Source organism: Ochlerotatus camptorhynchus, unplaced genomic scaffold, assembly GCF_037179485.1.
Source record: "Ochlerotatus camptorhynchus isolate MF236.1 unplaced genomic scaffold, CSIRO-AGI_Acam_v1.1 ptg000391l, whole genome shotgun sequence".
Taxonomy (NCBI): domain Eukaryota; kingdom Metazoa; phylum Arthropoda; class Insecta; order Diptera; family Culicidae; genus Ochlerotatus; species Ochlerotatus camptorhynchus.
In genome coordinates, this window is record NW_027040878.1 from 2,575 (window position 1) to 68,109 (window position 65,535).

Genomic DNA, 65,535 nt, shown 5'->3' on the forward strand with positions numbered 1-65,535 from the left:
CAATACTCCCTTAAGTGAATCCTGTTGAAAAACTTTTGAAAAATGCATGGAAGTGAGGAGAATTTCTCGGTTTCCAACAAAGCGAGAATCACGTCAACACATTCCTATCCATTCCCTAATTGTTCTACATTTGGACGCGGCCGGCGCTGTTAGTATGAGAATACCAATTGTTACACATTGCAGATGCATGCTAGTCCCACGCATCGTTTGAAGCTTCTCTGTGTAGTACAGGTAATCTGGTAATAACGGAGTAGCAACCGCGAGAGGTTAAACATAATCATGCTAAATTATGCCTGTGCTATCCGAAGTGATTCAGTACTTTCTAAATCTATTCTGCAGTAATTTTGTACTTTTCAAATTGATTCCTAGATTTTCTAAAGTGTTTCAGTACTTTCAGAAGAAATTTAGAACTTTTTTGAAATGATTCTGTACACCCCAAAATGATTCAGATTTTTATGAAGTGATTCCAAATTTTTCTGAAATGATTCAATTAGTTCAGAGTGATTCAGTTCTGAGGAAATGATTGCAAACTTAAGATATTTAATACAGTACTTTCCGAAGTTTTGTGAAGTGATTCAGTTATTTCCGAAATTATTCAGTTCTTGCGCCAGCGAATTCAAACTTTCTGGAAAGATTAAGTATTTTCCAAAGAGGTTCAGAAATTGTCTTAAGTCATTCAATAGTACCCGAAGAAATTCCGAGCTTTTCAGAATTGATTTCAAACTTTTCAGAAGTTATTCTTTCCGAAGTCATTACAAACAATCCGGCATGATTCAGTGCTTTCTGGAGTGATTCCGAATTTGTCTGAAGTGATTCAGTACTTTATGAAATGATTCAGTACTTTCCGAAGTGATTATGCACATTCTGAAGTGATTCAATTATTTTCGAAGTGATTCCGTTCTTTAAGAAATGATTACAAACTTTCTGGGATGATTCAGTACGTTCCAATGAAATTTTCTGAAATGATATTGTCCGAAGAGATTACGCGCTTTTCTCAAGTGATTCAGTACAGTCTGAAGTGATTTCACACTTTTCTAGAGTCATTCAGCTCTTTCCAACGTGCTTCAAAGTGATAACAAACATTCTGGAATGATCCAGTACTTTCTGGAGTGACTCCAAGCTTTTCTGAGGTGATTTAATACTTTTTGAAGTGATTCCGTATTTCTTGAAGTAATTCAGTACCTTCGATCATGCACATTTTCAAACTGATTTTGAATATTCTTGAAGATATTCAGTATTTTCCGAGATGATTCCGAATATTTCTGAAGTGATTCAGTGCATTTCTAAGTGATTCAATTATTTTCGTAGTGAATTTTCCGCAATGATTCAGTACTATCCAAAGTGATATGGAAATTTTCTGAAGTGTTTCCGATCTTTTCTGAAGTTACATTGTGAAGTGATTCACACATTTCTAAAGTGATTCAGTACTTTCTGAAGTGATTCAAAACTGTACTAAAGTGATAACATACATTCCGAAGTGATTCAGTATTTTCCGAAGTGACTTTAAACTTTTCTTAAAGGATTCAAAACTTTCTGAAGTGATTTAGAATTTTCATAAGTTTTTCAGTGCTCTCTGAAATGATTCAGTACTTTCCGAAGTGATTTCGATCTTTTATAAAGTGACTTAGTCCTTTAAGAAGTTGTTGTTGTTGTTGTTGTTGTTTATTATTGACATTTTACATCCTGCGGATGCATTCATGTCAGTTCAATGGATTTTTGTGTAAACAGTGTGTGGGTGTGTTCAGAGTGATGTGAGGGTGAGTGTTAGTGTTTACGATACAATTCAAAATTCACTTAGCTTTCTTATCGTTTGCTCGTTTCCTGGTTCATCGTCTGCATGCTCATCTCATGGTTTACACTTCTTCTCCATAAATTCCTTCTTTACTTCTTCTATATATATATTCACCATCTTCATTCTTCATGATCTTCCATATATCTTTTCCACATTATTTTTCGATTTCTCCGTTCCTTCCTTGCGCTTCATATTTATCTTCATTCTTCTGCATCTTCATAATCATTCATGTCTTCTGTAGTACTTTCGTTTTCTGCTTCATCTTCATCCTTTTTCACTTTATCTTCTTCGATTTCCATTCAGCATCTTCTTCATGAACTCATTTGCTTCCAACATTCATCGGTAACATTCTTCCACTACATCTTCTTCCATTTCCTGTCCGACATCTTCTTCCATTCAGACTTCATTTTTCTTCTGCATCGCTTGCTTGTTCTTCATCCTCCGCTTCGTTTTCTTCCTATATCCTGCATTTTCCTTTCCATTCTATCTTCGCCCTTCAAAGCTTCCGATAAAGTTTGGTTTCATGCAGAAACTTCAGCAACCGCTTCTCATAATCATCGTCGTTGCGTAACGCCGTAAAAAGGCTTGTGGAATCGATTCCGTATTTCGTCCTGGCCGCTTCAAATTTTCTGCAGTGCAGAATAATGTGACGAACGTCAACAACGGTCCCACAGCATTCACATGCTGGCGGAGCTGTTTTCTTCAGCAAAAATTCATGCGTAACCCTAGTATGACCAATGCGCAGACGAGTGAGTATGCGTTGATCGGCAGAGCTGTACTGATCGATCCACTTCTTCGTTTCCCTTTTGACCTCCTTCAGCTTCACATCTGTCAATTGTGCCCAACGTGCTTCCCATAGCTGACGAAAGACTTGGTTCATGTTCTTGATGGAATCAATTCTTGGTACGGCAACGTTGATTGGTGGACTGTTTCGTGCTTCACTGGCTAGACGGTCTGCTTCTTCGTTACCGCGAATTCCGGCATGACCAGGGATCCAACAAAGGTGGATCGGCCGTCCACGTAGTAAGCGCTCGATTTCCTGGATCCACGGATGCTGCGATCTACCACTCTCTATGGCCGAAAGACAGCTGGCCGAATCAGACAGAATTATAACACATTCGGTTGATGTTCTTGCAGCGATGACGGCCGACTTGATTGCAAAGGCCTCCGCCGAAAAAACGCTACATTGTGACGGAAGACCTATTGCTTGCTGAATGCTGCTACTAAATACACCTGCTCCAACTATGTTCTCGCATTTAGAACCATCCGTATAAATAGCCGTAGCACGGCTAAACCGGTTAGCCAGCAACTCCTGCACGATGGGACGCACTGTATTCGGGGGGTCCCCAGCTTTCACCTTCCGTTTCACATCACAAACAATATGCGGCTTGGGTTCATACCACTCTCGGTTGGCTAGACGTGTTCGTACAGCGATGTTTGGAAGCTCTACATCAATTGTCGCCAGGCGATCGGACGCTCGTTCCACAACTGGAAGATCGATATTCCTGGAATCCTTCTCCATCAAACGAATTGCAGCACGAATTATGGCTTGCATAATCATTAAATCGAATGGCAAAGTGCCTGCTTCAGCCATAATCGCTGGAATCGGACTGGTGACGTACGCCCCTGAGGCGAACCGGACCATCCGGTTGTAGATGGGTGCAAGAGTCTGCACCACCGAATCCTTCGCTCTACTGACGAGCCCGATACCGTAGATAAGTCGCGACGTGACGATTGCTGATCCGATACCCAACAGAGAATCGCGTTGCCCTCGCGGAAGTTTAGCCCCGATCATCTTCAAGATCCGCAGTCTAGAGTCGCACGTGTTTTTGATTACCTTGCAATGGTGTTTGAAGGACAGCGACCGGTCAAGGTTGACGCCAACAACTTTCAGTTGATTCGTCCTCGGTACAGCTGTACGGTCGATGAATATATCGTTGCTGGGTTCTCGACGGGCGTTGGGACTGCCGTAGAAAATTTTTGATTTTGTCGCGGAAATTGTGAAGCCGACGCTTTTCGCCCATTTGTCGACAGCTTTCACTGCAGCCTGTAGATTTCTATACAGAGGACGCTTCTTACTCCTCCGTACCACCAGCAAAATATCGTCCGCATAGAGAAGCACGGCAACAGTATGCGGCACCACTCTGAAAATCGGCTGCATCGCTATAAGGAATAACGTGACAGACAACACTGATCCTTGGGGGACTCCGTTCTCCAATGGCATTTCATCCGATAAATGTTCTTCCACGTTCACCCGGAAAGATCTGTCGGTGAGGAAACTGTTCAGTACGTTGAACATGCGCCCACCCATCTGCCACTTACGCAGAGTACGCAAGATACCGTACCGCCAAGTGGTGTCGTACGCTTTCGACAAATCAAGCGATGCAATCAAACAGTGTTCGTCCCGATTTGGCAATGACCTATCCAACTCCGCCAAGTATGTGTCGACGCCTCTTCCAGCTCTAAAGGCGTGCTGCCTCTTATCCAGTCGTCCATTCGACTCCAACTCAGTCGTCAATCTGCGGTTCACGATACGTTCGAACACCTTCCGCTTTTTTATATGATTCCAAACTTCTGTCGTATACCTAACCGTGAAAGAATGTCTATCTTTTTTCACCGATCAGGGGCCCAAAGCCACTTCAAATTTATAAGTTTTGATTCATTGTTTCCGTATTATGTTTATTAGGGGCGCAAGCCATTTCATTTTTTTTTAATTTCTTCCTGAACGTTTATACGGAGCGCTAGCCGATTTTGAAAAAAAAAAATCCCTACACATGTTCATTCAAATTAAATTTTAATGTTCCCCCCAACTAGTGTACCATTTGGTAGCCATTTAAAAAAAAGTAGAAGGGTCTGTGCCTAGGGGCACGAATGGAAGCTTGACGTAGGACCGCTAGTGAACGGAAAAAATGTGAACATTTAGAGACCAGGTTGAGTCTTGATAGCTAGCTGCTTGCGAGAACTGATGACCTTGACAAATGTCCAAATAATACTCTTCACAAATTTATGGTGGTCCTGTTGTTGTTGTTGTTGTTGTTGTTGTTGTTGTTGTTGTTGTTGTTGTTGTTGTTGTTGTTGTTGTTGTTGTTGTTGTTGTTGTTGTTGTTGTTGTTGTTGTTGTTGTTGTTGTTGTTGTTGTTGTTGTTGTTGTTGTTGTTGTTGTTGTTGTTGTTGTTGTTGTTGTTGTTGTTGTTGTTGTTGTTGTTGTTGTTGTTGTTGTTGTTGTTGTTGTTGTTGTTGTTGTTGTTGTTGTTGTTGTTGTTGTTGTTGTTGTTGTTGTTGTTGTTGTTGTTGTTGTTGTTGTTGTTGTTGTTGTTGTTGTTGTTGTTGTTGTTGTTGTTGTTGTTGTTGTTGTTGTTGTTGTTGTTGTTGTTGTTGTTGTTGTTGTTGTTGTTGTTGTTGTTGTTGTTGTTGTTGTTGTTGTTGTTGTTGTTGTTGTTGTTGTTGTTGTTGTTGTTGTTGTTGTTGTTGTTGTTGTTGTTGTTGTTGTTGTTGTTGTTGTTGTTGTTGTTGTTGTTGTTGTTGTTGTTGTTGTTGTTGTTGTTGTTGTTGTTGTTGTTGTTGTTGTTGTTGTTGTTGTTGTTGTTGTTGTTGTTGTTGTTGTTGTTGTTGTTGTTGTTGTTGTTGTTGTTGTTGTTGTTGTTGTTGTTGTTGTTGTTGTTGTTGTTGTTGTTGTTGTTGTTGTTGTTGTTGTTGTTGTTGTTGTTGTTGTTGTTGTTGTTGTTGTTGTTGTTGTTGTTGTTGTTGTTGTTGTTGTTGTTGTTGTTGTTGTTGTTGTTGTTGTTGTTGTTGTTGTTGTTGTTGTTGTTGTTGTTGTTGTTGTTGTTGTTGTTGTTGTTGTTGTTGTTGTTGTTGTTGTTGTTGTTGTTGTTGTTGTTGTTGTTGTTGTTGTTGTTGTTGTTGTTGTTGTTGTTGTTGTTGTTGTTGTTGTTGTTGTTGTTGTTGTTGTTGTTGTTGTTGTTGTTGTTGTTGTTGTTGTTGTTGTTGTTGTTGTTGTTGTTGTTGTTGTTGTTGTTGTTGTTGTTGTTGTTGTTGTTGTTGTTGTTGTTGTTGTTGTTGTTGTTGTTGTTGTTGTTGTTGTTGTTGTTGTTGTTGTTGTTGTTGTTGTTGTTGTTGTTGTTGTTGTTGTTGTTGTTGTTGTTGTTGTTGTTGTTGTTGTTGTTGTTGTTGTTGTTGTTGTTGTTGTTGTTGTTGTTGTTGTTGTTGTTGTTGTTGTTGTTGTATTTAAGAGATGCCAGTTGTTGGATTGAATTGCTGTATTTTACTTATTTTGTAAACTTTTTTCGGTTTGGAACTAAGTAGTCATCGACTAACTGCGACTACTCACAACCACCCACAGAACTGACTGTATCCCATTACACAACATGCAAAATATGCTAAAAGTTTTCAAAAATACATGAAAATCGATAAAAATTAATAAGCCTTTTTGTGAATCTTTCAATAGTTAAGCCATTGTGCTGGTCATCAAAAATGGTAAGCCCTTTGCTAAACCTTTTCTTAATGTCAAATACATGCAAAACAAGTCATCGGCTCTGCCTTAAGCAGTAGGGCCTAGCTTTGATTCGAACATTTTCAATCATCGACCCTTCTACGTCACTAGACTTATCAATGGAACCTAATGGATCGAAAAAAATAATATATGTTAGGCCGTTTTAGCATGTGGGCCTATGAATGATTCGAAAATTTAGTAGATCTGCCATTTTGAAAATCAAGCTATTTTCAATGATTTTTATGGAAAATGCGGAACATTCTAATACGCCTGGTAGCTATTTGGCGTTGGTATACTGCCACTATTCGCATAACTGTCCCATGTAGATAGGAAAACCTCACGACATGATACTGTTATACGAATAGTGACAGTATACCATAACACACAATGATGCAAATCGGAGAATGTCGAGTCATTTTTTTTATTTTTTATCCTATTTGGCCTGGATCTGGTCAGCTTGCTCCTGTTTTGTTTGTTTGTAAATAATTCTCGAAAATTTTCGTTCAAAATAACCTCCCCATGTCAGCTTCCAATCAACATTGAGAAATGCATCGAATCAAACTTCAGTTTTTCATCAATCAAACGTTAAATTTTATTAAACCAGCGGCAAAATTTAGTTCCACTGGAAGAAGGCTTGGAGTCGGGCAATGGTACCATCGACATCGACACCGAAGGCACGCAGCTGGGCGGACCATCGCAGCATAGCTGGATCCTCAATGATGCGGGTGAAGGCCGGGCGGGCATCCTGAGTCATGCTGTACAGCTCGGCGAATTCGCTTCCGGGGGTGGCGATGAGCTGGTTGGCCAGGGCGAGGGCACCATCGTGGTCGGTGACGGCGCGAATTTCCTCCATCATGGAAGCCCAGGAGCGAGCAGCCTTGCTGGTGCGGACGGCACGTGGGATCGGGGTCCAGCCGAACAGTTCGGCAATGAAGTTCAGGTACTCGGCCATCATGACGTCGCGCTCTTCAGCCCAACGGGAGATTTCCTGCAGCTCCGGTTGTCCGATCAGAACGTTCCAGGCTTCGTTGGCTTCGGCGGACTGCATGAAGGCGTTGATCTCTCCAACTTCGGCATCGTGGGTGATCCACCAGTTGTAGATCTCGCGGACCTCCTCCATCGGGTAGAATGCTAGCAGCTGGTCGACTTCCGACCGCAGGTTGGCGCTGGCAAAGCCAACTCCCAGGATGACCAAGAGTGCGAGCAGTTTCTGTAGGACAGATTAAATTCAATGGATTACAAATCGATCGTACCTTTCGAAACAATCAAGTTGAGGTACCATTTTGGATGATGCTTGGCTGCTTACTACCTCCAGGTGAGAACGTGAGCTGAAAGATACTGTTGGAACGCAAGGACCAGCGTTTATATAGGCGGGAGTCTGAACATTCTTCAAATTTTGGCTGCAGACCAGAGAACACCGAGGGGCCAGATAAGCTATGTACACTATCAGTTACAACGAACAATCATCGCTGATAAGAATAACGCAGACCCCTCGCTCCGAAGTGCATTTTTATTGTCGAACAACCACCTACGTGTATGATTAGATTTGGGATTTGATTGGGTGTCCAACTCTCAAAATTACATTCATGGTAACAGTCTAGGATAATCTTTACATGCATGATGCTGTCGGAGATTTCAACAAGGTCGACAGCTGCTTGACGGGTGATACGATGAGATTGCAACAATAGAAGACTTACGTCAGGCCGCTGCAGTTTTGGAATGTACTTATCTATGAGTTTCGTCAAGGCCGGAGATGGGGTACTTTGCTGGGCAGCAGTTGTACCAGGTAGTGGATCCTTAAAACGTGTGCATGTTTGCCGTGTGGACATTCAGGACAATACCGCCCAAGAGTTTGACAGTCGTGGATATCTGATAGCCTTCGATGGGTAGTGACATATCCGGGGACCTATTCACAATTCACACGGAGTCTAGACCAATACCAGAAGCACTCAATTGGGCCATATGTTCGGAGGTTCACGGCCAATTTCTTAACACGGACTTACAGTCACCAGAACTGGCTTACAAAGGGGTGACTCGGATGAACACAATTGGTACTTTTCCCAAACTCGCGATACGCTTCTCCGCACTGAGCCATTGACTTCCGATTAGTAACGGGCGATGTCGGTACGATTTTTGTGAATCAATCTTTTATGTTCGATCTTTGACTGATTCGATCTTTCAAAAGGTGTTATCGATTTTCCTACATGTATGATGTATGTCAATTGTCTACCACTCATTGTAGCATGGAAACTAAGTCCGACAGCAGTGGGCGCTCCTCACTGTTTGATTTGATCAAGCTTAAAAACCTCTGATTGTCCTCAACATGTCATTGTATCAGGATGGTACAGAACCTGCTTCCAGCTACATGATCATACAATTAGTCAAAAAACGAGCCGTCCGACAGAAGGATACCCCAGTGAGTGTGGAGAAGAGCCTGCCCTTTTTCCACGGGATGTTAACAACAGGGAGTTGATAATTTCATTCTCCCCATCCAAATCGCTTCAATTGGGTGCCCTGATGGTGTCTCCCAATCCCAGTATTGTTTTGTATATATGATCAATAATAAAAATAAAAAAAATAAAACGATCTCACCAACTTTCGTTGTTTCTTCACCCTTCTGTTCAATTTTCGTGCCTATTTGTGAACTCGTGGTCCTTCTCAGCATCACTGCTAGTCGCTACTAGTCTCTCGAAAGTCTCCTATGCTATTTCTGATGTGTTTTACGATATTTCGACGTCCATTATCTTTGTATGATGATCTTGAGCTCCTAGTTGCGTCTTATAAAACCATAACACCAATGCGGACAGTGTCTCCGAGTATTTTATTAACGAGCATCACTACATTGTCGTATTGCATGTGCTCCATTTTGCAGCTCTTCTTCCTCTTTTTCTTTGTTGACTCGCCGGATGCCGGAGTTATCGCTTTTCGTACATATGCATCAATTGCACATAAGCTCAATCAAACCAAATATGTTCTTAAAGCACTAACATGGCTGCTAGTTGACAAAATAGCATTGAAAATACTAAAAAACAATGCACAGTGGTCCAGGCTGGGAATTCAGCAAGACAAAAGTCCAAGGGCTTTTGACCTAACTGTTAAAGGTTTAGTATCTTGCGTGAACATATTTAGCTTATATAGCTGTTTTTAAAATTAGCGTGATCCTCTAGCAAATCCTGAAATGATTCCAAGTGTATTTGATGAAACCTCTTTGAAATTTCTGAGGATTATTCCACGATAATCCTGTGAAGAACTTCTGGGAGTCCCAAACGAAAAATCAAAGGGCAATCTGTGGTCAAGAAATTTGTGGGCAAAACTAATCCGGAGAATAAATATTTGGACATTTTAGGGGAACACTTAGGGGGAGGGAGTATGCTAAATGGAAGATTACAATTAAATCTGAGAACAACACCATGAGATCTTCACAGAAATTCGTAGAATTCAAAAGGAGAATTTGAAAAACTTATTTTGAGGAGAAATCTAAGGACCCAACAAACAATGTTAGCTGCAGATTAGCTTATGCAGCTAATTTTTGCCTGTATACGCTAAGCTGTAGCTTCTTCAGCTCTGGTCACGGCTTCCTTCGGAAGGGAAGGAAAGCCGTTGGTCCCGGCCCATGTGTGTTGAATGGGTGCAATATCCTATGCAGGTGTGGAAGCTGCCTTCCTGCACATTCGATTGCCGTCAATGGATGGCAATCGATGTCCGTCGGTGATTGGCACTAGATTGCGGAACAGAGACCGACGTTAAATAAAGGAAAGAAGAAGTATAAGAAGCATGTCCACTCTAAAATCTTGTTTAAATATTAGAAGTTTATTCGCCGGTCAAATTTTGGTTTTCCTGTTTATAAGAGGATACAAGCATTTCATATATTTGTTACATTTGACTTGAATGCCCTCAATGTGATCTTTAAAAGTTAATTTTTGGTCAAGTATTAATCCAAGATATTTCACTTGGTTTGACCAGGAAATTGGAACTCCGTTCATAGTGACTATGTGACTTCTACTTGGTTTAAAAAAGGAAGCTCTAGGCTAACGTGGAAATATTATAAGTTGAGATTTGGAAGCCTTGGGAAAAATCTTCCATGTAAATAAGATGAGCAAATATCTATACTTTTCTGCAGTCTGCTGCAAATAACATGAAGACTTCTTCCTTCAGCGGAAATGCCTGTGTCATCAGCCAACTAAGATTTGTGGTAACCCTGATGCATATCAGGTAAGTCGGAAGTGAAAATGTTATACAATACAGGCCCAGGAATGCTACCCTTAGGAACTCCTGCTCTAACAGGTAGTCGATCAGATTTGGAATTTTGATAATTTACCTGCAGAGTTCCGTCAGGTAAATTATTTTAAACTAATTTCATAATGCAAAGTGGAAAATTAAAAAAAAAACAATTTGGCAATCAAACCATCATGCCAAACACTGTCGAATGCTTTTTCTATGTCTAGAAAAGCAACTCCAGTTGAGTGGCCTTCAGATTTGTTTGAACGAATTAAATTGGTAACTCTTAAGAGTTGATGAGTAGTTGAATGCCCATGGCGAAATCCAAACTGCTCATCTGCAAAAATTGAGTTCGTATTGATGTGAAGCATCATTCTATTCAAAATTATTTTTTCAAAAAGTTTACTAATTGAAGAAAGCAAACTTATTGGACGGTAGCTAGAAGCTTCAGCTGGATTTTTATCCGGCTTCAAAATTGGAACAACTTTTGCATTTTTCCATTTATCAGGAAAGTATTCCAAATGGAAAGATCTGTTAAATAATTTTACCAAGAAAGACAAGGTACTCTCTGCGAGTTTTTTGGTGAGGATATAGAAAATTCCATCATTACCTGGAGCTTTCATATTTTGAAACTTTTTAACTTTCGTCCAAATCAGTCCCCCAGGAATCATCAAACATATTTTCCCGAGAGAAAATATTCAGAAAATCCCGAGCAACCTGATTCTTAATAGGACTAGTAAGACCCAAACTGAAATTATGGGAACTCTCGAATTCCTTAGCAAGTTTCTGAGCTTTTTCCAAATTTGTGATCAAAATTTTACCACCTTCTTTAAGCGCTGGAATAGGCTTTTGAGGTTTTTTCAAAATTTTTGTGAGTTTCCAAAAGGGTTTGGAACTCGGGTCTAATTTAGAAATATTATTTTCAAAAGTTTTGTTCCTCAGGGCAGAGAATTGCTTTTTAATTTGTTTTTGCAAATCCCGCCAGATAACCTTCATGGCAGGATCGCGTGTTCTTTGATATTGTCTCCTACGGACATTTTTAAGACAGATCAAGAGCTGAAGATCGTCGTCTATTATAATTGAATCGAATTTATCCTCGCATTTTGGTACTGAGGCAGCTCTTGCTTCAACTATAGAAGTAGTCAGAGATTCAAGAGCATAATTAATTTCATCTTTGGTTTGCAAAGGAATGTTTGGATCGACGTTATATTCCATAAAGGGTGATACGGTGAAAATTTGGTCAATATCAACTTGACGTATTTCTTTCAATTTTGCATTTAAAAAACCTGAACACCCCTCATTTTGAAGGTGTGTGTGTAGAATGTTGCTCCTATTTTGATTTTGGAATTCACTCTTCAGTTGTCAAAATGCCGTCCAAGCAAGAAGAGCAGCGTATCAAAATTTTGCTCGCGCATCGCGAAAATCCGAGCTACTCGCACGCAAAGTTGGCAAAATCGCTAAAAGTTGCCAAATCAACCGTTACAAATGTAATTAAAGTGTTTGGGGAACGTTTGTCGACAGCCAGAAAGTCTGGATCGGGGGGAAATCGAAAACCGGAAGCCGCTGAGACGACAAAGAGAGTTGCCGGTAGTTTCAAGCGAAACCCTAACCTCTCTCTCCGAGATGCCGCAAATAAGCTGGGTGTATCGTCTACAACCGTGCATCGAGCTAAAAAACGAGCCGGACTATCGACTTACAAGAAGGTAGTGACTCCAAATCGCGATGATAAACAAAATACGACGGCCAAAGCGCGATCCCGGAGGCTGTACACGACGATGCTGACGAAGTTTGACTGCGTGGTAATGGACGACGAAACCTATCTCAAAGCCGACTACAAGCAGCTTCCGGGACAGGAGTTTTATACGGCAAAAGGAAGGGGAAAGGTAGCAGATGTTTTCAAGCACATGAAGCTGTCAAAGTTCGCAAAGAAATATCTGGTTTGGCAAGCCATCTGTACCTGTGGCTTGAAAAGCAGCATTTTCATAGCTTCCGGGACTGTCAACCAAGAAATTTACGTGAAAGAGTGTTTGAATAAACGTCTGCTGCCTTTCCTGAAGAAACACGGTTGTTCCGTACTGTTTTGGCCGGATTTGGCATCTTGCCATTACGGTAAAAAGGCCATGGAGTGGTACGCCGCCAACAACGTGCAGGTGGTTCCCAAGGACAAGAACCCTCCCAACACGCCAAAGCTCCGCCCAATTGAGAAATACTGGGCTATTGTCAAGCGGAACCTAAAGAAGACCAAAAAAACTGCTAAGGGCGAGCAGCAGTTCAAGGCAAACTGGCTTTCTGCGGCGAAGAAGGTGGACAAGGTGGCTGTACAAATCTGATGGCAGGGGTCAAGCGTAAGGCCCGGCAATTCGGATTTGGAAAAGCGGAAGCCTAACTGAATATTTTTCCTGAATTTTATACTAATTGAACTTGAAAAAGAAATTTAATTTGATTTTTAAATAAACGATTTCACCGATTTACACGCGTTTTCCCATGACCAAATTTTGACCGTATCACCCTTTAAATGTTCGATACTGCTCCCAATCAGCTCTATGGTAATTGAAAGTAGAGCTGTTGGGATTAGAAATTATTTCTTGTGATATTTCAAAAGTTACTGGAAGGTGATCAGAACCGAAGTCAGCATGGGTAACCAATTGGCTACAAAGTTGACATGAATCAGTTTAGACTAAATCAACAGTTGAGGGATTTTTTGCTGAAGAAAAGCATGTTGGGCTGTTTGGATATTGAATAGTGTAATAACCTGCAGAACAATCATCAAACCGAATATTACCATTGAAATTGCTTTGAGAATTATTCCATGAGCGGTCCATTACTGAATTTTAAAGTCATGACAATATTATTTGCAAATTTTACCCCAGTTTGAATAGCATCAAACATGGAGTTAGATTTAAGCATATCACAAATCATGTCAATTAATGATTTCTGTAAAAATTCCATTTTAGGGGCAGTAATGCTTCCTAAGTCAAAATTGTCAAAATTTCCGTTAGAATTACGTTGGTTAGTATTTTGATTTCTACCCGGTGCAATAGCAACATAGGTAGCTCCATTAACTCGTTGAACATTGTTATCAGCGAGGGGAGTAGGTACAGATGAAACATTTGAAGCAGGGGTGATATTTGTACCTACGGGTACGATTGTAGAATTTGTTCCTCGCTGACCGTTGTTAACAGCAGAGGAATTTGTACCTGTTCGGAAACGTGGAGCGTTTTCTACCTGTCGCTTAGAACGAGATTGTAGGATCGCTTTGCGACTCTTACATTCCTAAACATTGGATTTGTGGCTTTCACCACAATTTGAACATTTAAATTTCTTAGGATCTTCCTTCACAAGACAGTCGTCCTTTGCGTGAGATGAATCAACACAATTCATGCATTTAGTTTTTTTTTATCCATTTCGTTTATTTGGAAGACTCAATCGCGTTAGCTTTACGGAGCCAATAATTCATTGTTCACTGTTTGTAACAAAATTCACTTAATTCCATGTCTAGTAGGAGTTGGGCCGATTACTCGCGGCTTACTCGAGGTTAGGGGGGTACATTATTGAAGGATAGGATCAGGGGAGGAGCTTGGGGTAGGGTTTCGTTGTCTCATCAGAGCGTTGTCGCCAGTATGAATGGTAGTGCTGTTCTAGCTTCGTCCGGAGTTCGACCGGCTATGGTGACCAGTGGGCGACGATGAGAATCATCGAGACGGGGGGACAAGACAAACAAAAACTAATAAAGAGAGACAAAAGACAAAGGAATTAAATTCTTATACTAGACATTTGAAGAAACACATAACTGGACTGCATATAGCAGAGATCACGGGTTGCCAACACGTCTCCGATAGGAACATAGGGTTGTCTTCCTTGGGCCTCGAGGGTATTCAAAAGTCGCTCTCTGGCGGCGTCATTATCCGTACATTGCCAAACTGCGTGTTCGATGTCATCGTAACCGTTTCCACACTGACAGATGTTGCTGTCCACGAGGTTTACTCTATTGAGATGAGCATCTAGCGAGTAGTGGTTGGACATAAGTCTACTCATCACCCGAATGAAGTCACGACTTAAGCCCAAGCCTTTAAACCACGCTCTCGAAGAAACATTAGGAATAATTGAATGTAACCACCGTCCAAGATTTCCAGTGTCCCAATCGGTTTGCCAACTCGAAAAGGTACTCTGACGCACTAAATGGTAAAATTCATCGTGTGAAATTTGCCTGTCATACAATTCGACTTCCTGCGCGCCCACCTTTGCGAGAGAATCCGCCTTCTCATTGTCTGGGATTGAGCAATGTGAGGGGACCCATACAAAGGTAATCATATATGATCTTTCGACCAGCACACACATCTGCTCCCTTACCTTTGAAAGGAAATAAGATGAGTGCCTACCTTGTTTCATCGACCGAATAGCCTCAATCGAACTGTGACTATCCGAGAAGATGAAGTAATGGTCTGTGGGCATATTGGAAATCATCCCCAATGCGAAGTTGATTGCTGCCAGCTCAGCAACATAAACGGAACAAGGTTCCTGAAGTTTGCGGAAGGCGCTAGAGTTTTCATTGAAGACACCGAAGCCAGTGGATCCACTGAGACGAGACCCGTCTGTAAAATATCTGTTCACGCAATTGACTTGTTGGTACTTTTCAGTAAAAATACGTGGGATAATAATAGGTCGAAGTTGATCGGGAATCCCATGAGTTGCTTGTTTCATGGTCAGATCATATTCAATTGAGGAACTGTGATTGGTGAAGTGAACACGGTCTGGAGTATAACAAGGAAGACACATATCCGACGATATGTAGTGGTGGTAGATTCTCATAAATCGAGATTGTGTGATCAGCCCAAGAATTTCTTCAAAATTTGCAATTATAAGTGTGTTCGTCACTCCGTGCATTTAGTTGGCATGTAGCAATTTTTAGTTCCATGACCCCTGGCACTTTTTGCACTGGGTGATGTTTTGGAAATTTCCTCCAGTCTTCCTGAAGTGTTCCCACTGCACTCGGACATGGAGCATAAGGCTAGCTTTTTCCAAGGCCTTAAGGTTGTTTATTTCACTAGACTTGAAGTGAACTAAATAAAAATCATTAGAAGTCCTGTTGCGCGAATCGCCAGGACGGGATTTCATTTTCATTTTGATTACTTGGAGTAATTGGATTACTAAGTAATTTTGCCAGTTCATTTTTGATCTGATCTAGGGATTCACCACTGGGCAGTCCTTTCATGACGCCCTTGAACACACGTTCAGTTTTGGTGTCGTAAGTAAAAAAATTGTGCTGCTTCTCAGTAAGATACTTGAGAAGACATTTAAATCCGTCCAAGGTTTCAGCCAATACACGGCATTCACCCCGACGTCCAATTTGTAGTGAAAACTTAACTTTCACGAAATTCAAAAGTTCCATCCCAAGTAACAATCTAAATGCTTTGAAGATTTATTCTTATTTTATCATTGTTTTATCATAGCATCCCTTCCAGCCTGTGGTTGTATTATGGTTTTGTGTGCTTGTCATAAAATCAGGCCGTCAAGTCGTCTATAAAACTGTTTTATGACTACTAAATTAAAACTCAGACTTCATAGTTTTAACGGTAGCTGTAAGGTGGTTCTGCATCACTACTTATAACTGAAGAATAAAACCAAAACAAAACATACAATTATGTTTTATGGTACACTTTTTATGACCGATATAAAACTTGAAGCAGTCTTAGACCTTCATTAAAGCTTCATTACAACTATCATCTTTATCAGAGGCCTAAGATTCACAGATAAGAAATATACTGCTACAACAAAAAATACTCTGAAATTTTTTGTCATTATAAAAAACAAATCTATTCAGATATATGAAATGAAAACCCCTTCAGTGCTTCTGAACACGATGAAGATGAGACGATCGACAATATGAAACTCCTCGAGGAACTACAGTTATACGATCCCTAAATACATAAGGCACAGTGCGGTGAAGGAGCTCTTAAAAATATTGAACAAGCGGCTTTCCGATACACTTCCGAAATCAACGAACCACGAACCCTTCTTAAAGCAACGCCGACAGTTTCACTAAATCCGTTTGGAGATGGCCAGTATTGACATCACGGCTTTAAAACTTGTATTGAAAAAGCTTTTAGTGGATCCAATAAGCATTTCTTACATCTTGATTACAAGCGAAAATAGGAGGATCGCTTGGAATGTTGACTTTTTGACAGGTGGTCATGGTTTTTGTTTTGTTTTGATTCGCTGTACCGAATAAAACCAGCAAGCTAGTTAAATAGCTTAAATATAACTTAACGCTCTCAATTTGGACTACGAAATGCTAAGATACAACCATTAGGTTTATGTTATGCTATAGAATTCCAATCTAGGAGAATATGTTATATTGAGGTATTTTTAAGGAGTAGCAAGTTATAACGAAAAAAAATGTCGCCGTATGAATAAATTTCACACAGTATGAATAATTACGCTTTAATTGATAGGCAATAAAACACTTTCATACATCTATGTATAATTAAATAATATGTGACTGGTTATTGCTCAACAGTAGTAACAGTTTTGTACTAAATAGATAATCTTTGAATGACTCTTTAATGCATGGTGCTAATGCAGACAAATTAAAAATATCCCTTTATTTTAGTATTCATATGGCGCACCAAATTTATGCTCCTATTTGGTATAATAATCACCATAAATATTGCACGGCATGCTGTGAAGCATATACAGATTGGATTAAAATTATAATAAAGTCGGCTTATTTTCAATGTACAATAATATCAGCCATTATTACCAACTGACAAGGATCATGATTTCACATCAAACATCGAAAGTATAAAACCACAATAAAATATTTCTCAATATTAACTATCATCCAAAAACCCCAACTTAAAACCTTCAAAGTTGTCAAAATGTTTTGCGTATCATGTTTTATCAACTTCTTCAGGAGCGATTTATGCGGTTGTAATATAGTTTTATGGTAGTCATTAGAAGGCTGTTAAAACTTTCTGACCTGGAGAAGGTTTTATGTTTTCAATCACGTCTAGAGTGTGATAAAACTGACATAAATCCTATGCTCCTAAAGTAGTTCGCATATCAAGTTTTAATGACTGCATTAAAACTGGGCCAATTGGCCATGACATGGCTGTATTGCGGTTCTCAGGAGATTGTTAAAGCAATGTGGTCGTCAGTGAAGGTTTTATAATTTGGTTATATCAACTGCCATAAAACTTAAATAAAACAAAAATTGTTGCTTGGGATGCTAAGAGCATGGAAATCGGAAGTGGTTATCACATAGGAGGAATCTTTTCCTTTTTGGCAATAAGCCGGGAAAGTTTACTAAATTTTTTCCTGGATGATGGATTATTCTCATCATCCGTGAGCAAATCAAATTGATAGCTCAAATTAATTTCATCAGAAAGGGGATCAAGAGATTGCCATTTTTTTTACGCTTAGGCGCTATGGCGACAGTATTTTTTTTTTATCCAAATCGACTTCCAAGCAAATTACTATAAAAATCTGATGGATCGAAGAGGAAGTTTCCTAATCGATATCCAAGAAGGATTACCTCGGGTAGGGTCCAAACAAGGATCCAAGGGAATAAGAGTTGAACAAGGTAGGTATATTGAGCACTGAAAAGTGCTGTTTAAATTTGTTGTAGCTTTAGGTAGTAGTAACACTTCCTTCAGCAAAAAGCAAATAGATCCGCACGGCAAGAGAGCACGATGCCGGCTCTGAGCTGTGTATTATTGATTATCCCTTCCTGAAGCCGACCTGGCTTCCGTAGTAGGTTTCTAGTTTCAAAGACATAAATCAAAAGACTGTTAGGTTGGTAAGCATTTAATATTGGACGTTATCAACACCAGGTGCCGAGTCTTTCAATCGGTCCAGTTCGAGCATTGTGAAGTCCTTGTGGTATGCCTCGTCTGGCGGCTTCGGTATAATCAATAGATGTATTTCAATTTCTTATTTGAATTGGAGAAACTGATCACTGTACGTTGTGCTACTGAAAACGGAGCAAAATGCTTTGGGTATCATTTCTGCTAGAGTAAGTCCACCAGTATTGGCCATAGTTTTCTATATTGGCAATACCTTAAAAAGACGATTGAAACACAATCTTCGTGCGGCTTGTGGGCGATATGTATCCCAAGTAACATTTAAATAATCAGTAATAATCATTGTATGTAGTCTACACTGGCTTGACGAAAACGGTTGTATGACGAACGTATTGAAAACTATTTGAAACCCGTTTTTAAGCTACAATAAAAGCTATTTCGCAACAATAAAAAACCTTTTTCAAGCCATTTTCTTAGCCGCTTGCTGAATCCACAAAAAAAAATCATCAATCAAGATAGAAAAGGATTCATAAATACCATCCGAACTTAACAAAATAATTGAAATATAAACTGATCATATAAAAATCCTATTCCATTTCCAAAATTATAAAAAAAATATCATAAAGTGGCAAAGTTGTTGGTGCCATTTTAAATTTTATGTGAAACGTACTTGATAACATATAACAAAATAAATTCACCCTCGGAAAACGTCGATCTTACTTAATATTTTTAATTGGAAAAAAAATATTTTTCAGATTGATCATTAAGCTCAGCCGAGATATTTTTTTATGATTATCGTATTTCAAATATCTGATCATTGCTAAATTGACCAAAATAAAGTTATATCCAAAGAAATACACATTGAAAACGAAGATTGTTAAAATCAAACAAAATAATTGTAATATGGCGGTGGCTTAAAAGTTGGTTTTCATGGGCCATTTGTAAAAAAATTGTTTTACTGTAATGAAATCCCTAAAAAATTCATAATGTTTTAAAATGGCTTTTATGAAGAAAATATATTTATCTTAAGCCATTTTGCTTGATCCTAACCCGTTCAGATTTATGGCAGCATTTTATGGAGGCAAAGTTGCCTGCAAAAAGTTAAACGTCAAAGTTTGTTTATCTTTCGATAGTTGCGTTGTGCGATCATGGCAACGACGTTTTACTCCAGCGTTCTTCCTGGCGATTTTCTCCCGCTGGATTGAAAGCAGTTACTCCGGAAGTGTGTGGTACTGTTTTGCAACATTTCGCATATATAATGGAACAGCTGGAAGCTCAATCGTTCCTGTTAAAGATCACCCTGTTGTTAAGTTACAATGTTCCCGAATTTCTCAGTATTTTTAAAAATACCCTCAATTTGATTGGTAAATGAATTGCTTTTAATTTTCCCTATTTTGCCTTAAATCAATAATACTTCCAGAGTTTCTCTTGAAATCCCAGAAGTTTTCTTTGCTTCTCTGATGTTTCCTAAATATTCATTATTTCCTCACGCTTATAAAGTTTTCGGAGCATTTATAGAATTTTATTAATATCCTATAATCCCAGAAAAATTTCACGAAATGTTTACCGCTTGCTAGTTTGTTTTTGTGTGTCTTTACTATTGCAAAAAGTATCAAATGTTAATTAAAAAAAAAACCAGTTCTCGCGCTACCACAGGTCTCGGTGTCTTCAATGCACTTATTCCTTAGGATACAAGGATACCCCTTTCCCCACCAGATGCAAGGACGTGGCCAGGACAGCTCCTCTGGTCTGTTGGAGGGAGAAACATCCTTTATCTAAGAGGTAGTAATTATTCACAAATTACTATCTCACAGCAACGGATGAAGGAGGGTCTCCTTCTTAACAACAGTTTGGAGCTCGTACCACCTACGACATTGTGCATCCTTGTTTATGCTACACAGTTCGAAGAAGTAGTGTAAATTTCTGTTCAATATGATGCACATAAATGGAGCGTCGCATATCATATAAGTTTACATTATATATCATGTAAAGTTCTGACACATTTCATGCTACATTGCAAATATTGTATACATAAGCCCATCTTTGTAAACAACATTGTTTACAATTTTACATGAATGAATGTTTACATCACAATTAAAATTCAGAATTTTTATCTGTGTATGCTATGCTTCTAGTCAATGATTGGAGGCGAACCAGCCTAAGGCTGAAAGCCTCCTAAATAAAGCTAAATTAATTAATTAATTCTAGTCAATGACTACCCGCGACCATACACAACCGCAGCACTGATTAAAAGCTCATCCCTATTACTAAATAACTCTTTTTTGTGTTTTCAAACATCCTAAATAATTATGTTTTGAAGTACATATCATTTTTTATCATAGTTTCATAAATCTCGTTAGCATTAAAATAATCCAATCGCAGTAAAATATTTATTGGCAGCGGTGGGATTCGAACCCACGCCACCGAAGTGACTGGTGCCTTAAACCAGCGCCTTAGACCGCTCGGCCACGCTACCGTTGTGTTTCCCATTCATCACACATCCCATGAAAATTCCCATCAATCGACACAAATAAAAGAAACGCTGCCAATACCCCGATAAGAATGGCCCTCTATCTATCTACCGCCTGCGTGCTTGTCTGCTCTGTAAGCGATAGCCAGGAAGTCGGCAGTAGAAACGATCACCCACCAATAATCATACAGCCAAAGTGGTTGTTGTAGGGCGCATGCGTGTTTCAGTCAGCAAAAACCGATTCCGTGTTTTCTTATGCAGGGGACTTTTCGTAAACCACGTAAGGGACTAACTACGTAGTTTATGAACAACCCCCAATTTAGGATTTAAATTCATCGAACAGGCGGGAAATTATAATCTCTCACATGGAAATGATCATTCGACTGACTCTGGACCGAGATTCGAACTGTGATCGTTGCTTGCGGTTGGGGATGCATCTTCTTTGGTACGTGCCGCGCAAAATCCGGCACTCATTCTCGGGGATCGATTCGACGCACCTGCGCAGCAGCCTGTTGAGTCCTCCCCGTCGACCAAAAAAAAAACCCCCCGATAGAGCCGGAGCGAGCAAGCTCATCAGTTCTCGACCGGTCGCGACTCTGCTCGGACATCGGAAAAAAGTAAAACCTCGAAAAATAACCCACTTGTGAACCCGCGAAAACGCGCGTCTCGCGATCCGAAACACGTTCCATCTCGCTTGCTCCTACGTGTGTGCGCGAACGGCGGAAAAATTCCTCAGCAATTGCAGAAAGCGAAAAAATGGCGCCCCTAGTGCTGTGCTAAGGCTACTCTCACAGGGCAGGATCGATTCGGATTGATTGTTCTTCAGGGTCTAGGCTAGAGTGCGATTAGTGCGTGCGTTTGTGTGTGTGGGGGAGGGGACCGCCGGGATGGGAAATCAACCGACCAAACACTCCGGGAAGCCGAAGAAAGCCGTCCACTGGAAGTCGGCAGGTGAGGATTTTTCTTTGAGGAATGAAAATTTTCGCCTCTCGATCCCGTCGAAATATGGTTCATGCATGGGGACCGAAACCGACGACGACGACGACGACGACGGCGAAAGGCGAGAGAACCGAGCAGCCAGGCTTATTTTTAGACACGAGTCAAATATTTACAGTTGAAACACAATTTCACTGGTGACTGGTTTTCTCTGGCAGAATATAATCACACGAATTGGGTCGGGGAATTTATGGGAAATTGCAGGGGGTGGGCTATTGAACACGCCTCAAGTGATTGATTTTGTTGTGTTCTTTCCAGAACCACCTTCGCCTCCGGGCAAGCCGATGCTGGTTCCGGGATCACCCAACACGACCACCGCACCGGATGTGGTGACGCTTCGGTGGAAACGGCCGACCAGTGATGGCGGTTCGCCAATTCTCGGCTACATCATCGAACACCGGCGGACGGGTTCACCGCACTGGGTTCGCGCCACCGCCCAGCTGATGCAAGCCACTGAACTATCCCTGAGCGGACTGGAGCCAGGATGGCGCTACCAGTTCCGGGTAACGGCCCAAAACATCGTCGGTCAGTCCGAATGTAGCGAATTGTCCGATGCGTTGGCAGTGACACTGCAGCGAGCTGCCGTCGCTCCACCACGGTTCATTCAGGAGCTTTACGACACCACTGCCATCGAGAATGAGAAGATGGAATTCAGGGTTTCCGTCGCCGCAACTCCCACTCCGCAGATCAGCTGGTACAAGGATGGGTTCGAGATATTCAGCAGTCGCCGTACGAAGATCATCACAGAGGCAGACATGAGCATATTGATCATCCACCAGACTGCACTGACCGACGAAGGAGAGTTCAAATGTACGGCCACCAACCGAGTAGGTCATGCAGCAACCACCTGCAGTCTATCGATCGAAGCGTACCCCAAGATACGTCTGCCACGACAGTATGAAGAAGGTCTGATCGTGGAAGCCGATGAAGTCATCCGGCTAAAGGTTGGCATCGCCGGCAACCCTATTCCGATAGTTGAATGGAGTCACAACGGAGAGCTGCTACCGAGCAAAGGACGCTACGAAATCGAAACCAATGACAAAAACTCGTCCCTCCGAATTGCCAACGCCCAAAGATACGATCGTGGTGAATACAACCTTCGTGCCTACAACAAACTCGGTGATGACTACGCATCTTTCCTCGTAACGGTAACGGCCAAACCGGAACCCCCTGGAAAAGTCCACATTAGTGTAGGTCTCGGCAAGGCCGTCACCCTCAGCTGGTCTGCTCCGGATGACGACGGTGGTTGCAAGATCGGTAACTACATCGTGGAATACTACCGCGTCGGTTGGGATGTCTGGCTTAAGGCGACTACCTGTCGACAACTCACGACCACTCTCAGTGGCCTCTTTGAAGGCTCCCAGTACCGCTTCCGGGTGAAAGCTGAAAATCCCTACGGTCTCAGCGATCCCTCCGATGAATCCGACACTCTATTCATCCCGGATCCGAAGCGTGGCATTAACAGCGCCACCCAAATACCCGAAGTGGAAAACAAAGAAAACGAACCTCTTCCACAGGCGGTCCCCCGAAAACGCCGGGATGCTTCCAGCTCCCCGTCCAGGGAAACCGAACAGATCAAAAAGGTCAAGGCCTTCTCTCCGGAAACCTACAGCCGGGACGAAATTGTTCGCGAAATGTCCTACGGAACCCGGGACGAAGACTTCTTCCAGTCCAAGCCAACCACCGAAGCACCCAGCCCGAAACCTCCAGCCGTTGTAATAACCGAACCTGTCCCCATGGAACAGGAACCTCCGGAACCACCGAAGCCACAGCGACCGCAATCGTTCGCATCCCCGCTGCAAGCGATGCAGAAATTCTCCAAAGAAGCCAGTCCGTTTTTCGGCAGCGACCAATCCCAATCGGATAATCAGCTGTCCCCGGTCGGAACGCCACAGCAAGCCACCTCCCCTACCGGTGGTGACGGCAAGTCGTCGAACATTCACAACAGTAGCGAATTCATGCTGGTGCTGTACAACGAACAGGAAGCGAAGAACAACACACGTAAGTGCATCCTTTCTATACTTATTTCTAACCCAAAATTGTTGGAATGTGTCGGGAGTTTCTTCGCTTTTGATTTATTTCGGTTGTTCGGTAAGACGTTGAGAGTTTTTCAGAATTTTTGAGTCAGAGCATCGATGACGTCGCGAAACCGTCTGCGTCCGATGAAGGAAAGCGCGCAAAAATAGAACCCACGCTAATCACTTATCTCCCGGTCCCGTTCTCTCTGTTTATGTTGCTGTCTCGCTTTCCCCCTTCGGTTGGGAGTTGCTGGAGTGCACGGGTGCGATTTTTTTTTTTTCGTGGGGTTTGAAATGTATACGACCTGCTGATGGATCTACAAACTGTGGTTGCGATCAGAGCTGCCAGGTGGTTTTATAAAAAATCTGTATCCACTCTATTAAAAAATCTGTATTTTCTGTATTGACGACTTTTTTTCTTAATTAATCATGTTTTGTTGTTTTACAAATACAGTGCATACAAAATAACCATAAAAAGTGCTTAACCACCTATTCGGGCTATCGTACTAACCATACGGGATATAATTGCGCCATTTGTGATATCGTCCGTACTTATTTATAAGAGTGATATGAAGCCGTTTGAAAATGTATGGAGATTTTAGTTTCTATTCATTATCTTCCTGATAAGAAGTTTTAAATGCAAAAAAGTGCACGAGTTCATTACTATTTGATATTTTTAATATTGATGAATACAATTAATTACATCATTTGTGTGGTAGTTACACCGAAAAGTCGAGAGATGTCGCCCCGCCAGTGTTGGTAAAATCATTTTTGCAGTATGGAGAATATCAGAAAATCCGCAATTTCTTACGAAATACATTTTCAATGCAAGTAAAATGTTTACGAGTACTTGTATTTGTACCATTTTAATGTGCTCGGGCACTTTTCTTGTATTTAACATACATGCTTATTTTGGAAATATTCAATTAATACTGTAAATCCCCATACAATCTCAAATCGTTTACTACCAGCTCCATATGCATCATTTTATAAAAATCTGTATAAATCTGTATTGTAATTAAAAAATCTGTGATAAATCTGTATTCTGTATCGGGTCTGTATTAAGATTAAAAAATCTGTATAATACAGATAAATCTGTATAAATGGCAGCGCTGGTTGCGATATGTGAACTGGGGAAAAGCCATGTGTTTGATTTGACCTGCTGTGGAATTGTGGAAATTCAAGGGGTGCGTCGTCACTGCACTGTGGCAATGTGAGCAGTTCCATACCAAATGACGAATCGGAAAAACTTGATCACCTTCGATTTGCATGAAACTTTGCATAATTGTTTGTTATGGACAATGATTTACATTTTTTACTAATTTACATCGAAGCGATACAATCAGCGCACCGATGTTTTGGTATTTTTAAAATGGATTGCTTTGATAATTAGATACAATATGGTTTAAACAAAATAATCTGAATGTTAGAGCCAGAGACAATGTTTTATAACCCAAGTAACATTGCAAGTTTTATCGCGGTTTAAAAGCATGCTACAAGTCTAAATCATGGTCTCCAGAACCATCATAAAACCAAAATTGTTACTTGGGAAGAGACACGCAGAGAGAATACAATTAAATCTGGCTGCACGGTCAAGTAAGTTGTTTTGTCTGCAAGGTTTCTGCAACCCACAATTGTGTGTTTACTTCCGACATAATATAGAATCTTTTCTGGAGGAAGATTGAAGAAAGTTAGCATTAGCATTAGCATTAGCATCGAACAAGTTGCACAATATCGTAGGTGGTACGAATTCAAAACTATTAAGAGCAAGACGGATATCTGTAACTGGACAGATAGTAAGTAGGAAATAATTACTATCTCCCAGATAAAGACATATCTCGCTCCAACAGTTAGGGATTGTCTTGGCTACGTCCTTACAACTGGTAGGGATAGGAAAGGTATGTTAGTCCAACATTTACTTAAGAGAGATGCAGAGAACTCTACGACCCCTCATAAATGTCTCGGGAATTTAGGAATGTTAGTAGGGTAGGTAAGCCATAGGATACACCCAGTAAGTGTTGCTGGCATATGTAATTTTTTTTTATATAAATGTTGAAATTGCTGTCTGCTGGAATAAAATGAAGATATAACATGGTGAACTCACCATCGTTGTAACATCCGTAGCTGAATAATAGGAAGGAATTATGATGTGTTATATATTTTTTTAATCGATAGAGGGGGAAACCCGCGGGACTGAAAATAATTTAACTACCTCTTCTCCCGTTGGCACAAAACCTCTATGTCTTTTCAACTTAAATCTTGATCAATTACAAATTTCAACAATAAATCATTTTTCAAGTGGAAGCAATAAAGTTAACAGATTCAAGATGATAGCTGACATGTACGATAGATGGCATGGCAGAACTTCCGCTGAGGTGTCTTCAAGGTTCCATCGCGATTGGCAGTAATCTGAAAGATACAAATTATATTGCAACAAATTTGCTAATATTTGCATACTTCTACAATAGTGTAACTTTCAAACCAACAAAACCAAGTAGATAAATAGACTTGAAGGGTTGAGACCTCGATCGCTGTCCTTAAATAAGGGTTTTAATCAAACTGTAATGTTCTGTAAAAATTAAATAAAATGGAGAAATGAGGAGAAATTATTTAGTTATACTGCATAACAAAATAATAAAAATAAATCCAAAAGATAACATTAGTATTAGCATTAATCAATATCATAATAAACATAATTAAAAAGTATGCAAAAACTAAAATACAGTGTAACCATGATTGATGTTTTGTTCATGTGGAGTCAATGTGAGAGTGAATGATGGTGATGATTTCAAAATGCTATTTATCAACTTATTTTAACGATGCCGTTGGATTTGATATTAAATAAGGTTTTATGTGATGTGAGATGGATTGTAATCATGTACAGAGAAAAAATTCACCTAGAAAAGAACACAGCAAAAAAATAATTTTGATATCACATCAAAGTGGATGCACTACAATCATGTCGAAAATTTCATGTAATTTTTATGACCACATAAATAAACAAATGCAGTAAAAGCAGCGTAATGTCAGTTCATGCATTGTATTAATGATAATTTTGTCCATTTTAGCAAGTAATATTACACCATATTTTCGACATGATTGTAGTGCATCCACTTTGACGTGATATCAAAATTATTTTTTTGCTGTGAAGGTGATACTTAAACATAAATTTTGCTAATATTAATATGTAAGATACTATAGAAAATGATCTAATACGAGATGTAACTTTGGTGCATTAAATTTGAGGCTTGTTATTGAAAAGATTGAAGATCCAACATATAAACATATTATTAAAGGCCCTCATATCAAAAGTTTATCATTTGTAATTTCTGGTATTTATTATTAACTATTCTTGATTATGCTTATAAAAACCTACTTAAAACACATTACAAACTAGTATAATATTTTAAAGATGAGTTTTGGGTAAGATTAGATAAAGTTTAGAATCGATTTACACTCATTTCTATTAATAAGCTTATAAGTAAGTTCCTATAGAAAATGATCTAATGCAAAATGTAAATTTGAGGCTTGTTATTGAAAAAATTGAAAATCCAACATATGAACATATGATTAAAGGCCGTCCTATCAAAAGTCTATCGAAACTAATGTTTATCATTTGGAATTTCTGGTAATTATTATTAACTATTCTTATTTATTTATTTATTTACTTATTATCTAAAATCATCTGACAAACATGGTCTACATGATTTAAATGTACAAAAACTTAAACAACTATACTAAATTGCGATTACGTAAACGACATTTAAATGTTTCACAGCTAACGTTAAAGTCAAACAAGTGGAAAACAGAGTTAAAAATGTTACACATAGCACATATTGGTTCGTTTTGACCGTAAACTGTCCGGTGAAAAGGAAGACGGAGGAAGTTCGTGGAACGAAGAACTCTCGAGGTCACGTTCAAATTCAACTTAGCCAAAATGTTAGGGAAATCAATTATTCCGCAAAGTAATTTTCCAACAAATACAGCACGCATGTCATCTCTCCTTTTAGCCAGTGTGTCCAATCCTAAAAGCTTGCATCGGTTTTCGTATGGGGGAAGTACCACCGGATCTATCCAGGGAAGAGTTCGAAGCGCAAACCTAATGAACTTCGTCTGTATAGATTCAATCCGTGCTGACCAGATGTCGGTGTAGGGGCTCCAAACTACCGCCGCCGTCTCCAGGGTGGAGCGTACAAGCGCATAATAAAGAGATCTCAAACAATACGGGTCACGAAACTCCTTTCCAACTCTTATGATGAAACCAAGGTTTTTGTTCGCTTTAGCAATAATACTATTGTAGTGGTTATGGAATGAGAGTCCTGTGTCCAACAGAACTCCAAGATCCTTCACAACTGTCACACGCTGAACTTGCTGGCAATTTATGGAATAAAGATATTCTATAGTGCTCTTCTTTCGGCTGAAACTGATTACAGAGCACTTCGGTACGCTGATATTGAGCAAGTTGCAAGCACACCATTCAATTCTGCATCTTAATGCAGTCATCAACTGTTCGAACCTCAAGGTATATTTTAAGGTCATCAGCGTACACGATTTTGCATCCTGGAGGAAGTAATAAGCACACATCGTTGAAATAAAGCGAAAAGAGTAACGGCCCGACGTTGCTGCCCTGAGGGACACCTGATGTACAGTGGAAGACTCGCGACTCAGCGTTTCCCAATTTCACAGAAAGTGAGCGATTTGCTAGGAACGATTCTAACCAGCACACAAAAGCATCGGAAGCACCTAAGTGCCTTAGTTTAGCCAACAATATAGCATGATCTTATGATACCTACTTAAAACACATTACAAACTAACTAGTAGGGTAAATGTTGGCTTCGGCACCCATTGACTGTTTTCGGCAACCAAAATTTAAACATTAATTTCACTATGTTTTCCCATCAACGCACTTCCCTGAATGTGTCCAAACGATTGTTTAGCCTTTCAGCTTCAATCTGATTATATTTGAACGATCGAGCAATCCAGTAATGCTACATTTTTCTTCAAATAAAGCATATGCACTACAAAATGGGGTTGATTTCGAGTTGCCGATAATAGAACAGCTGGTTAACACGCAGTTCTAATGGGAAGGTTACCGAAGAAAAAGAGACTGCCGACAATAGTCACACTCACCTGAGAAGTTTGGAGCGTTGTAAAAACGCTTTCAAAACGTTTTGAAAAATTCTGTCGATTGGAATGGATAGAGAAGCAAGCAGCAGATGAATGTAAACAAACAGACACATCATATATGTGCGTGACGCTGAGAAAATGCTAGTAGAAGTGCAGACGCTGCTTAGATTGACGAGAATACGTAAATTCCCCTATAGTATTTAAAAGGTAAGTTTTGGGTAACCCAAGTAGCACACATCTGTAACACAAAATTGCAGCAACTTGATTGTGACTAAAATAAGTCATATAGCAGTTACCTCATCCGTTTTGTGACAAGAGTGCTATTAGGGAAGGTTAGATAAAGTTTAGAATCGATTTACACTCATTTCTATTAATAAGCTTATTATATAACTAATTGACATTGACATTGACAGGGTCGTTGTTTGTCAGAATAGCATGACTATTGACATTGACATGAATAGAAGTAAGTTCGGTAATCTTCCCAGCAGCCCCCTAACGACTGGAAACAACGTTTGACTTATGTCCACAAAATATTAAACGTCTGTTCGAATCATCAAAGGCCGCTCAGCCGATTAACGCAACATCAATACACAAGACGAAGTCCAATCTATAGCTGACGTATGCCAGACGAACCTGAATAATGGGATATACCTACTCTCTTAGTGCCCATTAGACTGATGCAAAATCCAACACTTCCGCTCCACAGCGCTCAAACAGCCCCAAACCGGCCCGACTAGCCACCAAAACCCGAACCCATCCGGTAAGAGAAAGACACGGCACCAACCGTCCAAAGTCTACATGGAAATTACTATGGGAAAACCAAACATTCTGCTCCTATCCATCCATCAATTCACCGTATCGCTCCGCTTCAAAAACGATAACTGAGCCTGAAGCAAACTCTCTCAGCCACAACTCTGTGTAAGACCACTTTTCGATAGAGTGTAAGCATCAAAAGCTATTAATGATCCAAGCAACTACCGCCCCATGATTCAACTGTCCAGCAGGCAACACTGGTGTTTCAGAATAAAATAGAATAGAGCACAACATCATGGCTACTATGTCACACTGCATAACACAGTGTCGCCCACAAAACAGCAGCCCTATACTACAAGACTATCAATCCCTATATTCGGGGGTTCGTAGATCGAATTAAAGGGCGAACACAAAATTATTGCGACACATTCAACAGGGCATAACTTTTTTACCATTGAGTAAAAATCAACCAAATTTTGCACACTTTCTCATTGATGTGTATTGCGTACATGCTGTCAAACTCGAAGTCGTGTTTTTCGATTCAACGAAAATGGAGGTGAACCAACGCGAGTTGAGAGAACAAATTCTTTCCAAACACCTGGAATTTCCTGACCTGTCGTACCGGCAGTTGGGAAAAATGTTGAACATTCACCATTCAACCGTCTCCAGAGTGTTGAAGCGGTTCCAGGAGCGGTTGACGTTGGACCACGGCAAAGGAGCTGGAAGAAAACCGGGACCGGAGAACAAAAAGACGGAGGGAAAGGTGAAGCGGATGATTAAGGCAAATCCCAACGTCTCAAGCCGTGATTTGGCTAAAAAGATCGGCATGTCGCAGAGCTACGTCCAGAATGCAAAGAAGAGAGCTGGACTACATACATACAAGGTACAGAACTTCCCAAACCGCGATGAGCGGCAACAATCAACGGCTAAAACTCGGGCACGGAAGCTCTACGAGAAGATGCTGACAAAATATGGCTGCTGTGTGATGGACGACGAAACGTATATAAAAGCCGATTTTAAGCAAATTCCGGGGTTGGAGTTTTTCACCGGCAAGAGCAAATTCGATGTGGACGACAAATTTAAGAAGAAGAAAATGTCGAAGTTCGCCTCCAAATATCTCATTTGGCAGGCCATCTGCTCTTGCGGACTGAGGAGTGAGCCTTTCGTGACAAAGGGCACAGTAAATGGCGAGATGTACAAATCTGAGTGCCTCGAGAAGCGTCTTTTGCCGTTCTTGCAGCAGCACGACGAAGCTCCGCTATTTTGGCCAGATTTGGCATCATGCTACTATTCTAAAAGTGTCCTGGAGTGGTATGAGGCCAATTCTGTCCATTTTGTTCCAAAGGACATGAATCCGCCAAACTGTCCGGAACTGCGCCCGGTGGAGCAGTACTGGGTAATAATGAAGCGGGAACTTCGGAAGAGCAAGAAGACAGTCAAAGACGAGAAGGACATGTTAAGAAAATGAAAAAAAAAACTGAGAAACTGGTACCGGATGACACTGTAAAGACTTTGATGGAGGGCATCAAGCGAAAATGCGTTCAATTTTACACTCAAGGCTCCATCGATTTCTTTTCTTTTGATTTTTTAAGTAAATATATGTATAAAACTACCCTAAAATTTTGGTTTGATTCTAAACATTATAAGAAAATTGGTATGACATTTTCGGTGTCGCAATAATTTCGTGTTCGCCCTTTAGCTGAGAAAATTCTCCACAAGAACAGTTACAGAACTTTTGAACAGTGCAACACCGAAAAGGCCAGAAGGCAATGAACAAGAAGTCCGGATACCCCACAGCAACCCCCATACAATCCTCCAACGGCCTGCGCCAAGCCAGTCCCCCACTAAACGAGTCCAAAACCCTGGAGGCCAATCAGAACCCTACCCGGGACCGTCCGAACACTGCGGAGCGAAAATGTCAAACCCATCATGCAGAAAGAGCTGTGATCCAAAATCTTAGCGATGCTCTCTCCGAAAGATAGTGAATATGCTGTTGAGTTTTATATGCTGGTGGTTAGATAGAGAGTATCCTCATCAGTGCTGCAAAATCTCGACAGTACACGGTGATATTGATAATTCTCCTTTGGTCACTCATTTGAGCTAACAGTCATAGTCAAGGCAAACCATGTCAATTGTCAATAACAATGCTGTCAGTGACGAACATGTGTAGATTTTTATATTAACTAAATTTGTAACGAAACTAAATGACTTGAGCAAAACAATTACATGGAACCATTTTAGTGAACAAGCATCTACGCCCTGAACTACTTGGATAACAATAATGTGACACATAATGTGTTGGATTACACGATTTGTTACCAGGTGAATCTTTGTCATTGACGAAAAAATGAATAAGATTTTGACGAAGGTTTTTTTGAGGATCAAGTCGGTCAGTGACTATGTGACGAACAATTTTGTCAATATCACGCGAAAGTCTGTCAATGACAATGACAAATCTCAGCACTGATCCTCATTCGTCATCTGTTTCACATTCGGGCAAATTGTATATTTCTTTGAGTTTCGTATCCAGTTTTTCTTTGTCGTCTGCCAATTCGTACCATTCCTCAACTGGTATGTCCTCAAATCTCCACATACTCTGAGCAATCGTATCCCACCAAGTAAAAGCAGGTCTACCTCTCTTTTTGTGTGGTAATCTATACTCCGCAGCCAGCTTGATGATCCCGGATCCACTTTGTTATCGATCTGGGACCATCATTTGAAGACGAGTTATCCTCCACCTGACACAGTGATTTAATTTGACCGTAGATTTGCTTTTGGTACCGTCTTAAAGATTTCCCAGACCGCTTCGTAAGAACCGTAGCTTGCGACCCATACACCATCGTCGGAGCTATTACGGTTTCATATAGTAATGAACCCAACTTCCCTGTTGGCTTTCTTTCCTTAAGGGGTTACGCCACCCTAGAATACAGAAAAATGCACCAACTTCATTATTATTTTTTTTTTTTGTTATTTAATAAAGTCACATACTAAATTAACTTATATGGGCTTATAGTACACATAATTAGGGGTGCTTACCATGTGTGGCAGTTGGCAGCACTGCGAGTTCCTGGCACTGCTTCCCGTGTAGTGTTACGCGGCCCACACTTTCTTCGTCGTAAATATGAACCTAGAACAAAAACTAGTGGTTTTTCTTATTTTATATTAGAATACCTAGAGAAGTACATACGGAGATGAAATTTTTTTGAATTTTACGCAAATGGGACTTGTTTTTGCAAAAAATCAGTTTTTTCGCTTGAAATTTGTTTCTAAAATTGTTTACCACAATTGCATTTTTTGATCAATTGAAAAGTTCGTATGTACTTCTCTAAATAATTAATCAGAGAATGCAATCGTCAAAGTCTTGATCAAATTGAGTCAAAATTGCAGATGATATCGTGTGGGCCGCGGAGAGAAATGTTGTATCGAAAAAAAACGCGGTTGAAGATTGAGGTACAGATTTTTGGCAAAAGTAAGGGAAGCACCCCTAATTATGTGTACTATAAGCCCATATAAGTTAATTTAGTATGTGACTTTATTAAATAACAAAAAAAAAATAATGAAGTTGGTGCATTTTTCTGTATTCTAGGGTGGCGTAACCCCTTAAGAAAGTCTAAGATAACTTTCGAGGCAACAACAGCGAATTTTAAACGTTCTGTGATTGGAACTCCCAAATAATGTATGCATGATGTTGTTTTTAAAATGCGATCTCCAATTTTTAGCTCCTTTGGTGCTTCTCCAGTAGGCGTCCTAACCATGACTTGACATTAAGTTTCATTAATCTTAAGGTTTACCTCGCCTAGATAGTATTCTAGTACTGGCAACAATTTTTCTAACTCCTCTAATGACCTAGGGATAGTTAAAATATCGTCCGCATATACAAGGATAATTGGAAACATTAACCTGCCCGTCTGATTTAGTTTTAACCTTGGAGGAAGATTGAAGAAAGTTTTAAGAAAAATCGGAAGAACGTCCAGGGAACTTGCAAGACAAATATTTCGAAAATATGTACAAACTTTCGGAGAAAATCGGTTGACACAGCCACAGGAAGCCAGAAAAACTTGTGAAATTCCAGTATTACACACTTAGAAAATATCATGTAAATATAGGTGCTCTGAGACTGACATATCCAAGCGTCAATTTTGACATAAAATTGAGTCATAACAGACGTGCAATTCAACTCAATCAAACGTGTTTTTCGTCGAGTAACGAACTTTCCAGTCTCGGAGCACTTAATTTTACATGAAACATTTGTTTACGCCTGATCCTTTATGTAAAAGATGGATTCCGTCACGTGTAAAATTAGTTATTTCTAAGTGTGCATCTTTGTTGATAGTGCCAGTAGAGATGACATTTTTGGATTTCCGGCCGCAACTACATATGGCCTGCCAAAGCAAATACTTTCTGGGGAATTTCAAAAACTCCTTTTTCCGAAAATACTCGAAAATGATTCCTTTGCATTGCAGTATAAAAAGGCAAACCCAGAAGCTGTGGAAAGCCTCCCAGCACGTCCACTAGACTGATGCAAAATTTGACTTTTTCGCTCCACACTGCTTAAATGGTTTCAAATTGGGTCCTGATTAGCCTCCCAAAGTTACAACTCATTTGGTTAGAAACAGACTTTGCACAAGCTATTTGAAGTTTACTTGTGAATTACTATGTGAAATCTCAACTTTTTGTTCATTGCCTTCTAGTTTTTTTCCATATTGAGCTGCGAAACAGTTCGATAGCCATTCTTATAGAAAATTTTCTCAGCTACAACTTTGCTGAAGATTGTTTCTATGTAAAACGAGACAGGAAAAAGTTATTAATTATTTAAGAGATTGGTAAACTTATGACATGATCAAGCAGCTGCTCTGTAGGCAACACTGTATTTTGCAATCTGACATAGTAGCCATGATTTTTGTGTCCTATTCAACGCCCCAGAAACATTAATGTTGCCTGCTGAGCAGTTGATTGAGCATGATCATAAGACATCAGCGCATTGAACCATTGATAACTTTCGATCCTTGCATTTAATCAAAAAGTGGTCTTTAGCAAAGTTGTAGCTGTAAATTTCCTACAAGTACAGTTGAAAGTTTTTAAGGGAGACCGATATGGTGAATTATTAGATAGACATGAACAAAAATCTTGGTTTTACCATAGTAATTCCCATACAAACTTCAAATGGTTTGTGCCATCTCAGTTTCTCACCAAATGGGTTCAAATTTTGAGAGGTTAGTCAGGATCCGATTTGAAATCGTTTAAGTATTGTGGAGCGAAAATTTCAAATTTTGCATCACTCTAACGTCCACGTTTCGTCGTCCATTATGATACAAGATTTTTTTTTTCGCTAAAACTGGGTGAAAAGCTTCTTAGCACGACTTTTAGCAGTAAAATTTTGCTAATCATTATGATGCCCTTTTCACTCTGTACGCCTTCAGCTCATGCCTCGGCTTCACTTTTTGTACGTATGGTTTTGATTTTCCAACTTTGCGAGCCACATTACGAACTGAATGGTTTTCATGTTTCTCAATAATGGCTACCCCAGCAAACAATATTTCCCAGGTAACAATTTGATGCTTAACAATCGATTTTAATTCAGCCTTAGTTTGAATAGCTGTTGTACATAGACCACGTTAACCTTTGTTCAGCGTTTAAATACAAAATCTGCCAAAAGCTTAACAGTTACATAAATTATTAGCTTTTTAAGGCATTAAATAACAGTCTTTGGGTGTTGGGTTTAGCCATCTAGTTTTATTTAGAAAAAATAATAATTGAAGTTCGCTTCATATCTTTTATATTTTTGGGACTGTAACAAGGTGCTGACTGACTAGCTAATTGGATTAACATATTTATATTGTTATTATAAGTCTAAAAATTACCTTTGCATTTCTGAATTCTAACCGGCAGTCGCTGATTCACAGACATCAATCATACCTACTGGACCACTTAAGCATATGTGTGCAAAAGGTATGATCATTAACTTGAAACACGTCAAATTTACAGCAATGCAGTTACAACAACTGGTGACAGTAAAACATTCCCCTCATTTTCAAGTTTAGTTAACACAATGTGGACACAAGTGCGCGATTTATTTCGATTGTCATGTGGAATTTGTTTTAGTGCCATAATTGAGTTATATTTTTGGAATACTGTCTGAAAATTCAGTGCAATATAGCAGTCAAAAGACAGAAATACAAATGTTGATGCTTCCGACGTCGTCGCAGTCCACTTCTACATGGAGCTATTCCTAAAAAGCTCCTCTACCTTGTCTCTACTGCTGCCGCTGCTTGGGATTAGAAGGCAGTGAATTTAGAAGAACTAAAATGCCGGAAATGCAACGAGTGACACTCAATACAAAATATTTGAAGTGCATTGCTGATTTGTGGAGTACTGTTAATCTAAAATAAGGCTTGTTCAATCTTTAGATCAGTTAACTTATTGAGGTTGAATTATGGGGATACAATTAGCTTCACGCACTACTAATCAACTATATATTCTGCCTGCTGTTAATCAGCTTTGTACACCTTAAATCAACCAATAATCAGCTTCTGATTTTACTGTTCAGCTTGAATTGTTACTTGGATTGTACTGATTAAAAGCTAAATAAGCCATTTGTTAGCTGTAGAAGCAATTTTTTACCTTAATGAGCTCTTATTCTGCTTCCAATGTTTGTTGGGACGACCTTCTGGTCCATTTGTCGAGAGTATACTTTTTTATTTGTTCCACTTCCAGCCTTCCGATCCACAGTTAACCGCTGGTCAAACTATTTGCACACACTAAACACGGTACTCTTCGGCAGTTTTAGCTCTTTGGCGAGATTGCGTACCGACAATGTTGGATTTTGCTGCCGTTTGTACAAAATGCGTTTGCGTTCTACCACTTGATTCGACGCCATTTGACCAAACTGAAACGTTTCAGCGGTTCGTGAAATATTTCAAAAACTACACTGAAAAAAAAAGTGTCCGAAATTTAACGTGGACAAGCTTTCATTTTCAACCCATACCTGCAATGCATTTGCCAAATTACCATTCCATCTTTGAAAAAAAAAAACTCTCAAAAAGTTTATTTATTGTCGTTTACGAATTAGGGAACATGCATAAATGACGTAGCATTTCAGGAGTTGATGGTGGAAAGGTGTATGCCCTTGACGGCGTGCAAACAGTCGACAACCTCAATCTACCACCGCAAACGTTGCAGTTTGAGCAGATTGCACAAAGGTTCACGTATCTCGAGGGGACTTCCTGTGGCAAGCTATGCGAATGCAATTCCCCGTATTCCCATCGGCGTGGATAACGCGTAGTTGATCGGTACGCTTAAGCAGAGGGATAGAAAAGAGTACGAACCAGTTGCTGCAAAAACCAAACTTGGGTGGACGCTTGACGGTAATGTTGAAGGTCCAGATGAACCCCAAGAGTATCGTTATCTTCATATCTGCGCGCTATCCCTAGATCAAGAACTTCACGATTTGGTCAAGGGGTTCTTCAACGTGGAAAGCATTGGAATATCAGCAGTACTTGCAATCGAATCAGAAGACAATCGAGCTCGTCAAATTCTCAAGGAAACAACAGTTCGCACACCATCAGGAAGGTTCAAAACAGGCCTCTTATGGAAGTAAGATTACATAGAGTTTCCTGATAGTCGATCTATGGCCGAGCAACGTATGAAATGGCTGGATAAGAAGCTGTCGAAGATGCAGGAGGTGTACGACAACGTTAAGCAGCAGATCATGGACTTTCAAGTGAAAGGATACGCTCACGAATTGACGGAAGAGGACTTGGTACCTACCATTGGGCGTAATTTTAAACCCGAATAAACCAGGGAAAATTCGCATCGTATGGGACGCAGCGGTGAAGGTCGAAGGAGTTTCACTGAATTCTATACTGTTAACGAGGCCAGACCTTTTGACGTCACTTCTGTCCGTTTTGTATCGTTTCCGCAAACGAGAGGTAGCAATATCGGGAGAAATACGGGAAATGTTCATGCAGATGCTAATGCGTTCCCGAGATTCGCATTCCATAACGAACCAGGAGAGCTGATGGAAGTTTACGTGATGGACGTGGCAATATTCAGAGCAACTTGCTCACCATGCTCCGCTCAATACGTAAAAAACATAAACGCTGAGTACCCCAGAGCTGCCGTTGCTATTCAGGAGAACCACTATAGGGACGACTACCTCGACAGCGTGGATACCGAGGAAGAAGCGGTTCAGCTGATAAAAGAGGTAAAAGCCGTTCATGCGAAAGCCGGATTTGATATTCGGAAGTGGTTATCCAATTCAAAAGATGTCGTTCAGCAGATAGGGGATCCAAATCCCCAAATCCGACAAGACCACAAATTTCGAAAGAATCCTCGGAATGGTATGGCTGCCGGAACAAGACCTTTTTTCTTTCAACATCAACTTCCGGAACGAAATTCTATCGTTGCTAGATGGTACGAGGATTCCAACGAAGCGAGAAACTCTCCGTGTAGTTATGAGTATTTTTGACCTACCCGGATTGGTAGCGGCGTTCGTTGTACATGGAAAGTGCCTTGTCCAGGATATTTGGAGAACCAAAACGAGTTGGGATGAGCAGATTCCTGAACAGATCTACGATCGTTGGCAACGGTGGGTGAACATACTTCATCAAATTAACACAGTGACAATCTCTCGGTGCTCCTTTCCTGGTTATGAGTCGAGTAGTTTGGAGGGTGTGGACGTTCACGTTTTCGTGGACGCGAGTGAAACGGCTTACGCTGCCGTTGCTTACTTTCGCATCGTTGATTGTGAAGGCGTACGGTGTGCTCTAATTTCCTCGAAGACAAAAGTAGCACCACTAAAAACCTTGTCAGTACCACGGCTAGAACTACAATCTACGGTGATAGGGCCCCGATTAATGAAGTCAGTTGTTGAAGGTCATACGCTGTTAATACGTCACCGAGTGATGTGGAGTGATTCTACAACAGTGCTCTCCTGGAACAAAGGAAATTCGGACAGTTCGTTGCTGTTCGAATAAGTGGAATACTCTCGGAAACTAACCTAGGCGATTGGAGACACGTACCGTCAACCCTCAACGTAGCGGATGAAGCCACTAAGTGGGGCAAAGGACCTTGCTTCGAAGACGACAGTAGATGGTTTCGGGGACCAGGATTATTGTACGAGGAAGAAGCGTTGTGGCCATCCAAGTCGTTACCTAGTCCTGATACCACGGAGGAAATACGACCAATTTATGTACACCATCGTGAAGCACCAGAACCACTGTTTGCTTACGGTAGGTTTTCAAGAATAGAGAGCCTACAAAGAAGTGTTTCATTTGCTCTACGATTCGTCGCCAAATGCCGGAAAAGATTCCATACGGAGCTTCCGGACCAAATGATTCTATTTCTAAAAGACCAACGGAAAGCGGAAACTACTCTACGGCGGTCAATACAACTGGAAACATATCCGGATGAGATCCTGACCATACAAAAGAACGGTTCACTTCCTCCAGAGCAACAAGTTAAGCTGGAGAAGTATTGCCCGCTCCGAAATTTATCTCCGTTTCTGGACGAAGCGGGATGGCTGAGAGTCGACGGTAGAATAAGCGCAGCACCGGGAGTATCTGATGCAACAAAGTTTCCTGATATTATGCCACGAAGCCATAACGTAACACAGCTGCTAGTTGAATCATATCACCGACGGTACGGACATGCAAACAGGAAAACCGTAACGAATGAGATCCGGCAAAAATTCTATATGCCTGCTTTGAGATCGATTGTTGGAAGGGTTGCCAGGCAATGTACGTGGTGTAATTTCTATCGAGCTTTTCCCATGAATCCTCGTATGGCACCATTGCCAGTAGCAAGAGTCACACCGTACGTTAGACCGTTCACTTTCGTGGGCGTTGATTACTGTGGGCCATATTTGATTGGAAGAAGTAGCGTCAAGCGGTGGGTGATGTTGTTCACGTGCCTGACGGTGAGAGCTGTGCATACTGTCGACTGAATCTTGCAAGATGGCTATCAGGAGGTTCATTTCAAGGAAGGGTGCGCTTCAAGCCATCTACAGCGACCAGGGTACGAATTTTGTAGGAGCAAGTAGAGAGCTAAAGAAGGAGATTGACAGCATCAATCGTTCGTTGGCGGGAACGTTTACTAACTACGACACACAGTGTGAACCATATCCCAAGTAACAAAATGAATTTTATGGTACATTTGAAGAAGTTTTTAAGACAGTTCTATAAAACTGAACATAAAACTAATTTTTCTACAAAGCTACTCTAAAACAGCCATAAAACCTTCATAAGACAAAGGAGGCCTATACTAAAGAAGGTTCTCAATACTAGTTTTTAAGGTTCGCTTAAAACTTGACATTCCTATCGATACATGCTTATAATGGCATTCAAGATCTCTTTAAACCTCTGATAAAACTACGACAAGTTGCCATAGTTTTATGTTTTTTTCTCTTCAAGAGTGCTTCCAGTACGTGATAAGTTTATTTCACAGGTTACAGTTTTTGCTAGATAGACAGCTTGTTTCTAGATGGGAGAATCTGTTCGAGTTATAAATTCTTTGACTATATGGTATTCCTTTACCTATAGCGATGTGAATAAAAATTGGTCATGGACATATTAACAAAGACGATCATTTTCGAGCTTGTAGTTCAGCGATTTTCCATGCTATATTGATTTTTCCGTCGTTAAGCAATACAAAAGTTTAAAAAATCTAACGCGCCTCGATGATATTGATTAAATATCGATTTATGTGATGTGATCCGTAAGATTTGGTTCGGAACTCAGCATCCGTTCTTCTTCTACTATTGGACAAAGGAAAATAATTACAGTGAGACAAATATCAATACTCCCCAGTAGCTGTACACTTTTGGCAACCATTTTGCGCGTTGAAATATGCTACACCTAGAATGATGATAGTTATTAATATTGTACATGATACATGTAATCTTTTAATTTTTACCTTTAATAAATGATCTTGCAGGCTAGTCGCATATAAAACATCGTAGTTTAACTGATATTTTATGATGGTTGATAATAATGCCTTTATTTAAAATGCCATTCATTTCATTGACGAATTGATCGAGAAAAGTATTTAAATCACTTGGCTTACTTTTCCCATAATAAATACCTATCACCATTGGTTTGATGTGAGGCATTTCATGGATATTGAAGAGAATCGGCCAGAACTCATCCTTAGAACTTCTATAAACTGGCAAAGCTATGGTACTTGATTCATTTATGTTAGCAAAAAGAGTTTTTAAGTATTGTTCAAGACCATGGTGCCAATATTGACCATCTCCTGCGCACACAGTCTTCGCAGTTTGTAGTAATGTTCTAGGGTCTTTCGGCAAAACATTTGGTAAGCGATCGTTGATGATTGTTATGAGGTCCCTCAACGCGTTTTGCTTGACATTGTGGGATATCGACCAACTCCTGAGTGCTGCTAATAGTGCTTAGTTCTTACTGTCTTCTTCATCTTCGTCTTCCAAAAGTGTCGGATCAGGCTGCCATACCCCGTCTTCCGAAAGTGGCCACTCTACATAGGGTTTCTTAGGCTGGCATGTTTCGTTATCATCTTTTTCCTTCGCTTCGTTTTCCGGGGCATCGGAGGGAATGCTCTCCGGCTTTGTTTCCTTGTGACTTTGTATACCTATTCGTACCTGTTCGTCTAGTTTTGAAGTCGATGCTTGCTGAGATGAAGGAGTGTTCAATATATTTTCGTTTGTAAGATCCACTATTTTTCAATTTTGTCCACCTGTTGGCGTCCATTAGTTGTGACAGCTTGTGTATGTATTTTAAGGAACTCTTTCTCCTTTTGGTTTTAAGAAAGTTTTATGCCAGCATTCTCAAGACACATTAAACTTATAGAAGGATGACAGAAAACTTTTTCAAAACCGTTCTCAAGTTTTATGAAAGCTTAAACAGAAGGCTTGAAAGGGATTTGAACTGTCTCTTAAAACTGTTCATAAGGTCAATTACACTTATAAAAGATAGAGTTTTATGGAGGCTTCTACAAGTTTTCTTGAAACACTCTTCAGAAATATCAATGATATGAGACTAAGTTTACTTGAAAAAAGCTATAATAAAACCACATAGACTCAGTCATGCTTTAATAAAACCACCATAAAACATGAATAAAACCAATAACATTTGGATTGTTACTTGGGATGGGTGGTGTTTGGAAGCGTATGGTACGTTCAGTGAAGGGCGCTTTAGAAACTCTTTCTACGTCACGGAAGGCTGACGAATAAAGGTTTCACACTGAGGGAGGGGGGGGGATGTTCAAGAAGTTGTTACCGGTAATATATTTGGTATAGCAAACTATGCTACGACGAGGAAGGAATATATAAAAATAGTCAAAAATACGCTACGTCATTTATGAATGGTTCCTTAGTAGCTTTGCCGCGTTGATGTTCTGTGTGAAAAACGTAAAGTTTGCAATCCGAAACGTATTGGAAGACTACCACCTAAAATTATTTCCTTTTTTAACCGATTTAATTATTCGATATGATCACAATACTGCGACCTCATTAATCTAAAAAAAAACAGTCATGATTGATTGGCTCCCGCAAGTGACAGGTTAAATCCGCTCCCGTCATTGTCTCCACCAAACTATAAATACAGTGACTATAGCCTCGGCTCGAAAGCCGGTTTTCCAAGCGGTATGTATACCTTTCTTTGTAAGAAGGATAAACCTGATAAAACTATGAATAATGCAGATTTTGTCAACTTTTTTTTTAATGTTTATCTTCCACATTTGTTTGAGTTTCCGAATCAGATTGAAAATAAATTCATTATTCCAGTAAACTCTCAAAAAGCAACTTTTTTTTCTTGATAATTACAGACTACGAAAATCCTCATGGTTCTTGGTTTTTGTTGAGGAACTGAGAATTATTATTCAGATTTTAAAATTTTAAAATATTTTGTTCTTTAAATCCAATTTGAAACTTCGAATTTTTTCTCTTCCATGAAACTCAAATGATTCTAAACTTTCCCAAGAATCTGATATATTGAAATATTTTCAAAATTTTTATAATTCGCCTGTTTTTCAACAGTCTGGCACTTCAAAGATTGACAATGTTGGCTAGAATTCTAAAATTTCAATTGGTTCTTAAAAACTATTAGGGAATTTTAAAAAGAACCCCTTCAGCATTCTAAGAATATTTATTACTTATATGTAAGAACATTTTAACAAACTTTTGAGAAAATTTTGAGTGGTGTTCTCAGGAAAGTTTCAAGAAAATTATTAGCAAACTTCAATAGCAGGTCGGAGGTGAATTTCAAACGCTTTCTGAAAAATGCTTAAAGGTAAATCTGAAGAAGTCACCAAAGGAACTGCAATGAATATAACAATAGTATTTTACACATAGAATAAACTGAAGTGCGAGGTTTCATGAGAATACCTACAATACTGTAGAGTAAATTTCAGTTTGAAGGGAATTTCAATTAGAATTCAAATTGTTTCTAGTGTGTCAGAAATTTTACTTGTGAATATATTTTTTTTTTAAATCATCACAATTGGGTTGAAAAAAAAATAAAATTTACGATTTTTGAACTGTATGCAAGGATGGTCTTAAAAATAGTCATGAGTGCCATTATTTTTTATCTAATACAATCCATACCTTAAGAAAAATCTAAAATAAAATGTTTCTAACAAATGTTGAAGTTAATGATGATTATTGAAATACTGTTATTGAATAAAATGGTAAATCTCTACCAAGACTAAATTTTCAAACAAAATTTTGTAAGTTGTAAAAGATAAATATATATGCTTAATTGTCGGAGTCACAAAATATTGTAAAGTTTTCTAAATGCTAATCGTTTAGAGTTGATTATATAGAAAACATTGAAAGGACTATTTTTGCAAGGTTTTGATCCTATCCTTTTATAAGTCTTGATTAAAAAAAAATGTGCTCGAAATGCTCAACATTTACCGAAGCAGGAAAAATTTAAAGTTATATTAGAATCCGAATTTAAACAATTCTGTTACTGTCTGGTTAAAATAAAATCCAGATATCGACCAAAACATGAGTTCGTAACCTTAAAAAATCTATTCTTTGGATCTTAATTTCTTGCTAGCTTTAGATTCCTTAAACAATTCGTTAAACCAATTTATCGATTTTCCACCCTGGTTAATGGGTGATACGGTCAAAATTTGGTCAATATCAACTTGACGTATTTCTTTCAATTTTGCATTTAAAAAACCTGAACACCCCTCATTTTGAAGGTGTGTGTGTGTAGAATGTTGCTCCTATTTTGATTTTGGAATTCACTCTTCAGTTGTCAAAATGCCGTCCAAGCAAGAAGAGCAGCGTATCAAAATTTTGCTCGTGCATTGCGAAAATCCGAGCTACTCGCACGCAAAGTTGGCAAAATCGCTAAAAGTTGCCAAATCAACCGTTACAAATGTAATTAAAGTGTTTGGGGAACGTTTGTCGACAGCCAGGAAGTCTGGATCGGGGGGAAATCGAAAACCGGAAGCCGCTGAGACGACAAAGAGAGTTGCCGGTAGTTTCAAGCGAAACCCTAACCTCTCTCTCCGAGATGCTGCAAATAAGCTGGGTGTATCGTCTACAACCGTGCATCGAGCCAAAAAACGAGCCGGACTATCGACTTACAAGAAGGTAGTGACTCCAAATCGCGATGATAAACAAAATACGACGGCCAAAGCGCGATCCCGGAGGCTGTAAATGACGATGCTGACGAAGTTTGACTGCGTGGTAATGGACGACGAAACCTACGTCAAAGCCGACTACAAGCAGCTTCCGGGACAGGAGTTTTATACGGCAAAAGGAAGGGGAAAGGTAGCAGATGTTTTCAAGCACATGAAACTGTCAAAGTTCGCAAAGAAATATCTGGTTTGGCAAGCCATCTGTACCTGTGGCTTGAAAAGCAGCATTTTCATAGCTTCCGGGACTGTCAACCAAGAAATTTACGTGAAAGAGTGTTTGAATAAAAGTCTGCTGCCTTTCCTGAAGAAACACGGTTGTTCCGTACTGTTTTGGCCGGATTTGGCATCTTGCCATTACGGTAATAAGGCCATGGAGTGGTACGCCGCCAACAACGTGCAGGTGGTTCCCAAGGCCAAGAACCCTCCCAACACGCCAGAGCTCCGCCCAATTGAGAAATACTGGGCTATTGTCAAGCGGAACCTAAAAAAGACCAAAAAAAACTGCTAAGGGCGAGCAGCAGTTCAAGGCAAACTGGCTTTCTGCGGCGAAGAAGGTGGACAAGGTGGCTGTACAAAATCTGATGGCAGGGGTCAAGCGTAAGGCCTGGCAATTCGGATTTGGAAAAGCGGAAGCCTAACTGAATATTTTTCCTGAATTTTATACTAATTGAACTTGAAAAAGAAATTTAATTTGATTTTTTAAATAAACGATTTCACCGATTTACACGCGTTTTCCCTTGACCAAATTTTGACCGTATCACCCTTTAATTATTAATTCTGGTTTTCTTCCTAATGTTATTGAGCATGATTTCCGTCATCTTTATCAATAATCTGAATGAGATAACTTGAAACTTGTTACTGAGAAAATTCTTGGGAAAATTTCAAAAATATGTTTTTAGGGGTTTCTAGGGAAATTAAAAAGATCCGAGAGTGGAAAATCTGGGAGACTTAAAACTAACTTAATTTTAATACTACTAGAAAAAAACTTGAAACTTGAAGACAATCCCTGGAATTTTGAAAAGTACTGGCACCCTTAATACATCATTAATAAACATGTTGTATTTTTATACAAATTCAAAATTCGATGACATATGCCGAAGTATGACTGAAAATTCAGTTTCGGTTAAACGACGATCGACCTAGTTTTAATTCTACATAAAAAAATGTTTACCCTCTCCCCCCCCTCCCACTAATTTGGCTACGCCCTTGGAACAGTATCAGATTGATTAGGCATCGTTTTAGTTCTTGTGGCCCCCCATTTACAGTCCATGAATCTCTCTCTCTAGTTCAAATAGAATTCAAAAACATAAGTAACTAATAGATCTTTGAATTTCAGTGGAACTAATCTCAATCGTAAAGCAAAAAACCAAAAATCGTGCACGAACCCCTCGTAAAACTGCGGAACCAAAATCAAAACAAAGCATTCAGAAGTAATCAATTTCACAGCTCGTCGAAACAGATGTTGATTCTCGACCGTGGATTTTTATTTTTCGCGCATCCTTCCGTGGCGCGTGCTCGCACGGTCGTTGGATTTAGATTTACGACCGTTTTACCGCGTGTAATTGACTGGCGAATGGAATTTCACTGCGAAACCCGGCGGACACATTTCCAGTCGTGAGGGAATTTTTCGGTCATCGGGTCAGGTGGTGTCAGTTGTTTGCTTTTTCAGTATCAAGATCATTTGAATTTTGCATTTTCCTCATACACACTAAGAAATTATTACCGACTTCGGTTATTTTTTATTGTCAGCCTTGTTCAAACAATCGAGTGATGCCATGATGGTTTTCCTTGTGATTTTTACGGAACAGTTCAGCCGTTGAAATTTCGGTAAAAATGACCGAAGTCGGTAATCATTTCCAAGTGTGAAGTCATTTTGTGCCGTCTAACACTGTACACCGATCATAACTACTTACCTCGATATGTACTCTTTTCTAGCCACCAGTAACAATCAGAACACCAATAAGCTTCCCATTCGGTCATTACTCTACTCCCAGCTCTATCGGGAGAAATATTTCACTCGACGGCTACTGCAATCTGCTTACAATCGTCCCGCAAACATGCGACCAGTTCGCTCCATTTCGATCGCATCCGGTAAGGTTCACTATCTCTGCTTGCTCTACTGTGCATGAATAGTCGTCCCCGACTGACCGCTGTCATCTATTACTGTAGAAAACCTTCCCGATATCTAGTGATCCATGCTCGTTTACCAAATCAAAATGTATTCCACAGCACTCTAGGATAGTTCCACTCCGCCACACTACCGCGACTGATCGAAAATGCTTCGATGTGCTACTAATTCAGTTTTTTCCCATCCGTAGGAAACTCAACCTTCGACTTTGAACTGGAGGACTTGGCCGCTCCACCGCCACCACTGTCCCTGTCGGCACCGGAGCTTAACGTGGAACCACCACCGACACCGCGGATGCGTCCGGCGGTGAGTTCAACGGAGTTGCTCTACGAACGGGCAATGGCACGTTTTTATCAAGCCGTTGCCATGGAGGAATCGGAAAACCAGCGAAAGGAAGCCGACCGTAGGCGGAGCATGAGTGCTGCCGTGCCACAACCACAACAACAACAGCAGCAGGACACCGTTGCTGCGGTGAATCGGTTGGCTGACCGCCGGAGTAGTCTTCGCCGGCGTCTGTCCGGGGATAAGGAAGCCATCGTTAAGCAGTCTAGTTTTGAATCGCAACATTCCAGTGCAGTGGATGATGTGATACCCGAGGAAAAAGAAGAAGATCCGATAGAAGAGCAGAAGGAGGAACATCCGCAAGAAGCGGGAGCAGTGGGAAAGGTCGAGGAAGTGATGGAGGATTTGGACGAACAGCTGTCGATCTCTTCATCGATGGATTCGATGCTGGAAGAGTTGAAGCGAAGGGAGTCTGCACGGTCCAGCCGGTCGAGAATTATGAGCGATGAGGATGAGATGGACACATATCATCCTGGGCCGAGAGTGATGTCCCCTTACCGGAATCCGGATCCGAGTCAAGCGATTGAGGTTCTAACGAAACCACTGCCCATGCCGGATCCGAACTTTGTTCCGAAACCTATTTTGAAACGACCATCAACGGAAATCCTTACAAAGGACGATAAGGAGAAAAAGGTTGCTCCGAGTAAGCCAGAGCGAAAGAACTTAACGAACGTTTTCGATCGAAAGTCCCCCGCTAAGGAGGAGCAAAAACAGATTCAAATTCAGACACCACAGCCGGAGCTGCAAAAAGAGAAGACTCCTGAGGTTGAAGAGAAGAAGCCGGAGTCTCCAATAAGCGAAAAGCAGAGTCCAACGGAGCGGGATATCACTACGGCAATCAAGTCGGAAGCTGTTCGCCAGAGGCGACTGGAGTCCAGGCAAAATTCGATCGAAGAATCTAGAGCCGTTGCCGATTTCTACAGCGAAATTGTCCAACAGGTTGAAACTGCCAAGAAACCCCGTCAGATACCACTTTACTTGAATCCGGATGAAGTTCGCAAACTGAACGAACGGGGACGATCTCGTGATTCTTCATACGATCGAATGGCAAGGTCCCGCTCTGGATCAATGTCTCCGCTGCCAGTGGAAGATGTGTACCGACTTCCAAAGTCCCGCTCACCTTCACTAACATCAGAGCAGATTGTTAGCAAAGGCAAGCCAGCCAGAGAAAGCCGGATCCTTCGGCAACGATCGGTCTCGATCGATGGCGATTCCAGTCGACCATCGTCTGCTATGAAAGAGCAGCCACCATCACCAGCGATGGCAACTGCTCGACCAGAAACTGCATTTAATGCTAGCGCAGTAAGCGAGCAACCGACCAGAAGAAGCCGTCCCTTGCGTGAATCAACGGCGATCGCTAAGAAGAGGAACGTTTCTCAGACACGCTCCCGTAGTAGTTCAGGTGTTCGCGATGGAGCAACTGCTCCCGAGAAAACACCAATGGACGTGGCTCGGCGCGCCAGACTCCGTAGTGCTTCCAAGTCCCCGGCAGCTCTGCAGCGAACGCCAGTAGTTCCACAAACTCCAGAACCACCAAAACCATCACCAGCTCCACCAACTCCACCAGTTCGCCCTATAACTCCAGTGACTCCTTCGGTTACTACACCAGATCAACGCTCCCAATCACAAGCTCCGGAGCTATCCCCCGAAGATGCTTCCTTCAAATCCAGCATATCCTACCTGACGGACGTGGCCCTGTTTGCCCTCGCCTGTTGGCTGTATCTCTTCAAGAATCCCAAGCTGGCAATTCCGATCATCGTACTGATCATGTATCGCCACATTAGCGATGCAATCCGGAACCGGATGCCACCGTGGATGAAACGATCGCTTAGCTAATCGAACCGCGGCGGCTGGGTTGGGCTGGGAAGCAATCCAATGAAAGACATAATCTCAATAGCAGAGCAAACCTGAAGCAGAGGGATATTTTTAGCAGGTCTGAATAATCTCGTTCTCTTATTGGAAATTTAATCTCTCTATCCATCTCTGTTTCTTTTTCGCTAGAGGAGGCACGAAACGATATTTTCTTGCACTCGCACTTTGTTTATCGAGAAAGATTGTTTACTGTTTTCATTTTCGTCACACTATATAGATAGGCAAAAGACGGGAACACTCGGGAACGCGACCAAAGATTAGAGAGAACTAGCTGGCAGCTGTCAAATCTGGCAGCTTCCGACTCCATTCGAGGAATGGAACCAATCGAACTATTTTGATTAGTAAATTAGAAAATTTTACACAGAAACAAAAAAATCGAAAAACTATTGCACATTAACATTACCAAGGAATCGCACTCGTCCATGTTTGCTTGGATTCACGCCGCCATATTTGTTTACATGTCGAAACATGTTACGTCATTAAGTCAAAAGCACACACACACCCGTACATCGACATAATCTTAAACGTTAATCCATACTTAAGTCAAAACTATGTTTAATCATTTGTTTTTGTTATAGCTTTTCATTGTTTAATGTGTAAAAAAAAATAAAAAAAAAAGAATACGTACACAAACACACAAGCCGACCAAAGAATAAAAATTATCGAAAAAAAAATACTTTTCAATGAAAATGCACCGCACACAAACACTTTCGAACATTTTTTGTATTTTTAACCACAGTATGAATTGAACATAGAAGAAAAAATCACGTTGTTGTATTTTTGGTGCCTGAGGCATTCATTCGGGCCAAAAACCTAGAAATAATCATAAACAATTATCGTTGTATATTTTTGCAGAATACAGACATGGTAAAAAGAAACATATTGGAAGAAAACTCGAAGAAAGGGAAAGCGAGGTAATAAATTTGTTCTTTAAATAAATAAATAAAAAAAAACTACACAACACCGATCGATGGGTTTGGCTTTGTTTCGGTTTTCTTGGTGAAAGAAATTCATTGCAACCGTCTTCTCCTATAGGGGCAGTCGTCTGTCAAACGACTTGTATCTCTGTCGTCACTATAATAGGTCAACAAGTAAAGATTATCTTTAAATGTAGCATGCATCAAGTACGTGACGCCAAATTCTGGAATAATACCCCTTCCCCTCCCCATCCACCTTTCGTCACGGTTTTCCTACTTCATATTTATTTTATTTGAAACAATGATAATTAAGTTTTACGTCTTACATCTAAAGTTGTTATATCCAAAAATCCAGATTAGCCACACATTTCTTACTCCCCCTTGCCTTATGAACGTGACGTACTCAATGGATCGCTCTTTGTCGTCCTTCTTCGTTGATTAGCTGAACATTATTAATTCAAGAGTGAATTGTCAAATAGCCGTATCTGCTTTCGTAAGCAAAGATTCAAACGTCAATTTGTCGAAACTCTTAGCTCGTCCACGCAAATTAACACCACCCCCCCCCCCCCCCCATCAGAGGGAAGCAACATTTCTACAAGCATTTGAAAATTTACTCATGATGGTCTCTGACCAACAATGGAAAAAGGCCCATGAGCTTTTGTATTGATGGCATCTAAATGAAACTCAAAAAAACTTCCCATACCGGGAATCGAACCCGGGCCTTCTGGGTGAAAGCCAGATATCCTAGCCACTAGACCATATGGGACACCTATGGGAAGGCATCCTTTTTGCAATCAGATTAGTTAATCAGTGGTTTCTTGCTTTCAAAATGGCCTCTAATAGCTTGTTGCCATTTCAATAATTAGTGGAATAATTTAAGACGATAAATAAAGTAAATTCAAACAAATGTATGAATCCCACACAAGAAAGCTTCACTAAAATGAAACGAGTTATTTTTAGATCAACATCATCTTCCTACTAACCAAACAGCGTGTGGGGAGTGATATTGCTATAATCGCAGGCAACAGCTTTATAGCGCACCACAGCTAACTGCGCGAATGAGCAAAGCTCGATAATTGGTGCTTTTTAGATGTTAGCTCTTCTCGATTGGAAGGAATCAGTTAGCTTTTTTGCTTAAGCTCGTTTATTTCGTGCTATTTGTGGATGAACATTTCAAAAGGTTCTATCGATATCTGCATAGAACGATTCTCTATTCACGAGCAGCGTTGCCAGTATTCCAGATTTATCTGGATTTTCCAGATTTTTAGTCGCCTTGCCAGATACACAGACAGACCACGAATATTTCCAGATTTTTTAAATATGTTCCAGATTTTCCAAGATTTTTTAAACATGTTGCTTTAAAAATATCACCAATATCATATCATCTAATCAAAAAATAAAAAAAAAAACAAAACTTGCTACTCAACGTCAATCAACGTTGGACATTACATAATTAAGGTAATTCTGAAAATAGTTCGCAGTGTAGTGTAATTCCTTGTGAAATCAAACAAGAAATTCAAGCTAATTCTGAGTAGAGTTCCATCATCCATCTTTGTGGGCTTCGTGTTTCTGTGACTTCACTCGTCGTTCAGGCGTATTGCGAGTGCCACGAAGTGAGGGTTAGATTCCCGCTCCAGCCGGTGCAAATTTTACTACTTGAAAATTTCCCTACTGGTCTACTGGGTGTGTTGTCCGTTGTCTAGTGTTAAATATACAGTCTGTGCAACCTCTGGTTGAAGACAGTGTCAATTGTCTTATCAACTCTGATGACAATTGCATGGAGATTTTGTCAATAAAGGAAATACAATCCGGAAGAGAAATCATAGAAAATTCATAGGATGAAACTTAAGGAGTATGCTGATACGAATCGTGAGAATAATTTCAATAGCATTCTGTCCTATGAACATTTATTTTAAGACATTTCAACGGAATTATGCGCAATTTCTGGGAAACATTCAAAGTTCTTTAATAATTAGGAAATATTGAAGAGGATTTAAAAACAATTTTTACCTACCACGGAGTCCAAAGGGAATTATCGGATGAGTCTGAGATGAGCGTGACGGTCATTCTGAAGCGTGTACCAAGGAAAAATTGATTTTTTTTTCAGAATTTCATAGAGAAGAATGGACACAAAATTGTGCCTATTCTTGGGAATTATTACGAGTTTGAGGAAATTGTGGAATTGGAGAGTGATTTATAAGAGATCAAAAGAGGTAATGCTAAGAACTCTTAGAATGTTACTGTAAAAGTTTGGATATTATCAAGATTATTTTAGGGGAATATAGAAAAGAGGCATGATGGAATTCTAGGATGATTCAAATGGAACTAAAAAAAGGGCGAAAATATCCTGTGAAGAGATCCAAGTAAAATCAGACTTACACAAAATTTCATGATCTGGGACCCAGAAAAAATATAAAATCCGGAATTAAGAATCATTTCAAGATCCTGAGACTTCCAAAATGAAGCTATCAGACTTTCATTTTAGTAATATAATAAAATTATTCTTTGGCATAAAATTATTTTCTATTATTATTATTATTATTATTATTATTATTATTATTATTATTATTATTATTTAATTTTATTCATCGGACTATTGTCTACATGAAACAACCTTAAAGCTAAAACAATTCAAGTGTTTCTAATTCGTGCCAAAAAGCGAGATGAAGATTCCCCAAATTCGAATAATTCTTCGACAGCCGTAAACGTACGCATCATAGTTGTTAGTGGTTCGTTGTAACCGAACGCCGTTCGATGGTACCGCGGTTGGAGAAGGGTACCACTTCGTAATGTTCTCGGTGGTACTCGGCTATCCAACAGCGAGAGAAGCCTCGAGCAGTCGACCTCACCATTCAATAGCTTGGCAACAAAAACTGCTTGCTGATTTTTCCGTCGGCATTCCAGAGTATCTAAGCTCAGCAGATTGCAGCGATCAGAATACGGCGGGAGATTTTGCGGATCACGCCATGATAGATTACGTAATGCTATCCTGATAAACTTGCGCTGAACACTTTCGATCCTCAAGCTCCAAGTCAACTGATGAGGAAACCAGACCAAGGAGGCATTTTCCAGGATTGGTCGCACAAGTGAGCAATAGAGAGCTTTCAGGCAGTGTGGGTCAATGAAGTCCTTCGATATTTTCGACACAAAACCTAGCTGGCGATTCGCCTTTGTGATCAGAGCAGAGCGGTGGAGGTTGATCGTCAACTTATGGTCCAGTAGAACACCAAGATCGCTGAACTGGTCGGTTCTTTGAAGAACCACACCGTTGATGGCATAGTCAAAAACAATCGGCTGCCTGATGCGGTAATACGACATTACCATACATTTAGGAATGCTGAGGGTAAGCTTATTCCGACGACACCAATCAACGAACAGATCCAATACCGATTGAAGACGAATGCAATCCTCAGCAGCCCGCACCACGAAGTACAGCTTTAGGTCATCGGCATACGCAAGCTTACATCCATCTCCAAGTAGAAGAAGTGCGTCGTTGATGTACAACACAAACAGCAACGGGCCAAGATTGCTACCCTGTGGTCAGTGCTGTAAATTCTCAAAATCATTTGAACATTTTTGATGAAAATGAGAAAAGTAGCTATTCGCTATCAAAGGGGACCTCCTCCGAATGGGTGATATCAGTTGCTTAGTCATTTGACGAAGGCATGGATCATTCTCATTTGAGAAACGCTATATATCATTCGATTGAGTGTAACCTACACACAAACGGAGCTCTGGTCGACAATCCGGCGAAAAAGCTAAGCCAACCCGACACCAACCTGACTTCTATCAAACCCCAACCCGATGTTGACCCGACATTGACCCGACATAAACCCAAAATTGACCCGACATTAACACGACATTGGGTCGACATCGACCTTAAATTAGCCTTACATTGATCCGACATCGGGTCGACTTGTCTGTTCGGGACCATTTTCCTGGATTTCTTCCATACTCCACTGTCGTATATCAAATGATACTGAGTGACTCAATTGACAGTGACAATGAGCTTCGAATGAGAAAGGGGCTCTTCAAATTATGGTCATGTGAGAATTCGTTTACACAGAATTGATTGAATGGTTGTAGTGGTTCATCTTCAATCGAATGATATGAAAATTTACAGCACTGCCTGTGGTACACCTGACGAGTTCGTGAAATACGAGGAAGTACTGGAATCGAGTTTCACTCGCAGAGACCTGTCAGTCAAGTAGGAGCACAAACACGAAGTCAAACGGTCCGACGCACCGAGTTTGGATAGCTTTGCCAACATAATGTCATGGTTGATCGTATCAAACGCTGCTTTTAGATCAGTGTAGATGACGTCTATTTGTGCCCCATTTTCCAGTTGCTCAAAACATGTCGTGGTAAAATCTGGAAGATTTGTGGTAACCGATCGTCCAGGCATGAAGCCATGTTGGTCACTAGAGATATAGCATTTGGTGTGCTCAAGAATGAAACCAAGACCATTGAAATGGTCATGCGAATAGTGGAGTTATTCGTAGTTTAGGTAAACTGTGTGTGAGTACCACAATGTAAGACTTTGATTCCCACTTCAGCCAGGTGAATTTTGCTTCAAAATAAAATTGGCTACTGGACTACTGGGTGTTGTGTGTTGTATGATGTCAAGAATTAAATTGTCAATCTGATCAACCTCAGGGTGATATTAGAATTATTTAGACTTAATAAAATCTTTAAATTCTGGTATTGCATCAAATAGTAAGGACTACATCGATTATTATTAGTTGAAACAAATCCATCCCATCAAATTTGCTTGATTATTTGCTTCTCATTCTTTTTGAAAAAAGATACAGTTTAAAAAAAACAATTCTAAACATATTTTCTGCAGTATTTTACCCACATTTGACTAAATTTTTGAAATGCTACGTAATGGATATTTAAACTTTTTGGGCACACTGTGTCAATACTTTTCAACTTTTGGATGATTTCAGCAATGCTGACAAGTTATTTGCTTTATATAATTTATTTAAACATGTAATTCAAAACCATTCTAGTACTTTATATAAATTCCAGGTGATCATACTGACCGATTTTTACGGGGATTGGCACATAACTTTGATTTCAATAGCATTATGTTTAAAACGGGATTCTTTAAGCATTCCAGATTTTTCCAGATTTTATATTTTAACTGCTCCAGATTTTTCTGGAAATGACCTGGCAACGCTGTTCACGAGGCACATTTAACCAGGCAAAGTTACCCTCAAATATTTTAGCAGATTTGGAAAGTATGAAAAATTTTCTAAAAGAATTAATCTAAAGTTAGTAATTTGAGTACCTAATGATTTGATGAGTGACTACGTTGTATGACGTTACAACGCTTTCAACTGCACTGCTCAACAACTATTCACCAAACCGTTTTGAGCTACTCAAATGAGAAAGTCTTGATCAATTATTATAGGAAATTTAACACGCTTTTCAAATCTGCAATAATACCGTATGCGTGATAATGTTTGCACCATTGAGTAATGTTAAAATTTAAAAAATCCCAAAACTTTCGTTTTTGAGTCCTTTAATGCTTCTCAGAGTCTTAAACTATTTTAACTTAAAAATGTTAATCATCGATCGAGTTTCCACTTTTTGCAAATACGGCCTCCACACGCTTCCGGAATGCACGGCAGGTTCTAATAATGTAGTCTGGATCCATTTCTCTCCAGGTACGGGTCAATGTTTGTCTGAGGTGGCGTTTAGAACATGCCTTGGCCTTCATGACGCGCCATATTGAGCAATCCAGCGGATTAAGATCGGGGCTGGATGGCGGCCACATATCCTTCGCCCAGAACGGAACATGTTCCTGCAACCACTTCTGAGTGCGGTTCGAGGTGTGGCACGGAGCCCCATCTTGTTGAAATACAACATTTGGCTTCGGATCGTACTGTTATTTGATCCACGGAAGAACATACATACTTAAAATCCCGATGTAGACCTCCGTGTTGACCATGTCGCCTTCTGGAATGAACACCGGATCCATTTTTTTTTTTTACCATCGGAAGCCACCAATCCAAACACCATAACGCTAGCAGGATGCGTTACGCTGCCACTTCGTCATGGTGCAACTGTCAAACTAAGTAAATCATTTGCTTTTATACACAGCCTACTACGGTTACTATAGGTTACGTGCATGCAAAGAAAACCAAGGCATTGTATGTACAGGTGAAACGGGAACCTTATATGTACGATGGTGCAAACATTATCACGCATACGGTATTCAGGGGTTACATTCAATCTTTTTCAATTACAGTCAAAAACAGGCAAAACCCGTTGTGACGTCACGTTGAGAAAGAATACACATCTCGTGTCATTTTCCACACGCAGTTTGATAAAAGTACACACTACGAAAAATTCATGTAAATTTCCGTGCCCTGAGGCCGACACATGCAGGCGGCGCAAATGCGAGGGGTTTCTACCAAGCTTGTAAGGTGATCGGCATTGGCTTAGCTAATGGAAGTGCCAAGGGGGCCAGGCCCCCTCCAGAGTTAGCTTGCCCCCCCCCCCCCACAAGAACTTTTGGTGTTTTTTTTATTTATTTTATTTCTTATGTTCTAGACTAGAAGAAGCAATTTTGAGAAATTATATTATATCGACGAAATAACAAGACTTCTGGGAACATTGCAAAACTTCAATGCCTTCTAAGAAGTTCAGGAAACATCGTAGAAATTGAAGAAACTGATTAGAAATTCTGGGAACTTCATAGATCTTCGGAAAAAAATCGTAGAAACAAGGAACTTGGAAACGTTCTGAAAACTGCGTAGAAGTGGAAAATTGATTCATGTTTGTGAAGCTTTGTAGAAGTTGAGGGAACATTATTTTACTTCGGGGCACTTTTTTGAAGCCTTATGGACTTGGAAAAGTTATGAAATTTAAGTACACATTCATGAAATTTCGTTCGTGCCACTTCGCGGAAAATCATCGAGAAACGTAGAAGTACAGCAGACTTTGTACAAGTTTTGCAAATTTCTTAGCATTTCGAAGAGCTGCGCAAAACTTCATATGAGTGTAAGGAATTTTGAAAAAGTTCAGGGAATTTTGTGGAAGATCTAGAGATAGTTCAATAAACTTCTAAGAACTTCAGGGATCCTCGTTTCAGTATAGGGAACTTCGTTACAGTTTTTCAGAGATCTTAATTCGAAAAAGCTCCAAGTCCTTCTTGCGGGTTTCGGGAACTTTATTGAATTTCAAGGACCTTTCCAGATGTTCAAGAATATTTGAAGATGTTAGGTGCTTGTCCAGAAATGCAAAGATGTTCAGAGATCTTCGGAGAATTAAGAGAGATTGAACAAAATTGGCATTTGTGATAAATTCAGGCAACTTCGTGGAAGTTGAGGAAATTTTGTAAAACTGAAGGGAGTTTTGTAGATTTTCAGGAAACGTTGCATAAGTTACAGTTTAAAAATTCAATGTTCTTTCAAGGAAGTACCGTAATCTGGGGGAAAATTGATCACCGGTTAGAAATTGATCATTATGCGTTGCACTTTTAATTGTCACGTATAACATGGTCGGCGATAGATATCAAAAGAATTCTTAAAAGTATATCATCATGATACTCCAATGATGCCTTGATATGTTTATCGTAAAAAAAATTAATTGCATAAATTTCAATTTTATAGAGCTAACGTTAAGTAACATACAATATCAACATCCAAACAAACGATCATAGGACTGCAACGATTGATGTCATTTTTTAGCATTTTTTACTAAAATAAATTAATTAATAAAGTGCGGTAGAATGTTTCAAATATCAAGAAATCCAGGGTTTTTCGCAAAATTACCAGTGATTTTGCATTTAAGACATTTTGTTTTGGCGTTTCTGCTGAAAATAATTTTCACACAAGAGGTTAAGCATCTGAACCGAGTTCAGGGAACCCACATTTAATAAGAACAATCAGTTGAAATGCACTGGGAAGCCATGAGTGGTGGATCGATTTCACCCCATATCGTTATTTTAAAATTTAGATTTCAAAAATTTCCTAAAAATTATCAAAACATCCAATATTATAAGAAATCATGCTGGACGATGGAGCCCTCATAGCTACTAATTTAAATACCATTAGTTTTTTTTTTAAATTTAGTTTATTTATTTACGTTAAATAGTGACCAATTTATCCCCGGATTACGGAAATTGTTTTCCAGCTAATTCAATCTGATGGAATCTTGCATGATGAGTCTAGATTTTAAGGACATTCCTAATAAAAAATTACCATAAATGAACGATAAATTATATTATCGAATTATTCTACAAATGGTTTGGATGATACCCCGAACACGTCGTTAAGCAAATTAACCATAACATTTTTTTTTATTAGGGACGTTTGTACATTCTCTATAGGGAAGACCCGCGCCTTGCTGATTTAGCTATATTGTCAAGAATAAGCACTCCAGCAGCTGATGTTGGCTTCGGCAATACCTTAACTTATTATCGTCATACCTCCCTCACAAAGTCCTAGAGCACTCAAATTTGACCAATAGTTGCTTTGAAACACAATGTATCCACATGCCAAAATTGAGCTCTCAAGGGCGTTGTTTACCCCCTGACGATAATAGTTTAAGGTATTGCCGAAGCCAACTTTTCCCCTATCTAATATGTATAAATTTCTTTCTTTTCGGTGAAATGTATGCACGGAATTACTCTGCAGAATAGTTTGAATGGTTTGCCCTGCCTAAATCAAGAACAATGACACGAGCTTTTTCAGTGTTCTTCATTTAAAATTAAATTTAAAATTTAAAGAAATCCCAATGCTTTCGAAAAAAAATATTCAATTGTTATCTAGTTACAAACAGGGACACAATCGTTCAAGTTTCGAGTTCATTCATTTCTATTAGAATTAAAGTTAAATCTTGATTGACTCCGAATGTTAGTTAGTCCGATGCATTGAATAAAAAAAAATTTCTGGATGAATGCTTTATTAATAAATAAATTATTAATTAATCTCTTCAAATATCAGAATCATGACAAATTATAACTTTTCTTTTCATATGTTTTCCGGAAATTTTAAATCCTAATCTTGAATATTTCCCTAAGTCCTAAATGTATGAATGTATGTTTCAAATTCTATGACTGATTTTAAACGGATAAAGAAATATTCAGAATATTTTCTTAAGTTTGAGATGCTTAAATTTATGACATCCGGACGCTATGTGATTTCATAACAAAAAGCATGAACAAAGGATCATTGCAACGTACCTCTCACCCCAGCAAGCCTGGGTTCAATTCCAGTCGACGCAAAACAAACCAAGGAAAAAAAGGACCATTGCTTGTTCAAATTCAGTAAGCTTTTAAGGCTCCCCCAATCTTTGGTATAAAATAAATATAATCAAATTTATTGTTTCACCATTAAAATAAAAGTTGGCCTCAATATCATTTTGTTGGTTTTAAAGAAAATGTACCCAAAAAGTGCAACAGGTCTCCCTTAGGCCTCTCCAGATAAATTTTCTAGCTACGCCAATGGTGATCGGTAATCAAAAATTAACACACATTATTGAAATAATTAGTGATTTTTGAATTACTCAGTAAATTCAATGAAATAAAAATATTTGTGGTTAGTTTATGAGTAATTTCATTAATTCCTACTCCTTGGAAAATAATTTTGCAATTTAAAAAATAAAATAACAGTAATTTGAGTACATAATTCCATAAAAAGTTGAATTCTGGAATTATCATATTCTTATTTATTCTTTGTAAAATTTATGATGCTTCAGGTAGACTTTATTATTAAATTAGTGAAAATCAATTAAAGATATTAAAAAAATAAAATTTAAAAAAAAAATTAGGGGCCATATCATGCAACCCTCGATGCAACCATATTAAAGCAACTTTTTCATATTAGGGGCGATCGATTTATTGTGTCACGCTAAATTGAGAAAAAATATACAGCCCTAAGCCCCTCCCCCCTTTCGTTACGTTTTTCCTATGCCTAATGCATTGCTTGTCACAAAATCATAAAAAAAATCAGGGGAAACATGTCAGAAGGGTCTAACTCGAAACATAAACAATGACTTTGAACATCGATTTCTCTTGAATCACCACACACCAACGGAATTTGACTACACTAGCTCATAGAACAAACATTTCTCTGTCAGATGATTTAGTTAGTTTGAGTGAGTAGGTAGTCATTCGTGAGATCATATATAAGTCGGTATAGCCTTCTGACATGTTTCCCCTGAAATCACCCCTTATACATGTAGCGCGATAATCTACACTGAAACAAATCGACATGTACCGTTTAATGGATCCATCTTATAACATAGCAATGTCAGCAGATTTATTCATTCTATGTGATGATTGATAGATTCCATCGGATTATCACTTAAAAACTATGACTGTGATATGGAATGATTTCTATCGTAATTTCACATACTTAGTACTTGATAAAACTTTGCTTCGAACGTGGTTAGCGATAGGTAAGATGTATATGAATATTGTCTGATATATTTCATGGTAAAAAACTGCACACAGATCGATAAAAGAAGCTTTTAACCTAAGAGGAAGAGGAGGCAATACGGAGGCGAAAACGAACCACTTTTCTGTCAAACGGGAACCAGCTCGTGATTAGCCGATTTGAAGTGCGTAAGATAGAGATAGAGATAGATATAGATATAGATAGAGATAGATATAGATATAGATAGAGATAGATATATATATATATACAGATATAGATAGAGATAGAGATAAAAGAGTAAGAAGCCAAATGTCTCCTGTTCCTCTTAGCTTTTAACTAGCATCTAATGGGGTAAATACAACAAGAAACGGTTATGTGCTCAAGTGATTAACGAAAGAGAGATAATTAATGTATGGGCCCAAATCAGGGGCATTTAGGCCGACATTACATCCATTTATCCTATGAGTTTAACATGAGTCCAGTTTTGTTTTTTTCTGTGCAGCTCATTTTTATTAATCGACTTGGATTTCATCGTATTTCTCAAACAATTCCATCTTTGGAAATATGGTTAGCCATTGAATAATTGAGTAATAGTTCCATAGTAATTCCTAAAATTATTCAAGTAATCGTAGTAATTTCGGTAATCGAGAGTAATAGAAGTAATTTCAAAGAAATAAAGAAATTTTATTTAGTTGAAAAACAATCAGAGTAATTTTCAGTAATCTGACTGGCGCTGACCGGTAATACCACAAACGAAGTGACAGACGACTAACTGGCGAAGAAATCTATTTAAATAATGTGGTTCACTGTAAAGGGCCACCCACATTAGATCCGTTTGCGTTGCGTTGACGTAAATTTGACAGTTAGACAATAGATTTAGCTGTCACTTTGCCGCAACGCGTCCGATCCGGATCTAATGTGCGTGGGCCTTAATAGAATTTTCTTGGAAGCTTGTGCCATCATCCACCAGATGGGTTAGTTTTTTTGTTTTGATTTGAACAAAGTTGATTTTGTGTACAATGATTCTTTGACAGTGTGCAAAGAGTGCGTATCATTTTGTCATTTTTTTATGCATTTCAGTTTTGAGTAGAGTGAAAGAGATAGAACCAAAACATTCTAGTACATTTGGTGAAAATGCTAGTTCAATCTAGTAGTAGTGTTGCCATGTGGTACAATCAACAATCAATACGAAACTAACGATTTTAAATTGGCTCACCACTTTAGTAGCCTATTGGTCCCAAGCAAACGATTAACGTACCCTATTCTAGTTGAAATTCTATTACTACACTATGTTTGTTTTGATTCGCTATGAAAGTTTGACAGATAACATCAGGGGTGTGTGGATTCATGCAGAACATGCAGGGGTGAGTGAAATAGCTTGGGACTGCTTGGGACCGTTGTTCTGGTACTGAGTGAGCCAAAAATAATAATGATTTTCTTCGGGACCCAGTGGTCTTAGAGTTACCTCTATGGTACAATCCAGTAGTAGTGGTGTTGCCATGTGGTAAACTGAAAAATTGCAATAGCAGGTTAGTCACCAAAGTTTTCGAGTTGCTCCGTCTGTCACTTCGTTTGTGGTAATACCATAGAGGTAACTCTAAAACTAGAAGGTCCCGATAAAAAGGTGCTCAACTTTTTGGCTCAGCTCTAGTACTCTCTTCGGTCCCCAGCTAATTGATTCACCCCTCGAAACATAGGAAAATCCACTAACCCCTCATTTTATCTGTCAAACTTTCATAGCGAATCAAAACAAACATTGTGTAGTATTAGAATTTCGACTAGAATGGGGTACGTTAATCGATTTGCTTGGGACCAATAGGCTAGTCAAGTAGTGAGCCAATTTAAAATCGTTAATTTCGAATTGATTGTTGGTAATATGCCTTTTATAATAGAAACTTAGCGATTGATTCAACCTCTGGTGGTGAATATGAGAACGTCAAAAAGAGTGTTGTGAGCAGAAATTTTGGCCGTGAGACATTGGAAGCGGAACATTTTTTCACTTTTCCTGATAAATTGATTCATCTCAGATGCTCGAAAACTCGATCTTTAGTTGAAAAATTTAATTCTGTATCATGTTTGCAAGGATCCTGAATATTTTTGTAGAGAAAAATGGAAAATTTCAACAGTGATTTAGTGGTTATGATCTTCCGGATTTCTTGTGTGTGAATAATTTAGGTGCAAATAAGTTCAGATGTGTGGAAAATCGTAAAATAAAACAATTACTGATGGAAATTGGTAAGATGTTCAATGAAAAATGCTTTAATTTGCGTTATGAAAAATCCTTCTTCTGATGTAAACAAATGGTTTGGTTACGTTTCCTCTTGAACTCTCGTGGTGGTGCATTATTAACGCTGGGCCTATTAACGCTGGTAGAAAACAGAGACACGCATACACGGTAAGAAAAAATACTCAAAATTAAGTTAAAAAAAACTCAACGTTGGGTTCTATCATTTAAGGTCCGCCGTTGAGTGAATCAGAAAAGCGGCGTTGGTTAAAATTTACTCAACTATTGAGTAATAATAAATGAACTCAAATATAAGTTTATTTTCATTGAGGTTGCTTTTATGCGCCTTTAACCATTTCATTTTCACAAGCGTTGATAGACGAGTGGTCAACATACGGGCCCCGTAATCTCAACGTCCATGGTTCGGTTCCAGTCTGCTCCGTTTTATTATTTTTTTGCCAACTTGGTCAACGCCAGGATTACTCAAAATTGAGTTTTCTTCTTTAACTTAATTTTACCTAGCCCCACGGAAGCCACGTGATGAGTGAAAGGAACTCAATTTTGGGTACTTTTTTCTTACCGTGTAGACTGAAGCAAGAAGAACCAAACGATCCGTCAAACGCTGAACCAAACGAGCAAAGTAAATAAACATTACTGTTCGCTCAATTCACCAGAAAGGAATATTGTTCTCAATGGTGAAAAAAGTTTTTAATTATTTTCACAAAAGATTTAATATCTGTTATTTATTTATTTATTGTTTATTCAATTAAATACATCATTAGTGATAAAAACCATTACGAATCGAAACGTTTTATTTAGTTTTATGGTAATAAAACTGATTGCAGTGCAAGTCAAACAGTAAATATGACAAAAATTATACTGTCATGGAGCGACTGCCATCTCTCGTCTTCGCTTTATTTTTTGCAAAATGTTGCCACGCACTTCATTTTTATTCAACTCCGGTCGAACATTCAAATTTACTCAACAGCATTGCAGCACTGTGTGAAAGTCATTTGAAGCCACACGAAGAAACATGGTTGCCAGTAACATTGCCAAAATATCTATCAATAACCATGCTGCTGTTTTGACAGAAATTTGCGCGTCTCTATCAACGTCTCTGGTAGAAACCAGTGCGCAAAACATTCAGGTTCAATGAGTCATTTTCATATGAATATGAACAGCCATCCGCCTCATCATTCACTGCCTTGTGAGAGTCTGAATGGTTGCGAAGTAAACGAGTCACTGACAGCAGAGCACTCAGTCAGTAGCTCTGTCAGCACGTTTATTCTTCCGTGATGGTACCCAATCTTTGTTTTGCATGACTGAGCGTACATTTTCTATAGAAAAATGCCCCAATTACATGCTGTGTGAGGAAGGCATGCGGTGTACGTCGCCTGTTCATGAGTGATTGAATGTTTTTGTTGGCTCTTTAGTGGACCCTACACGATTGCTTTTATTGACAATAATCGTATTGTCAATACATACTATATTGACGTCAATATATCGAGATTGACAATATTTCTGAATTCACATCATCAATATTATTGTTAATAATTCCCCTTCGCGTCAATATATTGATGCGTGTGGGGTTTGCTTTTCATTGCCTCGTCCTTTACCGTTTGGTACATACGGTCTGGATAGAGCAATGAATTGAATAGAGCAGTGATTTCACACTCAGCCTGACCAGTAAATAATTTTTCGCTCTGTTAGAAACCCCGAATGTTGGGTGGAGTCGAGGGGGGCGACACATCTAAATCTCAAGTTTAGATGCTCAACAAATCTCACACTAGCGAATCAATCTTCGAAAAATCTTCTTTCATTTGTCGCATCTGTTTGCATCGTGCTTCATCTTTTTCCAGGAAATCTTCAGAATCGTCATCAATCTTCTTTCTATCTACTCAGCGTGCGCGCAGCTAGCCACAGCAAAACACAATCTGTTCTGCATTATAGATAGAGTCGACCCCCTCGGGTAGAGTAGTCCATTTCCAGATCGGGGCAAGTGATATTCTCTTTCGTAGTAAGTCTTTAGGTATAGGTGAGCTCTCAACGACTCTCTGATGGCGGTAAGCTCCAACTCGGATTAACCTTGAACAGTCCCTGTTTGAAAGATCTGCACAATTTTTGTTTAGAGTCATGTTAATTAACTCTAATGTCGACATCAAAGCAGTCAAATATTCTTGTTCGGGATTTAATCCGAGGATAATACCGGTTGGAGCTTACCACCATGAGTGATTATCGTGTTAGTGATTGTACGGAGATAATTGGGTTTTCCCGTTTCGAAGGTTAGTTGAAAGCCGGCTTGCCTGATCCGTAAATCCTTTCTAGGACATTTAATTGACTCGCCCGTAGGAGAGTCTCAACCAGGCAAATTTACATTGTGCGTGTGGTCTTGTGGTTGAGCAATAACCAGTCACATATTATTTTAATATACAGAGATGTATGAAAGTGTTTTATCGCCTATCAATTACAGCATAATTATTCATACTGTGTGAAATTTGTTTATACGGTGACATTTTTTACGTTATAACTTGCTACTCCTTAAAAATACCTCCATATAACATATTCTCCTAGATTGGAATTCTATAGCATAACATAAACCTAATGGTTGTATCTTAGCATTTTGTAGTCCAAATTGAGAGCGTTAAGTTATATTTAAGCTCTATAACTAGCTTGCTGGTTTTATTCGGTACAGCGAATCAAACAAAACAAAAACCATGGCAACCTGTCAAAAAGTCAACATTCCAAGCGATCCTCTTATTTTCTCTTGTAATCAAGATGTAAGAAATGATTAATGGATCCACTAAAAGCTTTTTCAATACAAGGTTTAAAGCCATGATGCCAATACTGGCCATCTCCAACCGGATTTAGTGGAACTGTCTGCGTTGTTTTAAGAAGGGTTCGTGGATCTTTCGGAAGTGTATCGGAAAGCCGCTTGTTCAATATTTCAAAGAGCTCCTTCACCGCACTGTGCCTTATGTTATATGATAGAGCCCATAACTGTAGATCCTCCAGGAGTTTTATATTGGCGATCGTCTCATCTTCATCGTGGTCAAAAGCACTGAAGGGGTTTCCATTTCATGTATCTTAATAGATTTATTTTTTTTTTTATATTGGTGGCAATTTTAAGAGTATTTTTTTGTTATTGTTGTAGTATATTTCTTATCTGTGAATCTTAGGCCTCTGATAAAGATTGAAGCTGTAATAAGGCTTTAATGAAGGTCTAAGACTGCTTCATGTTTTATATCGGTCATAAAAAGTATGCCATAAAACATAATTGTATTATTTTTTTTTGGTTTTATTCCACAGTTATAGGTAGTGATACAGAACCACCGTACAGCTACCGTTAAAACTATGAAGTCTGAGTTGTAATGTAG

The 65,535-nt window shown here is 39.5% G+C and overlaps 3 protein-coding genes and 2 non-coding genes across 6 annotated transcripts; 1 reads left to right on the forward strand and 4 right to left on the reverse strand.

The window, feature by feature from the left end:
* Positions 1-2,288: 2,288 nt before the first annotated feature.
* On the reverse strand, positions 2,289-3,953 carry LOC135710525 (uncharacterized). Its single transcript, XM_065233124.1, has one exon. It carries the CDS (start codon positions 3,951-3,953, stop codon positions 2,289-2,291), a length of 1,665 nt encoding a protein of 554 aa, XP_065089196.1.
* A 2,895-nt stretch (positions 3,954-6,848) lies between these two features.
* Positions 6,849-7,511, reverse strand: LOC135710511 (uncharacterized). The gene has a single exon (XM_065233113.1). The coding sequence runs from the start codon at positions 7,399-7,401 to the stop codon at positions 6,895-6,897; it is 507 nt and encodes a 168-aa protein (XP_065089185.1). The 5' UTR covers positions 7,402-7,511; the 3' UTR covers positions 6,849-6,894.
* A 13,184-nt stretch (positions 7,512-20,695) lies between these two features.
* TRNAL-AAG (transfer RNA leucine (anticodon AAG)) lies at positions 20,696-20,777 on the reverse strand. Its single transcript has one exon. It is a non-coding gene; the product is annotated as a tRNA-Leu (tRNA).
* Positions 20,778-21,341: 564 nt separating this feature from the next.
* On the forward strand, positions 21,342-49,250 carry LOC135710544 (muscle M-line assembly protein unc-89-like). 2 transcript variants are annotated; one of them, XR_010518422.1, is made up of 4 exons: positions 21,342-21,722; positions 22,026-23,768; positions 46,606-48,690; positions 48,761-49,250. XR_010518422.1 is itself a non-coding variant. In XM_065233144.1 (3 exons), the coding sequence occupies exons 1-3, from the start codon at positions 21,659-21,661 to the stop codon at positions 48,591-48,593; spliced, it is 3,795 nt and encodes a 1,264-aa protein (XP_065089216.1). In that variant the 5' UTR covers positions 21,342-21,658; the 3' UTR covers positions 48,594-49,250. The 2 variants fall into 2 exon arrangements, 1 of the variants encoding a protein (XP_065089216.1); XM_065233144.1 differs by having other exon boundaries at positions 46,606-49,250.
* Positions 49,251-50,240: 990 nt separating this feature from the next.
* On the reverse strand, positions 50,241-50,312 carry TRNAE-UUC (transfer RNA glutamic acid (anticodon UUC)). Its single transcript has one exon. It is a non-coding gene; the product is annotated as a tRNA-Glu (tRNA).
* Positions 50,313-65,535: the final 15,223 nt, after the last annotated feature.

Coding starts and splice junctions, on each gene's coding strand:
- LOC135710525 (XM_065233124.1), bottom strand. CDS start 3,953: ATGCAGCCGATTTTCAGAGTGGTGCCGCATACTGTTGCCGTGCTTCTC.
- LOC135710511 (XM_065233113.1), bottom strand. CDS start 7,401: ATGGAGGAGGTCCGCGAGATCTACAACTGGTGGATCACCCACGATGCC.
- LOC135710544 (XM_065233144.1), top strand. CDS start 21,659: ATGGGAAATCAACCGACCAAACACTCCGGGAAGCCGAAGAAAGCCGTC. Junction 21,723..22,025: donor CGTCCACTGGAAGTCGGCAG/GTGAGGATTTTT, acceptor TGTTCTTTCCAG/AACCACCTTCGCCTCCGGGC. Junction 23,769..46,605: donor GGAAGCGAAGAACAACACAC/GTAAGTGCATCC, acceptor TCCCATCCGTAG/GAAACTCAACCTTCGACTTT.